Below are 65,600 nucleotides of genomic sequence, written 5' to 3' on the forward strand. Positions count from 1 at the left end.
CTCCAGAAACAGAACAATCAGCTTAACTGATATAATACACATGTTTTGTTGTAAGTAGTATGTAAGTGTGACGATGATATTATTATATATATATAAAATATTATTTAAGTTAAGTATAGTATGTATTAGGTTTATGTATTGTATATGTATGTAACTTATAGGTATATATTTATTATACATGTATTATATACAAGTAAGTGTATTCTAGTGTTTGTAGGTATTTTTACAAAATTATCTTTCCTCTCAGTCTTTCGCACTACCTATAACTTTCTCCACAACACCCAAGGTTAGCTGGAAGAGAATGCTGTTAGCATTAAGTTCGCCTATGTACATAATTTTATTATTGTGCAATAAAGTATTTAATAATAATAAAAGTAAAAAAAAACATACCGATCTACCTTTTCCACCCCATGTGTGGCTAGATACTATGTGAACATCAGCCAACATACCATTATGATAACTATTACTGTATATAAATATATAAATATAAATATGTGGGGACATCTCACACACGGTCATCCGACCCCAAGCTAGGCAGAACCTGTGTTATGGGTGTCGGACAACTGATATATCTACACAGATACATACATAGATAGATACTAAATATAAATATCAACAACCAAGACCCGAATACAAATATCTATCTTTAAACAAATATTTGCCCCAGCCGGGAATCGAACCCGGGACCTTCGGCATAGCAGTCAGGGTCACTAACCACTACGCCATTCAGCCGTCATATTATTACGAAGTGTACTGACTGTCTGGCGGGACGTATGACTAAGCTTCATTATGACTGCGAAATTGGGACAAAGCTCATTGGAGTGAGACAAACTGACGCAATGATACCTAATCATTTTAAATACTGTGCGGGATTAGATTTTTGGATTGGAATTCAGCAGAATTACTTTAGTTTTTTTTAAACATCCGTTATATTTTTTTTATAGGTTTAAATCACTCCTGAAGGGTTTATGTAGATTCTAAATGAGAAATAATTTTTAAAATCCATACTGTAGTTTTTGAGTAAATTTTGTTCCTTAAAAATATGTGCTTATACCTAAAAATCATTCTGAATTCTATTCTTTACATGAAAATTTTGTAATTACCTGCATGAGGAGTTAAAATAAGGTGATATATTTTTTTTATTTGAGACTATACAGAAATACCTACCTATGTTTTCTCAATATGGAAAGTTTTGAACACTTCCTCCATAAGATTAAATATGTGTGGAAAAGAAATTGTGAAAGGAATAGTCGTTAATTACTCGTATTACATCAAATAAATCATATTCTGCAAGCATCTGCAATAAGTACCCACCATATGCAAAAACAAAACTAAAAGTATAATAACTTGACAGGAAGTCTGCACATCTTGTCATATGTGGCAGGCCAGGGCCGTCGACCCTAGGCAATGTGGTGAACACTAGATCTAGATTAGGTTTAGACTACAGACAACATGTGGTTGCAGATATGAGTGACATTATGGGTTGGAGATGTTGACAGATTTTTTGTTCTCTCGTGAACTTTTTGATGTGTCAATAGTCTGGGAAGTTGGTAACTAACCGTGTAATTAAACAATAAAGTTGTTAAAATTATTGAATTGTTAGATAAGTACCTATCAGGTATGAAGTTTTATCGACGCATTAATATGAGCTTGGTCAATATGATTTTTTATAAATTTAACAACACAAAATTACTGTTAGTTCCATCTGTATTTATAGCATTTTTTTTTATTTAAGTCTACAATTCTATCTAGTATAAAAATGTTTAAAAAACGAATTATAATCCCAAATAAAACACCATTAGCACGCTATAAAAAATAACGATCAGCTAAATGAATTTCACTTGGCTCAAACAACATTTTAATTAGTTAAACTTTTAAACGGCTGCGTAATTCGAGCGGTCAGCGGGCGGCGGCGGCGGCGGTGCTATTCCGCTAAAAAGATAAAACCCCGCCAAACCGTACAATTTGAGCCTTGTCCTAATGTGACATCTAAATGCAAATAGCTCCACGGCCCCCGTATTTATTTTAACTGTAATTTTCCTACAGTAAATACCGCAAGCTTTTGTTTTGCAGCAGGGGGAGCCTTATACAGCTTATACTCTTGTTGTAAACTTTTATGAGCGTTTCGAGAGACTTGTGCTCCCAGTTATTACACGCGCAAGGGAGATATCGCCATAGATTACACGTCTTTTCGTTTATTTTTTCTTCTTTTTTACTGTACGCTTGGCCAGGTATTTTTGACATATCATTTGTTGTGTCTGTTAAAGCATTTTTTGTAGGGACACAAATCATGGTTGTTGTCCCTTTTGTAACTAATATTAAAGCGTCATAAATGCGCGGATAGTTTAAATAGTAATACCTATTCATTAGAACGCTATGAACGCTACCTTACTAAAGAAGACATTTGAATAAAATTTTGACTTGGAATTAAAAGTAAACAGCCGGCAACGGGGTAGCTTTTCCGCAAAAGTGCGCGCTCTCTTTTAGGCAACTTCTAAAGGATTTTCGCCGGGCTTGTAGTTTAGCATTTAATGTTTTGTATTAATTAACTTGGGATAAATTGCTGTATTCAAAACTCGGGTGCCTTTGTGACCTACGGAACTGGCGGGTTAATGAGGTTTGTATCTTTATAGCGACTCAGAAGCGACTCCAAACAAATTGGCCCGTGTTTCCGCCGAGGAGCCGCCGTGTGTAATTGACCTTTGATCCCACTCGGAATTTTAAGGTCCGTATTAAAATGAACGGTGGATTGCCAGCGCTAAATTTTAATGGAGTTAAAGCGAGCAAGGTGAATTTCTAGAGATTATTTTGTAGAGAGATTATTCAAATGAGAATGCAAAGGTTTCAGTCCACGATATTCATTAGAGCAGTTTTCCTTTTTATGTTTCTATTTTGTATGCGTCGAAGGTGAAGGTAGATAAAGCACGAAATCCAAACCAAATCCCTGACCGCACTTTTAGCGGAAGAATTCTCACCGCATCAACTTTTACGAGCAAATCCCGAATCAAACACGATCCAGCTGGACCTAAGTTACGATCGCGATTTCCATACAACACCCCCCTCCCCCCCTTCACGGCTGGATATAGCGGAGCATGGCAATCGGGGTGGATGATCAAAATAATGGGATTTACCCGACGAGATTATGCTAGGATTATTTTATGCTGAATATTTTTTTGCTTCTCATTTTCGTAGTGCAACAACCGCCTCTGTCCTGCCAAGGTGTTTTCGACTGCAGCTTTACAGAAATAAAGGTGATTGTACACTAAGCGCGTTGTGTCGTGGAATTTAATTTCGCCGGCTTGGTCGCGTATAAAAATATCGCATACGATGGTTTTGCTTTATCATTTCGAGCGCGGGTGTAATTAGTTTTTGCAAGCAAACGCGGCGGGGATTAGCGGATCTGCCGGGGCCGGTGAAAAATTGAAGCTTTCATTGTTTTAAATGTTGCCGCTAGATGGCGGCCAAGTCGCCGGGTTAATTTGTTAAATGTCACAACGTTTTGTTTAAGGGATAATTGCGTTTTTTTAATGACTCGCTTTTGTTTGAATAATTATGTAGGTAAAAAGAAGGTAATGTTTATAGATAGACTGACAGGTAAATTGGCCATACTGAACGGGTTAAAGAAATTAGTAAGTAGTAAGTTCTATTCTATTCTACTATATGAAAGAAAACCTATAAAACAATATATGTAGCTATATCAGCTCATAAACAACATAATACACAAACAAAAAAAAACAACCTGTTGCTAATTTATCAGAATACATAAAAATCATTGAAGATTGCAATAATTTTCCGATGAACTGCAATAAACGTAACTCTGTCTTTGTCACTCCTCAGGATTAGCCATTGTTGTCTCCCTCCGATCATGGTGTAATCCTATACGGGCACTTCTACCATGGAATGGGAGCCTTAGCAGTTTTGACTTGAAAAACCTTACAATGCAATAAAGAAAACAATTGAAATTGCAACCAATCAAAACTTCCGTTAATTATATATCTAGAACAGTATAAAATTAAACTATATCGGATTAGTGTTCACCACATAGGTATTTTTGCACTGTAACATTGAAAAAAACTGACTTTTTAGTGATATTTAGGTCTGTTTTTTTATTAATTTAAATAATAATTACAGAAAAAATACTTGCATTTTTTTCATCAAAGATAAAAAAAACATAACTTTTTAATCCAGCTCAGCTAGGAACCCACCGGGCCCCCGATTGGTTCAATAATATAATGATGACAGTTAATTCGGGTCACAGTGGCTGTTTACATCGGCTATTGATTTGTGCCGCTCGCTGGGTGGCTTGCCTCTTGGAGCGGATGGTGTAGTGGTTAGCCGCTGGCGACTGAGGTCTAGGTCACGGATACGAATTCTGGCTGTCTATTCTCCTTCTTAGACAGTCTCAAACTCCCAACAAATCGCACGTCATTTGTCATTTTCCATTTAGACCTCGAACATACGCGACGTTTTCAAAGGGCCGTTAAAAAAAAGTTTATATAGGGTGATTTGTAAATCGATTTATTCTTTAAAAAATGGGTGATAGAGGAAGGTATTTGCAGTAGATGGAACCTAATATATACTTAATGCCTTACCCTAAACTCACCCATCTCTGAGATAAGTATTTGTTTTGTTTTTGAGTTTTTTTGCCAAAATTTTATGTTTCAAATCAATAATTTCAAACTGTAGTGCAATATGCATTATTCAGGTTAATTTACAGGCTTGGCCTAGTCTGGGGTCAAATGGCCAAGTCCCTACATAATATTATTCATAATCATCATCCAACCCATCACGTTCCCTCTGCTGGGGCAAGGGACTCCTTCCCATGAAGGAAGGGTTTAGGCCTAGTCCACCACGCTGGCCACCATGAGAGAAATTGTCACTAGTGTGGGTTGGTGGAGCCCCGACAACTTCTCTCATCTTCAACTTGTCAAGCTGCCCGAAGGCCTCTAGGTTTTATGACTGCTGCTGAAACAGAAACCGGTGAAACCGGGACATCGGGACCCACTTAGCTTAACGAGCCGTCCGAAGAAATAATATATTTTTTCACCCTTTATTTGTCACAAATTTTCTTTAAATTATAATTATAGTACGCGTAGGTATACAAGGTGGGTTTGTATTAGTTATATTGATATAAAAAAATTATAATCAATTTCATATTTTTTTTCTTTCTATAGTCCAAATGGATATATATTATCATAATGTCTTCAAAAAGTTCATTTAGCGCAGCAACAAAACAATTGTGTAGTTTAGAAACCGAACTAGGTGACTTTATTTATTTGGTGGCAGAGCTGTAGAATTTTATTTTAACTCGTTTTTGTATAAAGAACTTTTTTTGAGTTAAGATCAATTAAGTATATACCTAGTTTTATTTATTTATCTTTAAATCAAGATTAAAATGTTGATTAACAGTTTATTAAAAATATGCAATATTACAATCGGTCATAAAAAATACCTAGATCAGTAAAAATAAGTATTTCAAACAAAATATAATCTTGAAAATTCTAAAGTTTAATCTTAAAATTAGTGTTTCGTATGCAAACACCTAAACAAGACACCGGCAAAATTTTCTATCCAATTATACCACATACCGAAAGAATAAGTGCATCAGGAGCACAATAAAATCCATCATGAACCATTTTATTGTGTTACCTATACAAAGTGATTGTCACGGAGGCACATGGCGGCCGCGGGGGCGGAGCCTCCGGGGCCCCGCCCACCCTGCTCCGAAGCAGATAAGGTCGAAAACACTACGAAAACGCCGAAGATTTCGGCTTTACCGCCCGAAAGCGGTTCGAGAGAGCGCCAAGTGTGCTCGGAGCTTAAAACATACTGGCCACCCGCGGCGGACGCACGGCTCGCCCGAAGGGTTCCAAATTCAAACTGGAATTCGTTTACGTCAAAATTTAAATACATTCGAACTTTGTTCTTTTTCCAAATTGGTTCTCCGTCGTCATGTGATTTTGTTTCAAGTTTATTGGATTTTTGTCGTGTTAAAAATGGAAGTTAGTGCTATGCCTCCGATGCCTTTGGACTTCTCGATGGTGCGGAGTGACGGCGGGTCCCCGGGGCGCCGCGACGCCTCCCCACGGCCGGTGTCCAACAGCGCCTTTCGCGTCGTCACCCCAAAAGGTAAGCCCTACTATTAATTACCCTTCAGTTAGTTTAAATGTTTGTTATTGTTCTGAGAGGTGGCTGTTGACGTGGCTATTGTAAGTTGTAATAAGTTCTCATTCAAAATAATTATGATAGATATTAAAGTAGAAAAGTGAAACATTTTACTATACAAAATGCGTTGTTCTAGTAGGCGCCACAAAACTTCCGACGGAAGTCTTTATATTTAATATTTATGAAGTTATGAGTCAAGATATGGTATTTATGCACCTTATAATAAGTGAGTTTCAGCTAGGTTTTGATACGTAAGTTTTTAATTTACTTATTTCTATTGTAAAAATTTAATGAATGTTTTTGAAACAAAGAAATTATACTTAGAGATAATTTAAAGACCGCCTTTACATAATTTTACTTGTAAATAAAAGGTAAAAATAACTTTTCTTTATTGCTTGTATGCACCCGGTATATTTATTGTATGCAGATAATTTATTACCTACCTAAATTTCAAAGTAAAAATAATAGGTATCAAAAAAGGCTGCCTAGTTATAGTGCATGCAACAGCCTCAAAATGTATCATAAATCTGCAAATGAAATAGGTACCTACTCGTATATGTTAATTTAAATATCCATTTAATACAATGCATGTCTGTAATTGGTACATGTTATTGATAAGTACCTCTCTAACTTTTTTTTTTATAAGTGTATTGTAACATGTACTGTTGATGTGCCTTATATAAATAAATAAATAAATAATTAAATACAAAAAAAAATTAAATTACTTAAATATATTGGTACCTAATTATTAAATTACTCAAATACACCAATTTAAACATTTTAATTGTGGCGACATTTTTTCAATCCAATGACTACAATAGTTATAGTTCTATCTTTAGCCAAGTACCTATAAGAAAAACATAGCCCGAAAAATTCAGGAATTTGAATTTCTGTATATTTATCATTTGTTTATTTATAATGAACTAGCTGTTCCCGCGCGCTTCGCTTCGCCTTAAAAAGTTTTCCCGTGGGATTTCCGGGATAAAAAGTAGCCTATGTTTTTTCCTAGGGTCTAGACCGTATGTATACCAAATTTCATTCAAATCCGTTCAGTAGTTTTGGCGTGAAAGAGTAACAGGCAGACAGACAGACAGACAGACAGACAGACACAGTTACTTTCGCATTTATAATATTAGTTAGGATTTTAGTCTTTTAGCGTAGATTTTTCAACAGTCGGACAAAAGTTATCTAGCGAATGAATTTGGTTGCTGAAAATTTGATCTTCATTTGTTGTGTGTGATAAGTAAATATCTTAATTATAGGTATTTTATTATTTAGGTATAGGTTTTATTTACAAAATCACTTTCATCCGATCCTTAATTAGTATTATTATTATTATTTAATTCTTTATTGCACAAAGTAAATTGGTACAAAGGCGAACTTAATGCTCGTTGCATTCTCTACCTGGTAGAGAACAACACATAAATTTTACTACATCACCAGTTAACCTTTGGTGATGTAGTAAAAGTTATTGGTTGTGCTTGGCTTAGACGATAGAAGATGGTCTATATTGAGTACAATACAAATATATATATACAATAAAAATATATTTATAATATTTACATAAATACATTACATACATACACAAATACATACATAACCCTATTATTATTATCATCATCATCATAGTAAGTTAAGGTATTAAGTATGTAAGTACCTAACTATGCTTTAATATTATTTTTAAGTACCTACAGTCTATTAATTATTCAGTGCTAAAATTATTTAAAGATAACCAAACCGGATATGAATTCTACAGTAACTCTTTTTTTTGTCTATATAATATTAATTTCATAATTCGGTAATACTGCCCGTTAACACACTCGCCATTAGAACGGACTTCTTTGACCTAAAGGTCCTAAACTAAAGTATATTCAACAAAATAGATAAATATCCACCCCTTGCTCCCTTCGCTCGTCTCTACATAATATTTTTTTAAAGAACCTACTTACTGATTATTTATAGTATTTTTTATGTTGTAGAGTAGAATGAAGCGATAGAAGCCACGAAAAATACCTACTATTTTGAAAAAAATTCGAATTAGAATTGCAGCAATGATTTAAAAAAAAAATTTTGAAAATTTTGCTGTTGCTACTCTATCTCTTTTTGACTCACTTAAACTAACTCTTTGACGGCCTCAATTCGGCGTCCTAAGCTTAGATTAACGATATACGAACAAGAACATACAAAAACAAAGTAAAAACTGACCACATTTTGTTTTAAGTTCAACCTAATGACAACCAATTGTACCAATGAAATAAAGTCTTAAATCTTCTAACCGAACTAATCCTAACTAATATTATAAATGCGAAAGTAACTGTGTCTGTCTGTCTGTCTGTCTGTTACTCTTTCACGGCAAAACTACTGAACGGATTTCAATGAAATTTGGTATACCTGTTTAGACCCTGGGAAAGAACATAGGCTACTTTTTATCCCGGAATTCCCACGGGAAAACTTTTTAAGGCGAAGCGAAGCTCGCGGGAACAGCTAGTTTAAAATAAGAGCTCAGTGGTAGAAGTGGGATGTTATTTGTCGAGACATTTCTTTTGCACAGACACTCCATCTAGTTCGAATTAAAATCTCGTTGGTCCTAAGGGTGAAATTCACACAGCAAATGTTGCATCCAAGGGTAGCATCAACCATAAGCTCTACCCTAAGCTCTATTTCTGATTGTTCAAAGCTAATCACCGATATTGAGGATGATACCGGTATCTGAAATAACGGTTACCGATACTTTGTAATTCGAATTCCAATCGTTGATTAGAGGGTGAGCGGGGTAATTGGCGGAACGTGTAAAAATTAAGGTGGCAATAGGCGGCGGCGACATGAGGAGCAGGACACGACGTTAAGATAGATAGATAAGTTATTTATTTACTTAACAAAACACATACACAGGTTACACCGCAAAATTACTAACATTAAGTTAAGTTTACATAAACACACAACATTAATATGAGACAGACAGATAGATAAGCAACATGACTATATTTTTATGTATTTGTATAATAACAATATTTGGGGACATCTCACACACGGCCATCCGACCACAAACTAAGCAAAGTCTCAAAATACATAATTATATTGTATAATAAAAAAATGCAAGTACTTACTTAAGCTATTGCTGTCTTCCGCCACATCTCATTAATTAATAAGTACAAAAGATTTCATACCTTTTCATTTCAAATACGATTCCCTCACTTAAATCCAGAGCAAATAAATATTGCCAACAGCAATTTTCTTCAAATAAATCTTATTAAAATCAATGTGGCCGCCCCAATCCGTACCTTGTATCGGCAAAATAATGGGGAAAACTAATATTAACTGGCACAATCCGATTATAACCGGATCAGATGTCGGTATTGTCCGGAATTATACGACCATCGTATAAGATATTAATAGCTAATTTGGACAAATACGATTCGTGGTTCAGATTTAGATTTTAATCTTTTGTTCTCGTGGTCTTGGTACATAGTACTTACTGGTCTGAGAACACCATTTCGAAGTTTACGGAAGTATGGATTGCGCTGGAATTAAGAATAGAACTTACATTCATGCTTATTAAATACTTTATTGAGAAACTGGTCCTCAGAAAGACATTTTAAGCAAATATTTCATGGAGTGATGTGATTTTTCAGAACTTAAGTTCATCCTTAGGAACTTATGAGTTTATGAGTTGAAATTTTATAACCCTCGTTTTAGTTTTTTTTCCATGGTTTCTCCTATAAATTGTATTGTTGAGTACACTAAACCATAGTACTTACCTATTATCTATCCGTCATCTCATTTCGGCCAAATGACAACTTCACCGGACATCACCTTACCAGTCGCACTATATTCCAACAGGATTCCTCCAACATGAACCCACGATTGCCGACGCGATCACGACATAGTCCAATCAGAATACTCCCCCTCATTCCGCTGAAAACCCTATCTTCCCCCATTAGAACAGGGGCGAAATTACTCTGCGCTAACGCTGGGGATATTTCGGCGTACCCACCAGTTACAGTGACCTCGTATCTGGACGCTCGTGATTTCTATTTCGCAGTAGTTAAAGGTGATATCGGGTTGGTTGGGGGGTTTTAGCTAGTTGGTCGGACGGCGCCATCCATCACGATGGGTGGAAATCTAATTTGTCGACATTCGGCAGCGACACACGCGCGGTAAACGAATTATCGACGGAACCGGCGAATATTCGTACAAATCATTTCTTGTCGGCCAAAACGTGACAGGCTCAGATTGCTAATCACATCTGCTGCTGTGGTAGGTATCAGCGTCGGTGTAGAACGAAGAATACACGCAATAATCAAGGAAATTTATATAATTCCAGATTACAGAGCAATAAAGTTTCAATCCCAAAAATATTAGCATCTTATGTTATATCCTACAGACTCCATAAATGTGTATGTACCTCTAAATATGAAACGACCTACGAGATCCAAAGAAGTACGGTAAGTACTTACTTACTTACTTACTTACTTAATAATAAATCAATCCCCCGTAAGTATTCATAAACCTTAACTATAATAATTTAAGGTTTACACAAATTCTACTCGTATGAGACAGTACAAATATACCTAAGCAGGAACTGTTCTTTTTTGATGTTGGTGCGGTGACAAAGTAATCTGAAGAAATATGGCACCAACTTCAAAAAAGAACAGTTCCTGCTTAGGTATATTTGTACTGTCTCATACGAGTAGAATTTGTGTAAACCTTAAATTATTTCTTACATTTTAGTGGTTTTTTGAAGTCGGTTTTTTAATTTTTTTAATTATTATTTTATTTAATAGTTTTTAGTTTATTTGTAATAATTTTCAATCAAAAGTAAGGTGCAAATGATACCAAAATGTCCTACTAATCAATACGAATCATTCAAGCCTAAACACGAAGTAGTTGCTATATACCGTTGAGGAGTTCCCCTGACTGCCTTCCGTTTCCATCATCAGATCAGCTCAAGGTCACCATCATATTTTTTTGTTATAAGAACTATATTTACGTTCTTAATTTCATTAGAATCGGTTAATATGTGCCCAAAATTTAAATTCATACCCTGTTTTTACCCCTTTACCCACCCTTGGGGGTGAGATAAAATTCTGAAAAAAAAATGGGACCACCTGGAAGCTCAACCCAATACAACAAAAAAAGAATTTTCAAAATCGGTTCATAAACGGCGGAGTAATCGGTGAACATACATAAAAAAAAATATAAAAAAAAAAAAAAAAAAGATCCCGACGAATTGAGATAAAGAGTAAATTAATTAGATATTCACGGAGAAACAAACGAATTGAAACTATTTGTATCAGTCAAAAATACGTTGATGCATTTTGTAAGCCTCTTAAGGTAGACTGACAGTTTCTTAACATAAATCCTATCGCTGGGTTTTAGAATATCGTGCTTTTATGAGACTCGCCCAAAGCTCTTATGCAAAGCTCAAAGGGTAAAATAGGCTATAACGGTAACCCTTCTATTACCTACATTAATAATTATGATATCGATAAATAAGCGACTGTCTAAAAAACATATTTAAAACACACAACAAAACTGCACACTCATTCATGGCGTCGCCTGTACTCACACACATGGTGTTCCAAAACGACGATGTCGTCGCGACGCGTCCTTGGCACATCCGACGTCCGGTCTCACAGTTCGCGATCTTATAAATCACTAGCTGTTCCCGCGCGCTTCGCTTCGCCTTAAAAAGTTTTCCCGTGGGAATTCCGGGATAAAAAGTAGCCTATGTTCTTTCCCAGGGTCTAGACCGTATGTACACCAAATTTCATTCAAATCCGTTCAGTAGTTTTTGCGTGAAAGAGTAACAGACAGACAGACAGACAGACAGACAGACAGACAGACAGACACAGTTACTTTCGCATTTATAATATTAAGTTAGGATGCTGTAACATGTTAGTATTGTTAACAATAAAACTATTCAGCAAGTGTTCAGGATTAACTGATCTGTTACACGGTTAATGAGGTAATATTGTTGTAATTGATAATAATGTTGTACAAGTCAAAATCAAAGACAGCACATATACCTATTTGCTGTATTAAAAAGTATATTTTAATCTAAATGAAAGCTTAATAAGGGATAGAAATGGATTGTGACCTCTATACTAGTGATAAACTTCCTCATAAGATTATTAAACACAATATTGTTAAGGACTTTCAACTTTATCGTCACTTTGGCCTCAAGTGTTCAACAAGTAGTAATTTTTATTGATTAATTATAATTTAATACAGCATTAAATCCACGGAACCCTAAAACTAAAACATGTGCGTCGTTTGCAAAACAGGAAATAAAGGTCATAAAAAAATCTGTAACTTATCGTTACATTAAGATTTAATGAGGCCAACTGAACTGTTGGAGCCAGTTTACACGATTTACATTTAGCAATGTTAGGTATATACATGTTTTTGTAATCACTAAAGGAGGACAGGACTCCCTGAAGAATTCACAAATCCTAAAATCCTGTCAACGGAGCAGTAGAATAGAATAGCGCTAAGGTTATCGCTAAAATCTCTCCTAGGCAACCTTTGTGTGAAGGAATAACTTGAAGAATGATGATGATGATGATGTCCTCTTCGTCGTATCCGACAACAGCGACTCTTGCTACACTCTGTTATGTGCTCTTATGTGGCTGGCAAGTCCGAACTTCGTCTTGAACACCCTGTCACACGAAGTCACTTGAAGAATAGACGAGGAAGGATGTACAAATATACCTACAGTACAGTAGCTCTACAAACTGTTTCTTTCAAACCTTCCACCGATTGGGGGGTCCTGCAGTAAACGATTAAGCACTTCAATAGAATAGACCTGTGTTCAACGCCCTACTAATGGCTCGCACGCGTCAGACCAAATTTGACAAATCCCGACCGCCGATAAAAGGGTATTAGACCCAAATGAATTATTAAAGACCCTTTGTGGAGACCTCGGTTGTGTGCCAACAAGTGAGGAGGAGGGATTTTTGCCCAAATTAACCCGGTTAATGACGAGAACAGCGGTCCTTGGTTGATGGTAATGACGGAGTCTTTTAATCTTTTAATGTGTCGCTGGTATTGGAATTTGGAATGGCGTTACGCAATCAAGTTGGTATGAATCTGTATGACTAATTATCTTATATTATGTAGTAAAATCGAAATACATTATAAAACACGACTTTGCAATTTTGTATATAATAGCAAATACATTGGATCAGGGCATTGAGGGGTACACCGGTACACCCGAGTCCGAGTTGTTCTATGGATCAGGGTCACAACTAAGTCAGGTGCGTTAGACTTAACAAAAGTACCTAAATATAAACCCAAGAACTGCAAAATTACGCTCTAAGATATTTCTCGTAGATATAGACATTCGTAAAACAGTAGTCCCCGTGACTTTACAACTCTGTCGGTTGATTCAAATGATTTAAATGACTCATTCACTAGCCGGCTTTAATCTGTGGCGGTCATTTCGCAACCTAATTCTACTCTTCAAAGGACCGGCGGAAGATCCGACAGAGGTTAATATTGACGGGTCAATAGATCGGAGTGATCGGACCATATATGTCGAAGAACCGATTACAGGCTGAGGAAGATGAATAGATTGGAAATTTGTTCTTTATACATGACCACAGCGAAAAGAATATGTTTTTTTTGTAAATAGGTTTTGTTTGATGATATTGTAGTGTGAGTATGATAATATTTATCTAAAATAAATCTAATATTTAAAAAAGGATACGAAACGATATTCCTGCAACTGATTTGTGAATAACTGCGGAAGCACAGATGAGAACCAAAAAATAAGCAGAACTTAAATAGAGAGTCTGAATTGTTATTGAGCAGGACTTAAGTTCATGATTTGGTAAATTTACTTTATACACAAACTGGACACTAGGTTGCATAGAAGCAGGTATGTTTTTGTATAAACTAGAGATGCCACGAATATTCGGCAACTATTCGGTATTCGGCCTATTCGGCCAGTTTTTTCAGTATTCGGTATTCGGCCGAATAGTGCGTACTATTCGGGCCGAATACCGAATAGTAAATCATGTAAAAAATTACTTGTTATATTAATCAAAATTGTGTATTTATTTCCAAATCACAACATTTTAGTACTTAAAATTAATCAGTAGTAAGTTGTGCTGGATAAAAACGAGCATTTCAGCATTTTTTGGTAGCCCACGATTGCGCTTTTCATTGTAACCATCCTCAGAAAATAACCTCTCACTATAAACGCTACTTCCAGGTGAAGAAAGATAAGTTTTTGCAAATTTCAAAAGGTTCGGGTATTGTTTTTTGTTTGCTGACCACCACTTGTAAGGATCGGCCATCCGATCTAGGCGAACTATTATCAAATAAAAATTCAACTCGTTTACAAATACAAAAAATACTAAATATCTTTATTGTTAACTCGTTTGCCACAGCATTCTGCCTCCTAATAATTAGCATTTCTCATATAATCTGTAGCGACTTCTTCAAAGCAGTTCCAGGAACAAAAAAAAACAGGTTGTAGCGCCGAATATTCGGCGGCCGAATATTCGGCGCTTCGGCCGGCAGCGTCGCCGAATATTCGGTATTCGGTATTCGGCCAATTCACTATTCGTGGCAACACTAGTATAAACTTCTTCAATCGTGTAAATGCACTAAGAAAACTTCCTCCAGTGTTTTGCTACTCTTATTGCGAGATCATTGGCCTTCATCAGGTCTCCTTGACTGCACTTTGGGGCATTAGGACACTCTATAAGATGTGACGTAGTCTGGAGGCTTCCGCAACTGCATAGAGTGCTGGCATTGGCTGGGAGCATATCCCATCGCCTTAAATTGTCCTTCGTTATAAACTAAAAATATATAAGTATGTATGGTACAGATATCAATTAAATGCTTTAACAGTTCTGAAGTGAAGCAAAGTGTAACATTTCATGTACGACTTTGACCCTAATTCGCTCATGAACTTGAGATGAGTTCCACGCTCCTACATTACATGAGTCGTGATTTATGATTATTACTTATGACTTATTTAACAATGGGTGTGATATAATACGTGATATGATAATATAATATATTAGGTAAATTACAGTATACTAAATAATAAATAAATTAACTTAAATTGGTGCTTGTTAGAAATTAAAAGGATATAATTTGACTGTATAGGTGTATAGTATAGTGTTATTTAGTAAGCCTGATGTTTCATAATAATCATGTCCCTAAGTTACAGACGAGAATTTTCAAAACCCAGTTGTCAACACCACCAGAATCTTAGAAGGTTTTTAATAACTCTAACGTCCAATCGTATTTAAAAGCAACGCTCAAAAGAGCGCAGAAATAATTGCGTCCAATTGAGATTCCTCATGAGAAAACATTCAATCTGGTGCAATTAACACCTTTTAACCCTTTAGTGGCGTTCGCACGACAATCGGCCAGCGGTCGCACGAATTAGTGCATCATTCACAGACGGCAAAATGACGAGTGGTTTTGAAGATAAGCCTTGTTCTTACTATGAGTACATAGGTGGAGATGAAAAATAGCAATGCGCAGTTTATTACTTGAGAATAATAATGAAGATCAACTTATTTGTGGAATTAAGCGCTGCGATTGGCTAAAATTTCTTTCCTTGAGTCAGTCTATCTAAACTTGATTTTTTTTATTTTTTTTTACTTTCCTTTATGCATACGTTTTGCTTAACTAGACTTTTTAAGTTGTGTAAATGGCATGTAACATGTAAGCAAACTGAAATACGTTAAAGTATAGTCTATATTACAAAGTATTTGGTTCGATAATTTATAACCTATCACCCTTTTATTTAATTTCCTAAAATTATTTGTTTAAACCTACCTACTAACTTTTTTAATTCTATGGTGTTTAAATAAATATTTTTGATTTTGATTTGATTTGATATAAATATATATTCTTTGAAATGTAATCAAAAATACTAAATAACTAAACCTAAAACTAATACATAAGTACATACATAATATGCTCATGACTGTAATCCCCGAAGGGGTAATCAGAGGTAGCAAGTTACCCGCTTTTCGCTGTACATTAAGAACTAATACTACGGAAAAAAATATAAACAGTTAAGACCATGGCCAGCCTTGGCCCAACAGCAGCCAACGCGGACGGCCAACGTTCACACACATTCGACTAGCTACGATTTAATTTACGGCTAGATATCCAGGGGTCAATTGATGGCGGGATGACTGGTCTAGTCGCCAGTGACTCACTTACGAGACGCGATGGGAAGTGGAATGGGAAACTACGAGTTGTAAGATAGTAATATTAATGTTAATTTCCGACGAAAGTTATGAAATGTTAATGATCGATAAATTTGTTACTTTTCAATGTCCATAAATAATGTTTGAATGTCAGAATGAAAGAAAAAAACATTTTTTTCAAAGACACACAGTAGCAAACAAGTAAGTAAAAAAAAAAGGTAATTATTTTATAATAATAAGGTACCTAAGTATTTTATACGATTATGTAAAACATTTATCATTTTATTTTGACCATAATAATATGAATTTGGTTTGCCTTAAATATTGAAAACCAAAGCAAAACAACTTTGCGGTTTCAATTCCACTTAATATATTATCAACATAGGTACTTACATAACAGAATATAACTAAACTATTACAGTGAGTTTTAACCCTAAAAAAAATTTTAGAAACTATAACCAAAAATCCTGGCAAGGATTTCGGATTAGCAGACAACATGTTGATTATAGTTCAGGGACGAGGATCCAGTTGTCTCGCGTGGGAGGACGCCAAGAGACGTGGGAACTGAGATGTGGACCTGGCACCGGCTGGTCGGCTCAACTGCCATTTCATTTAGAAAATTAGTCCATAGATTTAAACAGTCTTTCGATTTTCTTATCAATTAATCTGATTATGTAGCGGTTCATTCACACTAACGCTCATGACTGGATATGACATACATGGTCCGTTTTACCATATTACTTTTTTATCGGACATTTGTATCCGGTGTTTAATACAAAACTTGTTAATACAACTCCATACGCCATTTCTTGATTGCAAGTTGCAACCCTGTAGAATTGTAGATAGGGTATATCTACATACTCGTAATATCTATCCATATTATTAGTAGGTAGTAGTGGAACGTAACTTTAACATAAAAATTGAAGTGCGCTGAAAACCGTTATACTTCAGTTGTTTTTTCAAAACCGCAAACTGTTATCATCATTAATAAATTCAGGGCAAGTATAAAATATATTTGCAGATTTTTACGCAAAACATAATCAGCTTCCTCTGATAGCAGAATTTAATGTCCTTGTTCGGAGAAACACCATACGATTTGGCGTCAATTAAAAGCAACTTTGTTATTCTAACTAAGTACATTAATTAATAAAAAAAATACATTAATCTGAAAGGAAGCGGTGACCTGACATTTAGGTCGATTGCCGACCCGGTGTAAGTTTTGCGAATAGAAAAAAGAACATTATTCATCGTCGAATATAAAGGAGTAGTTTATTCTTGCGATAAACACAGCAATGCCCGCAGACTGCCTGTCACCAACAAGATTATAATAAGACTCTTTGTTTTCGTCCAGCGACCAAATAGTTTGGCGTAGATTTTCGTGGAAACAATAAAATTGTAGGTATTCTATATTATGCTCTCTTTTATGTAGGTACTTCCTTATCGGTTTAGGTAACGCAGTTTTTACTTTGAAAGGGGTTTATCTATTTATACTTTTATTGCACAATTTACAAAAGTAGGGATATGTACAATTAGGTGGACTTAATGCTAAGAGCATTCTCTACCAGTCAACCTGCAGGAGGTTCAGGAGCAGAAAGTATTCAGTTTTGCTCTAGTCTAATAGTAGATATGTAGGTAGTTAAGTATTTACCTTGTGGAAAGATAGTTCAGTTAGTTGAACAGTTTCATTTAGTGGTTATTCTATGCACCTAAATTGCTATTTTCCAAAATTCGCAGAAACGGATTTGCATTTTTTTTTTATAAATATTGGTAATTTCTGCTAATTTATTTGTCACCAAAGAGTACGTTATTCGCTATCGAGATGGACGCATCAATGAGTGCATTGAGCGTGGCCACCCACGGCCCGAGTGTAACCCTATACCGGAATTAAGAACTGGAATGCATGGAGTTGATATTGAATTATTGAATCCTAATGAAAGGGGGAAAGGTCTCCGTGTTGCCACATAATAACTGCAGGAGAGATTTTCACTAAATTGATTATTTTGTATGATTGGAAATGTAGTGCATAAGAGCATAAATTGTCACGAAATAAAACAGTGAGGCGGAAATTGTGATCGCTGATCAAGCATTCGTTACTTCCAAAACCACAATAAAATTTTATAACCGTATTAAACTATTCATCGAGAAAGTTTAAAAATAGACATGCAGCTAATTTATGAAGCCCCATTCACACTTATCAGTCCATTCACGATCCGTGTCCAGCATCACAGCTCTCACAATCTATTTCATTCATGCTTCTTCGTCCTACAACTTTGACAGTGTCTTCTCTATCATCTTTGTCCGATGTGCATTCACGCTCCTATCAAGTGATTTCATTTCAATCGATGAATGAATCGAATGAGTGTTCGGGTCCATTGATGGTAAATGAAGTATTATTGCGATATGTTCGATGTATGCTAATTGCCGGTTCGGCAGCGTTTCATCTTGATAATGCGTCTACTCTGGTGGTATGTTTTGAAGGCGCATTCCTGGATTCTTTTTGAGAGCTTCTACCTTTTATTTCGTCACACATACACATTAACAGTTGAATTTTAAATCAACAAATAAATTTCATTTTTCATCGCCGCCGTTTCCGAAATTAACAGAAACAGTTCCATCAACGGAACTCCCAACAATATCGGCCAGTGCATTAATTGCTGCTAAATTTACCGCCAAGCCTGTTGTTCCATTACAAACCTTGTGCACTTTGCTTTAGGGTTCAGTGAAATCGGCGGCGCCACTTGAGGAGTCTCCAAAGAATCAATGACCAGCGTCCGGTGCCGCTCGTCGCTGAATTGTCGGTGACAACACCAATTGTGGGCTCCTCGCCGCTTCCTGTTCTCTAGTCGCGTGCTCAATTTCGGAGCTCCAAATTCGCAATTGGGCTTCGATGCTTTGCTTTTTAGAAATCTTTGAAAGGTCTGGAGTAATTGTTTTAGGCTTAGCATACCCTTTTTGCAACAACCTGTATAAAAAATCTATGATTTGATCGGTCAAGAATCCTTATTAGGAAAGTGTTTTAGCCCAGAGAACCTTAGTCAGTTACCGTGTTTCTAACCCTATTCGTCAATACGCCAAGAAGAAGAGAAATGTTAGTTCACTATACATATATATCGATTCAGAAAGAATTCTCAGAACAAGTGACCAATATCTCCACACTCTCCGAGACACAACAAAGGAGATTTAGCACGGCGAATTGATTGAAAGATTACCCCAATTGTATTATTGTCTGCAAGTGGTATGACGCCGGCGCCTGCGCCCCTCGCAAGGGTCCGGCCGGCGGCGGCGGCGGCGGCGGCGGTCATGTGAGCCAAATTGCAAGTGAATTACATCGACGGGTTAGTAGGGAAATGGGGCTGCAAGTGCAAGGGAAATTATAGCTATGTATTCATAAACGTTTAATTGTTCTAGTATAGATTAGAATTTTTATTTCTGCTACGAACCACATTGATGGTCGACCACTAAAAGTGACCGATTCGTCAAAGGACTATTCGTCAAAAGAAGAATGCTTTACTTAATGTGTTATGACGAAAGAAACGTGTGGAGTAAACATGAGGAGGCCTTTACACAGCAGTTGGATACTGAAACTTAAAAAAAAATACCAGTCATGTTTAGTGACTAAAATCTAGATCTAGCTCGAGCCATCAGGCGCGTAGGCCCAGGATGCGCGTCCGAAGGAAGCCGGCGATCACGCTGGCGCCACTCGCCGTATCGAGTGACGATTGCACGCTGTGTGGGCTGACCTTAGAGTCCTTAGACTTATAGTTGAGAGTTCGTGATTCCAGCGAATAGCTACCTTAACACAATGGGTAACAGGTGTGTAGGTATTTTGCGCTAAGCAGATGAAGATGAGATGAATAAGTCTATTAACCGTCAAAGAGATTTAGATATGTATAAGTAGTCCCATGGATAACAGCCATGAAGCTCATTATCAGGGGAAGTGGAATGTCAGTATTTGGGTAAATTTTTATAAGGTTTTGGGCAAAGTTTAATCCATACACTCACGCGCAGCAATGAAATTTCTATCTGGCATTGACGTTACATTATCACTAGATTTTTTTAATTGCGTGTGAGGTATATCATTATTGGCAAAAGCGTCCTCTTCGATATGTTCGATGCACCAAGCAATTGCCCGCCGCCGTCGCCGCCGTGGCGCCACTGTGATGGGCGTCTTCCTCCCCGCGTATCCTGCACTGATTGTCCTTGCGCGTTATCGCTGGTATCCTGTTGGGGACGCCGCGCAGATCTTAGGTTGGTGCTCGTCCAGCCAGGGTCTTCAACCTGCGGCCTGCGGGCCAGGAAATGTAGCCGAGTAAATTTTTGTATGCGCTAATACAAAAATTTACTCGGCTACATTTCCCGGCCCGCGGGCCGCCGTTTTCTCTTGAAAACCACCTGCAGGGGAACATGTATTAATTATTATGACACATGTGGTTATCTTGGCTACATCGTCCAGGGAAATTGAGGAAGTGGTGATTTTTCACGAGTCACATATACGATTCGCTTTTCATATACATACATATTTAGCTAAATAAATTAAAAATAGATTTTTCTTAAATATTTAGTAAAGTACCTAATTACCTATTATAGAATATGATATTTTTAAATTATTAAGTACCTATCTAACAATTAATTACCTAGTAATTAACTATTCATAAATATGACAGATCTTTTGAATATGTGAATTCCTTCATTATCCACATAACTACAAACGTTAAATCCTGAATCATCCTCACAAATCACAAACTTCCGGCGATAATCTTATCGTGTTTGACTCGACCACGGTATGTACTTCGCTAGTACCTGTACACAATGTACTTTTTAGGTACCAATATAATTTTTATAATGGCTGTCTCTGTTTTTAGAAAATTATACAATAATGAATATCTCAACCACTTCACCTTTTAAAAAGAAATTCAATGTTCAAAGCAGTATTCTTTTAAGAGGTTGTTTAAATTACACGCTTACTGTACTACCACAAAAAACTTTAAACACTGTTTAACAAGTGTTTAAAACGAAATTTGACAGATTTCGTATCGATCTGTTAAATACTGTCTAAGTTTTTGTGGTAAGGCCCTAACTCTTTGGTCAAAATGTCCAAAACCGTGTTCACCCACAGTGCAACGGTCGTATCTCCCAAAGCGACAATGAGTGTCGGCTAATTAAACATTCGTCATTGGCCACTTCCTCATTGCACACGCGAGCACCCGCGCCCAGATGTGTCCGAGCAAAATACACTTTCCAGTTTCATGTCAAAAACGAGAGCGAGATTTATTCATTAATACTTTCATCGCAAAATTAACAAAGAGTAGGTAGATGTACAATCAGGTGGAGTTAATGCTAAAAGCGTCCCCTACCAGTCAAACTGCAGGAGGTTCTTTATACCAGTGTTATGTTATTTCCATCATTATGTAAGCCAGCATGTTATAGCGATAAGTCACCATTCGCCTAAAACATAAGTGTTCGGTTCGGTGTGTGAGCACCATTAATACTATGACTTGACTAATCTATGCCGGACAGATGTGTCTTGTAACTCAGTTAAATATGAAATTAACGTATGTCTCTCTACGTTAATCCAGAAAATATCAAGGCTTTCAGAAATATAGACTATGCTAAGTCAAAACTTGGAAATTTAAAAATGAATTTTTAAAAAAGTTGGTAGGTAGGTACCTATTGATAAATAAAATTAGTGTTTCTGACATTCCGTGATAAATAATCTGCTGATAGCCGAAATCTCATAATCCATTTGCAATGTTTTTTCGTTTCGTCACGTCACATCACTTTATTGGGGTATTGCGTTTTGTTTTTGATGTAAAGTTATAGCTGCCAACGGAATGCATTTTCAACTTTTTAATAGAGCATGATTTCATTAATGAGCTGTACGATTTTGATGAAACATGAATTAGAAAAGTTTTAATTTACTCTCTTATATTAAGCTAGATCAGCATTCACAAGCTTCATAGCGCTACAAACAAATTAGTACGCCATACGACTTTTTTATGGCGGCGGAAGAAAAAAGGTAGGCAGCAGACAGGTGTCGCATCTTCGTGGAATGCAGCCTCATGTCGGCCGCCGCCAATTTGCACCTTTAATAAAAACATGAATTCGTTTACTAAAACTAAACAACACTTACAGCTTTGTTGGTAAGTAATTTGTAATAGCAATTCGTGTCCGGATTACATGCGTATTAGCAGATTACACACGATAACGGCGCTATCTCGCACAGGGATTTAATAATCACGGCTCCCGTCTACAAGATATATTACTGTTAATTACATTTATCTACTGTAAATAGGTAATTTATGTTGTGTTTTTAAGGAAAAAATGATTGGGACTGTTGGTTTATGACATAGTAATGCAAGCCCCAAATGCTATTTTCCATATATACTTCGCTAGCTCAACAACGCAAAATGAGTCTTGGCATTCAATACAAGATAACCTATCTGTAATATTGTTGTTCTATTTTATGATGTTAAACTTACGAATGTGAAAGATTCCGCCCGTAGTGACTTCCACTACTGGAGAGAGCCATTTCAAAGGTACCACAACACTCCTTCCGCGACCCTTCTCATTCAGCAAATACCCGCCATACAACCTATAGCTAAATACCATAAACAATAACTAACTCTCCAACTACCCACAGGAGTGACAGCCTCCGAGGCGCTACGCAACAGCCTGTGCCAGTCGCTGTGGAACGCGCACGCGCAACAGCCGGAGTTACGCCGCGCAACGCCGCCGCCGCGCGCGCAACACGACCATGTTACGTACCATGCGAAAGGTAAGAACACACGGGCCAACTGTGTTTTTTTATCATTATGACTATTGTTTTTATGTTCTTGAAGTAATACATAAATGTAACAACACATAATTGTTATTATTGGAATCGATTCATAATAAGGCAGCAACTCTTTATTTTAAAATTAGCTAAAATCTCAAATTTTAAGTGACAGCGCTAATTTTAGAAAGCCTACTTCAGAATCGCACTCAACACATTGACATGTTGTTGCGCTTGTGTGGTGGCTTTGAATAAGCGCGGGGTGTGATACTTATATACGTCATACTTTCGATAAAAAAAAACTAACAGCACTAAAATTTGAATTTGTTCCTTCAGAATCGACATCCGCGTACTATAATTACCAGTGTACCACTCATATTTGTATAAACTAAATCCCTGTCGATGCAATGGGTCCCTTCGTAAATCTTACGCCTAAACTGATAACGCTGTGCTAGCCACTGCTCGGATGATTGATCGCTGGTTTATTTTATTGTAAAGTTTGTACACTGTTGAACAGAATCGTTGTTGTATAGTTTTCAAGTTCTATACCTAGTGTGCACATTGTTGAAATGATTGCTTATGTATGTGATCGTGATCAATTTTGGTATCAAACAATTTACGAAGGTAGGTAGGAACACAGCTAAATCCACCAACGATACAGGACATTAATTAAAAAAGCCTTGCACCTTATCACATATTAAAAGCAAAAACAACACACGAAATTGCCAGTTTTTATGATTCTGATTTGAGGCGGTGCGTACAAAGCCGGTGATAACGCTATCGAACATCATGTTATTATGGTTGTATATAATTTTTCTATCGGATACGAATTTGGTGTAAAAGATAAGCTCGGGAGGGTCAGCCGCAATAACTTCTGCCATAAATTCTTGATTTAGTCTACTTTGTCGGTAGGAACTAATTTGGATCAAAATGTGCGTAGCTGTTTGCTATCTGCAGCTTATTTAGCTAATAACTAATACAACTACAGTTTAGTACGATTTATCGTTGGGTTTATAGGTTGATAGGAATGGGTTTGACTTGGACGCAACTATTTTGAGTTGTGCTGTGTGCATAATTACAACATAGTATAAAATTTATGAATTTTGAAGAGAGCAAGAACTTAAACTAGGCGCACTCAGCTCGTCATTCCGAACAACAGTTTCTCTACGAAAAGACCGCCCCGAATCACTCCCTTAATTTTGATTTACTATATCTATGTATATGTATACCCTATTTCTAATCCTGTATAAACCTTGGGTACTAAGTAACTATTTGGTGATTTACCTACGCTTTTTTCTGCTGACCGTCCTCCCTGCCGAACGTTACGATTCCGATTTGGACATGTCTCCCCGTGTGCCGCGTGTAAACAGTGCTTTACAACACTGCAAACAAGATAACGCGCGCCCGATACGTTATTGTGACGTCTCCTCTATGGTTGGACAAATATGGAGGTTTGAGAGCGGAACTGAATGCCATGTTGGACACTATTGGGTGGAATTGAAGAAATGTTTAATTCGATTGCTAATCTGCTTTCCTGAATTAGATCGGAATACAATCACGGATACAACATCATCATCATCACAATCCATGACGTAGCCACTGCTGGGCCACGGGTCTCCTTTCAATGAAAGAAGGGGTTTAGGCCTAGTCCAATATGAATAACTAATGTATATGGATATTAGATATTTTCCGAAATAAGAAAGTGCAATCACTATTTTTGGCAAATCCATTTATTTAATTTGGGAGTGACGTCTACAGTCTACAGGGAAGTACCGACCAGACTCTAAAGTATACACATTCTTCTTAATTACTTAGTTAACCTATGTTAACCTTCTAATACTGTCATGATGGGTATGTTGGGTTAAATACTATGAAATAAATATAAAAGTACATACTTACTAACTCACCCAATTTTTGTTTAAAAAGTAACAAAATTGCCCCCAAGTACGAGACAGCAGCTTAAACATTAAACAATCACAAACATTGAAATATTAAGTTAATCCAAACACTGAGTAACGCGAAGTTTCTATTGTCATTGCGGCGAGTCACGCAAGTACTGAGTACAGTCAGGGAGAAAAACCGAACAAGTTTATTAGTTTATATTATTTAATTTATTAGTTTAGTAGTTTATTATTATATTATTTATATTTATGTATTCTATTTATTGTTAGGTACAATAATTATTGAGTGACATTGCAATTTCTTTTTTTTTTGCACACCTTTAATATAATTTCTCCTGTACTTCCTGTGGGTTGACTGGTAGAAAATGCTTTTAGCATTAAGTCCACCCTTTGTACACTTATTTATATATTTGTGCAATAAAGGATTAAATAAATAATAAATAAAACAAGTTTCATATTAACAATATACGAACATGATGGTGTGTCACATACAAAAACAAAACAAAAAGCTATCCGCATATTGTTTACTGTCAAACCAGAAAGTCTGTATAAGTTCATCCTAATTTACAACCACTTAATAAAGGCACAAATCTTCTAACCCGACTAATTCAAAATAAGAGCTCAGTGGTAGAAGTGGTTTGTTATTTGTCGAGAAGTTTCTTTTACAATGACACTCCATCATCCATCAACATGCTAAGAAGAAGAACTTAGTACTAGTAGCATTCTCTACCACTTAACATTTGGTGATGCCGAGAACGAGATTGAATACTTATTCTATTCTCGCCAGTACCTCCGACCTCATATCGTCAAGCAAGGGAGCTGACTGTGCCCTGCAAAGCACACACCGTTGTGAATAACACCGCAAACACTAACTCGAGGGTTACTCCACACTGACAAAATCTAACGAACGACAGCTGTAGTGCAATCGGCACGTTTAATACAACGAGGTACAGTCGTTACCCGCGTTGGTCATATAAAGTGACCTCCGTGTTGCGTGAGCGATGCCTGCGACAATATTGACCAATGGCAGCCGCACGCATTCTGCCGTAGCCCTTTGATTGATCGCGCGAAAGAAAGTAGCTACAGAGAGAGGTCTGGAAAGTGTTATGCAAAAAATACTTTCTCTGCACACCTAATGTTGGATGAAAAAAAGTGACATGAGCATTAAGTTCGCCTGTTTACAAATTAATTTCATATGAGCAATTAATGAATTAATAATACGATTATAACATTAATCAAAATTCGTTCAGCGCTCATTTACATGACCACTTGCCATTTTCAAGGATTTTGAGGTTTATTTCTATTTTTTTGTTTAACATCTAAACGCGATAATCACAGATGTTGTATCTACAAATCTCACAGCTATAAAAAACCTTAATTATGTTTACTTCGTAACCAAAAATGACCCGTGATGATGAACATAAAAACTTGAAGCCATTTTATGAGCAAAACGATTGTAAACCGTATTGCAGAAGTAATTAAGACAAATCTTGCTTTAACTGTCGCTATAAAGTACTATTAAGCTGTATGACATAATTATAATTATGAATTCCGTAGGTAATTTACAGAATTGTATTTGTATAAAACCTATCAAAGAGCCGGTTTCACACCTGAAAACTAGAGATATCAAAAAGTTTTATGTTGTACAAAGGCGGTGTTATCGCCCACACACTATTTCTTCCAGTCAACTTTGCACAGCTAGTAGCTGAATTGTTTATAGATCTATTAAAATTTTAAACTGGACATAAGTGTCCACATTTTTATAAAACAGTTTCTTTTATTAAAACTAAAATGTTATATTTTTTTAATTGTCTAATAGAAGCTCGAGCTTTACTGGTGAACCCCAAATAGTATGAATGACAGTATACGTGAATTGTCTTATTGTATCAGCAAATAGTACTCGTACATTACTCGGAAAACGTCCTAAAATGGGGACGAAGTACTTAGAACTGAGTTCAAAGGCGCCGACATACGCCACGACAGGTAAATGTTAGGGCACAAATATATACCGTGTGTGCTTTATGAATCTTAGCTTTAGAAAAAGCTTTGTTAATATTGCACAAGACTACATTTATAGCAGAAGGATGTATGATTATGAAATGTGAGTTAGTTAATAGGTGACGTCGGTAAGGCCGCATGATAGATAGCACTGATCCATGATAGACGTTTTCATTACTTGTTAAAAGTCCATATATGACTAAAGCGTTATTGGAACCTAAGCCTTCGTTTATGAATACATCGTTATAAAATAGGTTATACCCATAATTATTTAATAAGAGGCCTATGCATTATGTTTAAACAAACATTACAGTAAAAAATCACAGTCTCTAAGTTGCGGTTCGTTTTGTTTCTAGAATCGAAGGCCTGATTATCTCCCATGGGTCGTGTGACGTCACCACCCACAACACTTATTCAACACCTCCCCAGAAAGTGTTTGCACGAAGTGTTTGCGCATCCTAATCTGTATCTCGATAGCGCCTTGCATCTCGCCGCGCCTATCTCCATAAAGATAGGCTAAGTCCAGATTGATGACTCGCTATCAACGAAAACGAGTCACTTTGACAGAGTAGGATTAGCGTGAGATTTCAGAAATGTGGAGATTCGGTCGATTGTGAGATAAAAATAGTGTTTGAAGTGCAGGTTTTATAAAACGGCGTGTTTCGCACTTGCAATAGAGGTTATATAAGGCGAGGTTGCACATATATCAACACATGCATGCATCTTTTATTTATAAAATTAGTTAGCTATTGTCAATGAGCCTAGGTCTATAAAATGACCCATAATGGCAACAGTGACCTTAAAAATTTTACCATTTCATATTATTTTGTGCATAAACATAGATGTAATAATAAGATGTGTTGACCAATGAAGCCACTTTCAACCTGAAAATATAAATTACGTGGGTAAAATATCCTATTTTAAAACCTATAGCCAAAATCATATATTTTTTAAATAATATCAGGTACGTACATTAATAATCGGTAACGTGACAAAATATGACTGGGAAGGTATAAATCAAATGTTATCATTCGCTTAAATATAACTTTATCAAATTGTAATCCATGTTCTTATCAACTCGGCTCGGATTAGGTCCATCTGTCAATATTGATCATCGAAATCGGTTCAGTATTAGCAGGGTTTTGTACATTTTACAGAATATACACACTCACGAGCTATGAAAAAGTTCCAGTCACAATAGCATCTAATTAGTCCTCAACGGAAAATTCTAGCGTAATGACGCCGTCTGCAATATTGAAGTACACTTCACAAAACTTGAGTGTATTATGTATTACGCACTTAAGTATAGTTTTTTTTAGATAAACACAAACTCACAGCCCGTAAAAAATCCTCTACAGGATATAAGCCCAAACCAAGCCTGGAGGGTTATTGCCATAATCTCCACGCTCTGCAGGCTGGTTGGAGTTAATGTTTTCAGTTACTCGCTAAACTTATTTGAGGCTCTGACCGATGCTCCTCCGATGTTTAACATTACAGGACTTAATTGGCATTTAGGAAACTATATTCGTTATAAACCTTTTCTTTCCTTTCATTATCTTTCATTTGATAGAAAAGATAGATAGAATATTCTTAATTTGTAAACACACATAAAATAAAATTACATATCTATAACTTAAATACTAACACATATATGTACTAAAATGGCGGTCTTATCGCTTAAAGCGTTTTTTTTCAAGATAACCTTAGGGTGGAAGGATATTTATGATCAAAGAGAAATTAATTAGAAAAACTACTTAAAATTTCTCAAAGGAACTCTAAAAAAGTGACACATTAATCCAATCCCCACTAATCACGAGGTTTTATTAGTTTTTTGATTAATCAAAGTTATTTCGAAGGTCTCGATAAGATTATCTTTATTGTTTTAACATCAAAATCCGATTTATAACTGTAATTTAAGTTGAAATTTGATTGTACTTATGTACAAAGGTTATTGGTATTTACAATGTGGGAATTTATTGCTATAAATTGTACCTATATCAGATAAGAAGTATTATAAAATTATGTTTTGTTAGTTTAAACCAGACTCACCTCTAAAATAATTACTATAGCTTTTTTGCGCTAGTTTAGCATTGCAGTTAAGGTTTTTCCTATTAATAAAATATTTTTAAATTGGTTCAGTAGTTTTGAAGTTATCATACCTTACCTAATTAAAATTATAATTGTAACTACAGATACTTACACAAATTTTCGCATATTTTTTTAATTTAAATATTTCACAATTTCTTTGATATACCTACTATGTAGTATAAGTAACTGAAAGAGTCACTCTATATTTAATATTTACAATTATTAACGGTTCCCTCATATAAGGGATCATTATTAACATTTCATTAACACCCGTAATCCTGATTAATGACAGAGGAGTGAGTCAGCAGATTCAACGATTTACTCATAAATGTTACAGCCATGTTTTACAAACCGATACAATGATAGCAATAGAAACAGGAGGCTGTTTTGCTAACTACGGCCATAGCTTTGTAAAAGAGGTAGTGGAAACAAAATGAAATGATATATTGTTTATTGGACGTAAGATTTTACTATTATTTGTCCATTGTCATAATATAATATTACTCTACCACCATTTCCTGACCTGATTGGAATGAAAATTTATCCGAAAAGGTAAAAATTATACTTACCTACTTCTCGTATTAGTTTTAGATACTTCATCAATGTATGGAATTAACATTTATATAATGTAGCTAAGTATATCGTTTTCATCGCGTCCATGCTCATTTCCATAAACACTACTTACACAATAGTATACGGCCGATAGTCGATTACTGAACTCGTTTCGGATTTACATCAATTTACATACATCTCGCGTCCAAATGAACTGAATCGATTCACGATTTAAATCGAATGCTTTGAATCGAAATTCCGCATTTCCAATCCCGATTTTCCCTGTATCACGTAACGCAAATACTAAATGTAAATGCGCAACATTCCCTTGTGGAGGTTTTTTTTTTAATTTTATAAAAGCTCCGGAAAAAATAACAATCTGAATGCATCGCGGCAATTGCCCGCGGCCGCGCCTCTTATAATTAAAATTGCATTAACGAACAAACGGGCTTCTCCCACTAATGCAATGTGAGCATAGAGAAAAATGCTAACTCGCACGCAGCGCCCAGACAACTCTTGTAATCTAATTTGCGGGCTGTTTTAAAAACAAACTCACTTTAAACAGCTCCATTTTAGGGTTAATTACTTTCCGACTGGCGCAACTTGCTCGAATCAAAATATGCAATTATATTATCAAATAACCGAGGCGAATGCAGCCGTAATATCCGTCTTTACACTTCGTATCATTACCCCTTGTTCCATTGAATATTTTGCGTCATAAATTCGAGCATACTGTCGGGGCGGAACAATGAATCTAAATAACCATTAATATGTAATAAATACTATGGGGTAATAAAGCTGTGTCGTGGACGGGGGCAAACAAACAAGTGTACAGTGAGGCGTCGAGTAACCCTTAGACGGGCATTGTGTCTGCGAGGCCGGGGGTCGATCTTCGTGGATTATTGCGAATTCTGGCCCATTGTGGGCGCGGGCCATCGGTTCCGCTCCAAATGTCGACAGCTGCTGCAGTTCAGACTCGGCCCCTTCATTAGGACGACTTGTCCGACGAGATCGATGTTTGTTTTTGATGGTTTCTTAATTATTATTTGTGTTGTCTGTCGTTGTAGGCGCGGCAGGAAAATGTAGTGACTAAACAGTTTTCAAAACAGTTTTGTAGGAATTAGACTTAAAAATTTCTTATCTATAAATGATGAAACGTTATTTATTTAGATACCGTATGAAAAGCATTTTAATTTTTAGTCGTGGAAATTATAACAACACAATTCTACGCAACTTATAATATTTACGTTACAACAAGTTGGTTTCAACAAAGAATATTAAATTCCAATTCTAGCTGGGCATTTATCTGCCAAAAATTAAATTAATCCCAACACTTATTCAATAAGGCAACTGTTACACTTTCCGACACTTGCAGTCTCGGCCCCCCACGACAACAATACATCAAGAACCAAACTAAACAAAACGTGAACAATGACTCTCATAATAACCAAGTAGTTTCGTTTAGTCGCGCCCGCGGATTAGTGAATTGTAAAAAAGATTGGGGTCGGGGGAGCCCGATGTGTTAATTACGGGGGTCGGCCCCCGAGGGTTGGGGATGAAAGTCAATTTGCTCCTGCGACAACATGATACGGCTCATTGCATCGGGAGCGACAAGTGTGGCACCTGCGCTTTTTCTCTCGCCCCACACTCGCAACGCTTTTGCTCTTTTTTCAAACACTTGCCCGCGGGCTGGAACTGTCTTTTATTTGTTCAGAGTTGCAATTGGGTTGCCGAAAACTGGACCGTTTTAGTGCTACAAAAATATAATGCATTTCTCTCAACGAATGTACTTTTCCGCAGATGAAATTAAGTTTGGCATCGACCGGCTGGTGGACCGCACTGACGACGACGAGGAGGAGGTCCAGCACGGGGACCACGCGACGCACGCGGCCACGTCGCCGGGCTCGCGCTGCGGCACCCCGTGCTGGCCCTCGCCCGCCTCCCCCCCCTCCCCGCACTCCGCGCGCAGCTCCTCACCTGAGCTAGAAGTCAGCTCGCCCCCCTCGTCGCCCCGAAGAATACCGGACACATCGCCTCCACCAAAAAGATCGGAAGCGTTCTCCGTGAGCGCGCTACTCCGGCCCGACGCGCCGAGAGTTCCTCCTCAGCGGCCGTTCCTATACCCTCCTCTACCATTCGCTGAGTTTCTCCGCGACGCGGGGGGGTTAGGCGTGGTGCCGGGGTGGGGGGGGTACAGTAACCTGTACCTGCACGCGCCGGAGCTGCTGCGGCTGCGCGCGGCGGTGCTGGGCGCGCCGCCCGCCCGCCCGCTGCTGGGCGGCGACGTGTACTCGTGCGTCAAGTGCGAGAAGATGTTCAGCACGCCACACGGCCTCGAGGTCCATGCTAGAAGGTCGCACAATGGGAAGCGCCCGTTCGCTTGTGAGCTGTGCAGCAAGACGTTTGGACACGAAATCAGCCTTAGCCAACATAGGTGAGGGATACTGAGTTTTTATTTAGCCATGTCTTTTTACAGTCGTCAATTTCGATGATGCTTGCAGCGAGGAAACTTAACGGCATGGTCCCGAAATGTCGAGAAGCTAACTGAGCTATTTATCCACGTCCAAGAATGCATCGTCCAATAGTTCATTCCAATCACTCCTTCCATCACCACCACTGCCCCTCTCTTGCATTCCCACTCTTATATCCATATTATAACCTACTACTGACGCTCTCGCGAATATCCTCATAACTAAAGTCCGTACCCCCAGGGCGGTGCACAGCGTGGAAAAAGTCTTCGAGTGCAAGCAGTGCGGCAAGACGTTCAAGCGCTCCAGCACGCTGTCCACGCACCTGCTGATCCACTCGGACACGCGGCCCTACCCGTGCCAGTACTGCGGCAAGCGCTTCCACCAGAAGAGCGACATGAAGAAGCACACCTACATTCATACTGGTGAGTTTTTAAAGTTTCATTTAGCAGTGAACGCTTTCTGGCACGGTGGGATGACGCCTTGCGAAAGGTGCCTAATTATAATTGTATGCGGAAAGCTATAGACCGCATCCAGTTGCGTCTGTACACCCACACTTACATTCATACGGATGAGTTTCTGTGTATGTATTTGTTCTACACAAATACAAAATATATCGGCTGTCCGATACCCGTATTACAGGCTCTGCCTAGTTTGGGGTCGGGTAGTCGTGTGTGAGATGTCTCCACATGTTATATTTATTTTTTGTTTTGTAAAGGAGCGGGTGCATGGATTTTTTTCATAGTTTGGTGAATTGCTGTTACAACATCTACCTTTCCTATTCTTCAAACTTATAGGTAGCTCACAAATGTAGTTTTGAAAACTATCACAGGCAATATAAATATTTTATCATCTACTCTTATTTCGTCGAATCTATATAATTTACATTCGCTCTACCTATATTATGTTATTGCTATTTCGAAACCAAACCTGAAAATATATTACAACGCACTTTAATGTTTCCGGGACACTGAAACGTATACTCTTAAACATAATTCACGAGTATTAACATCCAAGATTAACACTGAGTAGCTGCTTTGTTATAATCGCATAATACTGAGGTAACAATAACAAATGCTCCTCTTTGTGCCATGGAACTACGAGCGGGGCGGGATATTTTTAATACAGTTTTGTAAGTCACTTATTTAGGGTCAGCAAAATTATGTTTATAACCATTTACTATGGTCACTAGGTACAGGACCAATTCATAAATTGTAAAAAATACTGTTGTTCCTAACATTTCTTATTGAAGAAGGCTATGAAACTTTTCCGAATGAAGATGAATGAAGTTTTCCCGATTTCACAGTTGGTCCCAAAATAAAAATCATACTAATATAATTTTACCGCGTACATTTTTTTAAGTATACGTGTCTAAGCACTATACTACATATTTTCTTACAGCAAAACAAATTGCATAAAAACATATTTCTCGCCCGCTCATACCCCATACCCCTAGCACTTCATCGTAAGACGTTTGTGGGTCTATTATACCGTCGTATCCGGTTACTTAGGCCTCCATGAATACAGTATTGCGGTTGCGGGTTAGGTACAGTTGACACTTTAGCAGTTATGATTCGGCGCTTTAGGGTTGAGTGTGTTACTTGCGATTATGTATTTGTGTTTCCGCAAGTTTTGCTATGTTTACACGTTGATAGTGCAAAAAAGGTTACATTATCAGATGTTATTACTTACCTGACTAAAGTAAGTGTTGGTTTGTGATGCATCCAAAAACTGAATATTGATTGCTTTGATCGCATAATATTAAAATACAACAATTTAAAACAAAGCAAAGAAAATCAAATCCCTACTAACCAACCAGACAAAGCTATCTGAATCTAGACGTCTAGATAGACAAAGCCAAAATTCATGACCTGGCAGAAAGCCTAGACTTACTAGACTTAAGGCACTAAAAGGACATTCTTACGTCTGTTTAAAATGTCTAGAACCCACCTACTCATGGTTGAACAAGTTAAAGCTTTCACCATAGTGATAGCAGAAAAGGTATGATTCCACATATTAGGTATTTCTAGTGAAAATTATGTTCTGTAGGTAGTATGATTTTTTATAGGTTATTGAAAGTTACATGTGGTGTTGTATATTGTTAATTATATGTACCAAAATGTATTTGTTAATAAATAATAATAAAACATAAACATAAAATTTAATATTTTGTTATTATAGTTGCTTAAGTGACGCACAATGTTTCTGTTAGTTAAGTCTATGATAAAAGTAAAATTATTGTAAAGTCAACGAAGAACCATTTACCTATTTAAGAAAGTTATTGTAATATTTATGTATTTCAAATTACACTGAACTCTTTCCTCGGTCTTCCTCATCTGTAAATGATTCACTGTAATTAAAATCCGTTATCAGATCGGAAGCCATTAATGGCCATTATTAAAATGATGGGGTAGAACTGTTAAATTATTCACGAGATTACGGGAGCCTGAATTTATTTGTTAAATTAACTAAAACCAACGATGACGACATGACAGATTGGCTGAGATGAGGGCTTCTCAACATAAGGGTTCAGTAGGTAAAATCTAATAAACAACACTTATTTGTGATAAAGAAGTTGCTCTGCTAACATCATCAGCCTATAACTGTTGAGAATAAGCCTCCATTTTTTTACGCCAATTTTTCGGTCCTGTCCCGCTCTTATCCTCTCCACTGTATCAACGCAACCCTGCAGATGTCATATACTCGCATCGTAAATATATAAACCTAACAATATATCCTTCTGAACAATAAAGTTACGTATACGTAACTACCTAAGAACCGATTGAAATCAAAGATAGCGAAGACAAGAACTGCGCAACGCCTAAATCGCTTTCCAACATACCTATCTACCCTTTCGTGCACCCCAATTTATTTACCCGTCGGCCAAGACACCCCTACACTCCTACTCAATCTTATTGCCAAGTAATAACGGTGGAATTGACCAGAGAAACTGCACCGGAAGTTTGTAAGGAGTTGCAGGGGTTCAAATAGATTCGCCATTTTCATCGGCACAGTGAGAGCGAAAGGGATGGAAGATAAATAGGTTTAAGTCTAAGAGCTAGGGTAGGGACGCGGTGTAGGTATGTTAAAGAGGTGAAAGTAAATGCAAGATGCTTTTGCAAGATTTGTTTGCGAAATTAATACAAAAGCAGCAGGACCGAAATAGTTCTAATCTATCTTGAATTTCCTTCAGTTTGTTCATTATTAATTCAAATTTCATTTTCAAAAAGCACTCTACACTTAATAAATTGCAGTTATATATAAAATATATTCTTGTTAATTTTCTGTCACATTAGTGAGTTACGTATTTTTACATCGTATTTTTACGTACGTTACATAATTTTTTACGGTTAGAAAATTATGAAACTATTACAACCACACTTTTCTCTTCCTACTCTTACCCACTGAAGTAAACCAACCTAGACTATAAAAAAACCTACATCCCAGTGCTCTTACGAGTAAATCTGACGCCGGCAGAGAGAGTAGGGAGCAGGTGCGTTCAGAACTAACTACATTACGCTCGCGATCTTTGGAAGCTTTCCGGAAAGTACGTTCGAAACACCCAACTTGACTAGTGTTTTTATTGGGAGAGTTGGGATTTTTCGTCGATAGTTTTTCGAGTATACGTAACGTAATGAAAGTTACTTTACAAGGTATACTTATAGCTGGGTTTGTATCCAAATTACTAATATCTGTAACTGAATGTAAACAATTGATTGTAAGAAAGATATAATATTTAAACTGGATTCACTGGTAATAAGAACTATATAAGCTTTTATTATTTAAGGTTCAACATTTCCACATTACAGTCACATTGAATCGTCTATGAGCATCAACCTTTCCTCAAGACGGCCAACCCTCTTATTTAAATATGTGTATACCTATATATGTATAGTACCTATATATTATACTCTCTACATGCTCCCACCTCGGCGCAATCCGGCTCGGAAGTAAATTATTAACCCGCCCGAATAGTTACCGAACGGCATTTTAATCAGTGTCCCAACTTCTTGATTAATGCCCGCTTAAATTTATAGCCGAAATTTTATTTATAATTAAACACTCGACGATTATTCAACGTCAGAGTGAACCGCGGCCCGCGATTTGTCACCTCTGAGGAGTTTAATTCTGCCCTAATTGAGGCGAAAGTTTGCCGCCCCTGCCGTGGGCAATTTGCGAGTTTCGGGCTATTACAATTGGTGATTAATAACGGAGGTTGTAGTTCGGCAATAGTTATTAGTCGAATAGTGGCATCCAGTTTGTGAAGACGTATAGGGTATGCAAATTACAAGTGGACATTTAAATGCGTAGGTAATTCTTGATTGGTGATTAATAGGTCATTAAATAGTTGTCGAGCGTAGTTCAAGTTGAGATAACTGTCCCTCAATTTACCTTCATCGCGTGAATGATGAATCTTTTTGTATTGGTACTGCGGAATAATGGTAACCATTTTAATTACCTCAAGGCATAAACAACAAAGTACGATTTTTCTCGCCGCTAATTCAGCCTCGGTGTAACCTTAAGTAAGTGCAAAATTCATGAGTTTCACGATCCGTACATCCGCTACCCCTTCGCACAAAAACAAAAGAGGCTTTAAAAAATAAAAAATGCGTAATGTAACCAAGCTTTACGGCCATCGCGGCCCATCTCGCAAAGTTTGATAATCAAAATGCCTTATTTACATCTTTTAAAAACTCGGCCCGGGGTTAATTAGCAGGTGGATAAACAAAAGGCATATTACACTGCCAAGTAATTACAAGTGGCGGCCATTTTTAATTATTTTTTTTGCATTTTCTTCCCCGTAGCGGCGGAGGTGAGCGTTTAAAAGCATTTGCCAAATTGGAAAGCACATCATGCTTAATTCGAAAAAGGAACGAATTAAAATGCGGTTTTAATTTTTAAACTTGAAGTTTAACCTGCTAATGAGTTTATAGATTTTTTCTTTTGTTCATTGCCGTAACAGCAACGTGGCTGGCGTTTTTTTAGGCTGTTCTCATACATCCGACTTCTATGAAGAATGATATGATAGAATTGCTTACACCCAAAAAGTCATGCTTTTAAATACGAAACTAAATCATTCACACTGTTAACCAGATTCAGAACAGCTTATTATTTTGTAAGTAAATATTTGATTCCCTCAACAGTGAGGTCAAGGAGTACAGAATAAAAAGTGTAAAAGACAGTTTTTATCGCTCTCCAGCGCAGCAGTGGAATTGGATGTGGGAATCAGAATGTGTTTTAAAATTCTAACTACGTCTGGGCCACTACTGGGCGGACTGCTATCTACTTTGATTACGCTATCTGAACGCCTCTCGTTGAACGAATGTAGACTTTGTTTTCAACCCTTAAGATGCAATACGGTAATATTCTGTAAGGCATCGTATCTAGTTAGTATATGTGCAAAATGAAAAGGCAATTGAAAAAGCTTACTTGATGCAAAAAAAAGTTATTTATAACAGCATAGCATTAAAAATTAAATTCAATAATTGCTGTTATGTGTATCCGCTTACTACAATTAAAGCAAAAATATGGCTATTGAACGCTTTAAACAATAGTCTGAAAAATGTTCGTTATCTACTGAAATCATAAGAAACAAACGTTTCCCTCAAGGCCCTCTTCAATCAGCGGTGTCCGTCAGGAATAGCCGAGATGACGGTAGGAACAGAAAACTAATAAAGTGGGACACTTTGACAAATTCGCTAATTTCACCGAGCCTATATCCGAGCCACGGTCTTTAGGGGAGGGAGGGGGAGAAGAATAAGGGCTAGACTGGTTTAGATAGATAGATAGAGTACTCTTTATTTACACCAAGCTATAATTAACAATTTTACATGACATGTTAGGGTACAAAAGGCGGTCTTATCGCTCATAACGATTTACTTGTCTAAGGCTATGTCGTAATGTTTTTTTACTTAGAACGCAAAGAACTATAAGTATGCCAAAATTACATTTTAAAAACAATTATTTTTGTAAATTTGATTTAATTGATGACAAGTGTTTGCCCTGTTTGCTCGAGTTTTTGCCGAACCCAAACATTCAAACAATTAATGTCCCCACAAAACCCTACTTACGCGAAAAGACGACGCCTTGAGAAAAAATCTCGCAACTAATAGCAAAGACTCAATAATCGTACGGCCGGACATTCCGCCGGCCGTCCGGTCTCCGGACTAACAGCCGGCAATAAGGCGAGGTGACTCGGGCATTCCGGGCATACTCGCACCCGGGTGTGTGTTGTCTAGGATGTGGACCTAGACACTGTGGACACTTTTAAAGATAACATAGTTGAAATATACACGCGAGCAATGAAAAAGTTCCAGTGACATAGCACTAGATTACTCTTAAACACAAAAAGGTAGCCTCATTACACTTTGTGCAATATTGAAGTACATTTAACAGATTAGAATGCGCATTAGAATGTTACCATCTTAAATCGTAAATATTGCGTGCCTTCAGAATCGACATCAGTGAAACCTAACCTGTAAAAGTTGTAGTCGTAGCAATGCTACGGTGCTACGTCGTAGCAGTAGCGTAGGCTTTCACTGCTACGCCGGTCGTAGCAAATAATAAATTTAATTGATTTTATTTTTAGCGGTAGGGAATACATCTAATATCAGGGCTGCTAATTTAGACATAGATATTTATTTTTTGTCTATTGGGTAGATGGTATATTTTTTTCATATTTTCAGTAACGAAACAGTGGACCGGTTAGGAAGGCGGCAGGCAATCTCGCCGGACTGCAATCTTGCGCATTCCACAGCCTCCGCCGACAAGTGACTAACTGCTAACTTACTGTCCCAAATGTTCACAGTTTGCTGAGTCATCAGCAAGCTTTATTTTTACACTTATTGGATTTTTGGGAATTGTTAAGGGAGCGAGTTGAGTTTTAAATGTAAAATTAGAACAAAGGATTGAAATAGAAATTACTACAAATTGTGTAAGCAGGCATATTATTGACGTAGCTGTTTAAGTTGTTTCTTAAATAATAATTTCAGGCTTGTTAATTTGTTGTAACCAGAAAACATTTCTACCTTGTTGACAGTAGCTATAGAAAAACTATTTTTGAATCAACATTGGATCTAAAGGGCCCGTTCATTGACAGGTTGATAATATTGTAGCAACTAATATAAATAAATCTCCAAAATATTCCTAATCTCCCCGCGCGCCATTTGGCAGTCCACCACTTATCCGACCAGTCGGTGGCTTCTGTTAAGGGGAGGTTCAACAGTGCCGTTATGATAATTATATTATTTTTGCCGTCGATGGAATAATTGAGGTGAAATATTTTTTTCGCATGTGACTTGTTAGCATGTTTGTGGACTCGTGGTTCTCGAACGGATCATTTGACTCTACTTCCACGGTGAATTGAGCAATAGTATGTAGATAGATATAAAATTTGAAATGACTTCAAAAACTTCTACGTATCTAACTCATTGGCAAGCAAATTAACACATTTAGCTAAAAATACAAAACCAATAGGTATAAAAACTGTGTAAAACAACGCAACTACATCCCTTAACAGACGTCAGTATCGCGCACTAAATTGAATATGACAAATAAATAGGCTTTCATCCTCCTTTCAACTAGCGACCGAGACAATAATAGACAAAGGGTTGGGCGCCATTTTGTCGGATTACGCGACCATAGACATCATAGACTGATATTACCACTGCGGGCGCGGCATTACATGACAATAACGGCTTTGCATTTTGAATTTAGAAACCCCGTTCTGAAGAGTATGATGGATTTCGAATTTGTAATCTGCGGATTAAAAATCAATTTACGAGGAGATTTATTACGTTTTGTCATGTTATTAATGATTATTTTGCACGTGTTTCTCGATACTGCTGAATATTATGTTGTATTGATATGAATGTTGATTGATTAGATCCAGCGCGTCAACGTTTCAGTCATTCAATAATAAAGATGCTGCGTGAATGATCTGACGAAGTGCTACGAAATGCTACAAGCCTATGATCCTGCTACGAGAAAGAAGTCGAATTAAAGTAATATAGAGTTTTAAAACAGCGTTTTGACTGTCTTCTTCTTATTAGCGTGTCGGTGAAATAGTACAGTTAGACTAGCTCTTGAAGAGGATAACCTCTTGTCATCGTGTCAAATAAAAAATATGAATCTACACCAAAGCTAAAATAAACGTACAAAATAACAACTGTCTCTTTTTAATATGACCTCTTTTTAATGTTCAAATTAATTGCATTACTTACAACGAATAACATTTTCCTATCAACCGCAAAACACCTTTCAAGTACACCAGCAGCGAAACGTCAACATCCATTCCAATTTCAAAACACGCGTAACGGTTAATAAAATTAGTGCCCTATTGTGATTGGCTGGGCGGCGTGCGCGCGCTTTCCCCGTGTTTTGATTTGCCAGTGCCCTCCGACAGTGGCGACATCTGTTGAAGTGTTATCGCAAACTCGATGACCGACGAGTCAGATGCGCTAGTGCAGTTAAAGTGTTAAGATAATAAGTCGCAAATGGACTGCGCTACGTGAGGATTTCAATTATTTGAGTAGGTTTTTTGTATTTGGCTCGTTGTTACTTTTTAATATGGTTGTATGGTACTTTAATCCAAATTGAAGGTCTGCCTTGATTCCGTAATTTTAATAATAATAATAAATTATCTTTATTTCCAGACCATAGGTCCAATAAAAAATGCACATCACAAAAAATAATATTACAAATAATTCACACACTAAAGATTAATAATAATAATACAATAAAAATAAAAAAAAATTTAAACCAAGATTGTTTATAAGTTGCATGACAAATACTTTTTTTAAACCCACGCTTCTTAAAGGTTCACATTCTAACATATGAAACAGCTTGCTTATCTATATAATAATAACTACTTAGGTACCTACACATCACGCCTTACGATTCCTCGCTAACCACCGTAAACAATCGAATTACCATGACTATAAATCTCTAACGAACCCGTTAGTCGATTACATTGTGATCTAAAAAGCGTTCCTTTTTCAAAAGTTCAAATAAAGAAGGTTGGCACGCGGCGCGCGTGTGCACACACCCCGCGCACTTAGCGATGGCCAATCAGCAAATTGTTTTAATTAAATCGCATTCGACGGTAAAATGTGCAGTTTTGATCGTTACATTGCATTGGAATTTTTGTTTTTGCTTCATATGAGAAAAGTGTGAGAAGATTTAGAACAAAAATTATATAGTGCTATAAATATAAAGTACCTAATATTGATATTTATTTTTATTTTGGCTGCTTCTTCCTGGAATAATTTCTTAAATCCATTCTTAATAATTATGCATACTTATCGCATATCTTAAAGTTTAATTGGACAGTCTAAGAGCTTCAACGACTTGTTCATTGAAATATTTTACAATCAGGTCAGTAGATCAGCCGTAAAGCTCAAAATAATATAAAACTATGGCACATTTATATGCATCCTGTGGCTCGCCAGTCAGATAACCGCACAGAAATTCAGCGAACAATAAAAAGAGATGGACGGATTATTAACAATAAAATTTATTGTTTAAATAATCACATCCTGTGTCGCTCGCGCATGCGTCAAGCACGTGCCTCAGAATAAGCGATGCGTTTTTTAATATAATTTAAAACTCAAACCATTATAATTTAACCTCTGCAACTGATAAAATATCATACCTTTATTAGCTCAAGCGTTTCTGGTGGCCGACTCGGATAATTTTAGGGGAGCCATTAAAGGTTTATAAATGTGTTTTTTATTTACTAGCAACAGTTGCTCACCGACTACTGTGAAGGTCTAATCGATTTATGGTTATTGGAATTACTTACTTCAATGTGTAATGATCGTTTTATTGAGTAATTTTGTATGATGCTTATCATTCATAAACGTTATAACTTTATTTACTCGACAAGGAAATGTGATGTTAGACCTTGTTAGCTAAATGTTGGTTACATTGAAAAAGTTCTCAAATAAATGAACAGATACTTATAAGAAACAGAATAAAAAACAACAGCAGCAACAAACAAAATACACGAGACTCATAACAAATGACAACTTTTAATCCCGTCGCCTAACGACGTATCATTACTCGGAAATTTGAATAAAAATCCAATAATTAACTCGCAACGAAATCTGACAGTTGGTCCTTCGGGACTCATCGGCAACGTTCGGGATCGCTCGGGGAGCGCCAGTGCTCGCTAACTAGCCCCCTCTAGCGCTAATCTTGATAATGTGTTTATTGAATTAAAGGCGCGTGCGTTCCCGAGCCATATCAGGTTTCTGAACGTATCAAGTTATTCTACGAGAGACTTTAGCTGAGGTGATTGTGTGATCGATCGCTTTCTCTTACATTTGATTTGTGTTGATTGCTCCTGATTGGGTGAGGTTTTAATTTGATTGTTTGTTTTAGTTATTAATAAAGGTTGCGTCATAGTGGCGCGTCGCAGGGTTCTAGTGTTACTGTTTAAAGTGGACTTGGAAATATTAGGACGTTTAAGGGTTAGGGTGTTTGTTGGTTCAATAAAAATGTAGAGAAGATACGGTTAAGTACTTCAGCACAAATTAGACTTATAAATAATGTACCATGATTAGCTTTTTCATGGTTACAAAGTGATTTAAAGTTTCAGGTTATTTAAAAAAATATTATTTTATAAAATTATTATACAATGACAACTCTAGCAAAACGCAGGAATATAAATTGAAAATACCTGAACGACTGCAAGTCTATTGTCTGATTCAGAAGCCATAAATCCACCTCAATCACACAATAGCACATCCAAAAACATCGTAAAGAGAAACAATGCAATCCAAGTGTCAAGTTGCAGGCACGTCGGGCCCAGAGGGTTGAGGGCATTAATTTAATTATAGCAGTCTCTTGAGGCCGCTAATATAGCGCGGTAGGGAAGGGCCCAACGTCACAGGCCGAGTATAGAAAATGCTTCATTTTTTTCGCGTGAGAAAAAATCTTGAAACTGATTTCGACTGTGACATCCCAAGGGTTTAAATGAAATACGTGTGAGATGAGAATTGTTGGTGACTCTGAAACGCTGACGCGCTCTGGGAGGTTTAGGTGACGAGCTGGTTTTTTGAAAAGATTTTTCTCGATTGTATTTACATGAGTAGGTACAATACAGAAAGACATAAAAATATTAATTTCTAATAGCGATAAAGACCAAGCTTAAAATACCCAGTTCGGTACTTACCACTTTACTAAATTGGTGCATCCGATTGTTACAGAAATCAAAATTACAAACATAATTATTTTTTTCTACAAAACTTATTCTGAATCAAAAACTACATGCACCACCATTATCAAGCTCATCCAGCCAGCCAACCGATTAAAAAGAAAAAAGAAAACAAAAGCAGCAGCGCGCATTCGAGTTCGCAGTTCAAAAATGGAATGGTCACAAGATGTCCGTTAATGAAAGGCGCGTCACGTAGCGCTCCTTGATTCAGTCCCGGCGGGCGGCGACACCTCATTCCTTCTTCCGAGGACCACCCCGGCGGGGGCAGACCCGAAAGACGAAGAGGTTCGGTCAAGAATGCTGGAAATATTTTAATATGGTAGTTTTGCATGTTACGAAATTGCAACGAATTTAATTTTAGTCCCGCAGTAAGGTTAAATTTTACGTAGGATACTTATTGATGGGTTTTTTTATAGCCTATTTTGTGACCCACTGCCAGGCAAAGGCTTCCTTACGTTTGGTCCAAAGATCGCAATCCTCCGCAACTTCAGACAGACCATTCAGGTATTGATGTCATAGATCCATAATGATAGTTCTTATATTTTTTCTACTAACAGACAGTACCCCCAAACTCTTTTCTTCATAATTTCCCCTCCATGAAGGTTTTAATAAATAGGTCGCATAGGTCCTGCCCAAGGCTATGGATCGCTTAGATTTCCCCCCCCGGCCGAGCCAGACCTGAATACGTGAGTCTGCCCAGAGGTTACGAGATTGGTACTACTTTTAAACACTGTTTATGTGTATTGGACTTTGATTCTTAAGGCCGTGGGTTTTATTGCTTTCGTTAATTAAATTGGAACGATCACTGCCTCGCTTATTGGGACTAATTGTTTTAATCGTGAGTTTTTTTTGTTTCTGAGTCTAAATTTTTATGTATACTATTACTTACTGTAGAGTAGGTAGCTAAGGGTTGTTAGGCAAAACACCTATAGTGGGGTTTGCAGAAATATACCTATTCATGAAATTGCTAGTGTTCCAAGTCAATTTACAGTCTTGAAACACAAAAAACTAATAGAAGATTTACCTGGCCCGTAAAACGTGCCAATGAGGTCGTTAAACTCTTCACATTCCTCCCTCGACCTTCGTTGGAAACCCGCCTTCAATACGTGGGTCAGAGAGTCCATACATGCTAAAGGGTCTTATGTATACATGTGCACATATGTATACGTACACAAATCTACGTCTGAGCTCACTAGACGTGATTACGCGGAGGTCTGAGTGAAGTGCGGATTTTCTCTAAGAATTCTCTTTTACGAGAGTGCGGGGTGGCGGGGTGAGGCGCGGGGCGCAGGAGGGGGGATGACCACTGCGATGTGACGGGAATTGCTGTGGAGGGAAATATCTGAAAAGTAAAGCTAGATGGTACCTAGGTACCTAGCACTGGATGTCATATTGATATTGAGGTCTGCTTTGCAAATTACGTGCATATCATGGTCATTCAGAGAGGAAAGAAGAGACCATCACCCAAAGTGTTTCTATTTTTATTTCATTATTGCTGTAAACTCAGTAGTTTTGCTTTTATCATGTAATAACCTATAAGCTGCAATTATGCTTCCGCCTACCAATCTCAATATAAAAAAAAAACATATACTTACCCTCACATTGTCGGTTGCTCCTTTTCAAACAATACACCAAATAGTTTAATAAGTGCCTGAAAAAGAACATGCAAAAGATTACTTTTCTTATACACTCACGGGCAATGAAAAGGTTCCACTGAGATAAACTCAAAATTACTCCTAAACGGAAAAAGCTAGCTTTATGACGCCTTCTGTAACATTGAAGTACATTTAACGAAGCATCAGGATATTAACAACTAAAAGCAATCATTTGTTGTTCAAATTTAAAATTAAATGTTGGAAAAAATTGTGGTAATAATATAATATGTGGGGACATCTCACACACGGCCATCCGACCCCAAGCTAGGCAGAGCCTGTGTTATGGGTATCGGACAGCTGATATATCTACATAAATACATGGATAGATACATATTAAATATCAACACCCAAGACCTGAGTACAAATTTCTGTGTTTAAACAAATATCTGCCCCAGCCGGGAATCGAACCCGGGACCTTCGGCATAGCAGTCAGGGCCACTAAAACACGTTTTTGTGGTCGTTTGGTTTTGGCTTTTTGTGAGTGGAACTATTTCATTGCCCGTGAGTGTATCATCAAGATATCACAAAATCCTGTACCTAAGCCCACCCAATTACAAAATACTATTTACAGCCAACGAAAACACTCCAGAAATTCAGTCCCCGAAGCGTTTCTAAACAGCAATCTCGCAATTTTGATTGAGATAACAAACCACTGAAGGCTGCAACGATTCAATCTTCAGTCTTTCTCGTAAGAAAACAGTTGGCGGGGATGTCTTAATGGGACCAATCTTGTGTCGAGCGCTTGAGCGCTGAGAGCTGGGCAAACATGGCGGGCGATGAGGAAAATGCCTTGTGTTGATTTGATGAGAGGGCGAATTTGTGATGCAGGTGAGGTGTTGAGCCGTTGTGAAGCTTTTAGGCACTTTCCTTGGGTATAATGTAAGGTTAAGGTTTAAGATAGTTTATTTCCTATAAGAATACTATAACATTCACTTAACATACGGTAATAGAATCAAATTTGACCGCGATAATCTGTACCTACATTTTTTAAAGTCCTCAACATAGCCTGCTGCAGTCATAGAACTGTACAATTATTAATATTTTTCTACTTTGTCGCCGATACAATAAGAATAAGAAACTTCTCACTGCATAAAAATCAGTAAAACCTCTCGCCACAATTCCCGCCACCCCCTTTTAACTCACACTTTTAATCCGGTTGCACCTGCACCGGCTAAGTGCAAGCCTCTATTCATCCAGCTCCACCGGAGACGCTGAATATTCCATGAAAATGTAAATGCGAGACAGAATTTATAACCACCCTCCTAATTTTCCGGAGCATTTTTTCACTCGCGTCTGAATTATTAACGGCAACAGTCGTCCCTAAATTATTGTTATGGGCGTTTTTTTATTTTCTTTTTGCCCCGATGTCTTGATTTTCATGGCGGCGCCGCGTGTCCGTAATGCTTTAGTGCTTGCGGCTGGATTGCGGTGAGTGGTTCGGTTTTGATTTGGTTTCTTACAATGATGCTGATTTCGTTTGTATTTGAAATATCTTACCGGAATATTTAAGGTGGAGCCAATATAAAATTCCTTTTGGTTATACATACTCGTATATGTGTATTTGGTAGATCACAACGCAACTTCTTCAACGTGGCGATTGGCTATGAACTAACACCTCACGTCAGTCAGACAATGTATAACATTTAGACTGTACCTATACCTAGACGACGTACGAAGTCATACCTTGCTAAACATCACACAAACCCACCGTAATCTTGCCTCCACTCTGCAAGCTGGCAACAGTCCGCGCGCCGGTGCCATATTTCGTAAAATCTTGCCAGCAGCAGCAAAGCACTTTAACTTCGATCCCCGCCATATTTAATTCAGAACCACAGCAAGAGCGTGGCCCATAAAAATCTTCCTGTGATACTGTGCAGATGAGCCAGCTAATGCCAGGGCCGGATTTGGACAGATAATTTTGTATTAATGGCCCCTTTTATGGCGAATCTCGCTTTTAGTGTCGCTCTTAATGGGCTGTGATGATTTTGCTTTCGAGTGTTAATTGTTATTTTTGTATTTATTGGCTTCGGTGAATGGATGAATAAATTTGATTACATTAAGTAGTTCTGGCTGTGTTTCACCTTTATAAGAGGTGTGTAAAAAGTCTATGAGAATAATTCTAGAGAAAAAACTCGTTTATCAGGCAAAAATTATAGTCACTAGCAATTCCCGCATTCACCATAAAACTTTCGGAGACTATAAAATCTGTCGAGCCCACATAGCTACAGTCGTGTAGAAAGCCGTCGTAACTCCGGTTCTAAATAACTCACGACCCAAAACAAACCGGCTCGGCTGAAACTCTTTCAGCCGCGGATAAGCCTCGCCTACACCCGGATCTGCTTTATCCATCCGTATTCCGGGATCTGGTTTATCCGGGTCTCCGGGATATCCGTCTCCCCGGATTTACGGTTATCGCTTGCCTGGATGTGTTCAATCACAACGAGGAACTTGATACTTAGCGCCGGCACCGCCGATGCTTTTGATTTGATAGCTCTAGGGGTTTTTAGTTTTGGGCATGTTTGCTTTTTATTGATTTCGGTATCGGATTGTGCTATATGTCAGTATAAAAAAGAAAAGGTTGGTGGTTTAATATTATTTTTAGGATAATTAAAAAATAACACAGCGTAATACAGCACAGGTATATGAAAATCGTGTTTAGGATAAACACTCACATTCAGAAACGGTTGGTCTATTCTATACTCTTCTATACTATACGGATCGTATCAAGTGAATAGACTATGAAAATAATGTTTGTGGTAAAAATTTGTGGATTACTGTCTGTTATATCGTAAGTCGTAACCCAGTATTACATATAATTTATATCTATGGTCATAACGTTGTTTATGTCAGCGCGTATCCAGGGCATTTTTTCCAAAATGAAGTTATTAAACCGAAAACGAAGTTTCTTGAAAAACGATTTATAAACGTTTTATATAATGCATTATGAGTTATGAGCATACGCCATTTGTACTGAATGAGATACCTTACCTCATACTTAAGAGATATCTAAGTCAAGAATTAAGAGACTCAACTAATGTAGGTAAAACGTTTTTTGAGAAAACATAAGTTACACAATTATGTAAGTAGTAAACTCACGCAATTTCCTTGTAATCAAACAATGACATTAATTAATGGCCGACACACTTTCCCAAATCCTGACAACAGACTGCCGAAAATCTAGGCCGGATACATTTCCCAAATAATAAAGACGATCCTCTCGAAGGTTGCCTAATTCAGTCTTTCGCCGCATTAAGGGGGGGCGCTTCGCAAAACAATTAAGGGTCCCCACCCCCTGCCCCACCCCCCTCCACGCCGTTATACTAAATATCGTACCGTAATTACGTAGTAAAGAGACGGGGCGCGAAGATTTTACGCACTTCCCGGGGTGTTCAGACCCTTAAGAGATGTTTAGGGTTCGTAATAAGTTTGTAAAATGTTTCCTCGGCTTTTGTGTCTGTTCTGAGAGTTGTTTTAGGAGGTTACAACAATTTTGTTGCTGTTAAAAAGCGTTTTGGTGGCTATCGTTTTAAAACTTATTTATGTTCTTTATTTCAAGCGTAACACGTGTTTAACTGAAATATACCTATTATGCAGGAATAAGAATAAGTGACCACAGCTGTTAGCACAAAGTAGGTAAAGACGTCTTATCAGAAAGTGGGGATAGCTCAAACAATCTCTATCAAAGCTCCATAAATATTTCACGAACCCTGCAGCCGCGAACAGACGCGAGGCAGCCGCAAACGCCAAACCGCACAAAGGAACATCTTTCTCCACAAACGCTTACGTACGCCAGCAGTAAAAATCTGTAGCGAGGCGAAGTATCACGAAGATGGAGGCCAGCTAACGAGCGCTGCCGGCGGGCGCTCTGATTTCCAATTCAAAGGAAAATTGCGATCCATAACGTGGGGGGAGTGGGGGGGCGGCTACCCCCTCCGTTGCTACGCGACGCGGGGAGGAGCCGCCGCAATCACGGCCCAATGGCACGACGAATATAAATTGCTCTCGCGTCGCGACACTGACGCCGGAGCGGGACGGCGGCGGCCGTCTCGCTCTGTCTAATGAAGTCGCTACTCGTCGAGACCCCTTCATTGATGGACTGCAGGGGGCCTTTGGAAAAGTGGCGAGGTGCTGTAGGTATCGATGGCGGTCGCCGCTGTGATTAGTTCGGGATGTAATGCCTCCCGCGGATGGAGCGTTAGATTGGCTGTGACGGCAGTAGCATTGCAAATTGAAAGCGCAGCTATTTAATTTGTTGTACATAATGTATTATTTTGTATGTACCTAATCAGCGATTTAGAATGTGGATTGTGGACACATCCAAAATTCAACAAATCTACAGTTATACGTAAGCGTGCTTTAAAACGACTTATTAAAATAAAATAAAAATGTATTCGTTTTGATACTCGTTAGTATTCTCACTGATAATCAACAAATAAGTAAATATAATTTTAAACCTGAAATTACGGAAGTAATCTTTAGCTTCTGCTAGCAATCCAGCTTCTTCAATTACGAGTCTTATGACAGTAAATTCTTCTTTTGAAGAGAAGGATCTATAAAACCCTTGCAGCCGACCGCAGACAACAACCTCACTAACTAAATTCCACCTTATACCACTCTTTAAAGCGCTGACAAAAGGCTGCAATAAATACAAAGGCAGGGCCGCACTAATGGGGGCGCACAAAGCAGAGCACAACAATGGGGCTCCAGGACGATATGAAATTCCAGACGCGAGCGAATCACGCGGCCCGTAAACTTTTAATATAGAGGCGCTAGTGATGTGCCGAGTCACTGAGATATTTCATTATATTGAGTAGATCCACATAATGTTCGTTTTGTAGAAAAACGGTCATACACAATAACTCCGCTGTTTACTTTGCCGAAATTACATAGTATTTTTTTAGAGTTTTGTATATTTCATAACCGTTCTTGGATGAGCAATTAATCATTGGACTGTTCGAAGACATGATAATTTTATTTATGTGCATTTCAACAGGACCTTTTGACATGGTCAAAGTTTCTGTTACAGCACACATTATTTCCCAAGCTTCGCAAGGTAAAAGTTCCTATATTGTTCAAACGGACACAAATGAATCATCGTATCAAATCCGTTCACCGACGAATGGGTCACCTTAAAACCGTTGTTAAATCCATTAGATATTATTTACCTGTAATAAAAAAAAACGGTAGCTGATTTCCCAACTCAAATGACTAGATCGCAGCGCCGATTTGAGATGAGCTATAAATTTTATAAGTCCAGCTGTAAGCGTGACCTGAATCCGTAATGTGTGAGTGTGTGTGTGTATGTGTGTGTGTGCAGAGATTACGGGCTTGTGCAGATACGGTCCCTACTCATATTCTCACGTTTGACCTAGGACCTTGCAGGAATAAGTGTTATTAGGTGATTTCGTTTGTAAGAATTACTGCAGTTATAAATAAATTCAGCTAGTCATTTTGAACAATTTTATTATTACGCAAACTTTCGAGGATCGTGCAAAAGAATATTAGTAAGGAAGGAAGTTAATAACACAAAAGTTTTTCAAAGAAGCGTTGGGTGATAGTTGTTCCAACATACTGAATACTGCTCAGACAAAATCATTTAAAGTATTTAAACCATAGACTCCTATTGATTTTACTAGAGCACAACCACAAATGCCTCTACCCACCCAGCCGACATAGATACTAACTTATCCTAGATTGAGTCTATCTAAGAATACGGCTCAATCGATACCCGGATAACTGGTGGGGTCACTCTATATGACGAAAAACTATGTTTCAGAGCGCTGCTGCGCGATTTACGACTCTATTCTCGTAGTATTAAACGTGCCGATTGCAAGACAGCTCTAGTTCGTTAGTTTTTCGTCAGTATAGAGTAACCTTCCTGAGCCGGATGATCTGGCGAAGCGATGCCGCTTCGAGAGCATTGAGTCCATTCTCTTCCACACGCCTTAAAGTCGTATGTCAGTGGTGCGCCACAATGCTATGCTAATAGTGGCCATTTTGCAATGATGTTTATTGCACACGCCTCGATAGGCGTCTTTGTATAAACTTCATCGATTACACTTGAGGCTTTGCCTTGTAAGATTTATTTTGGGATTTAGGGTCAACAGTTGACCTTTCTTAATTCATAGGGTTGTTTGTACAACACATAAGATGTTTGAGGCAAGAATAGCGACATATAAGATATAAGTTATCCTTACGATGCTTTCAGGAGTGGTGGTAGACCGAACTACATGATGTACGGTCAGGTGCAGAGAAACCTGACCCCCCTCTCATAGTAACAATGCTTCTGAGGGGGATCAGGTTTATCTTTTCATAACTGTGACAGCACGTTTCACATCCCTACTTCTCTCAAATAGACCTCTTTGTCCGCAGGTGAGAAGCCTCACAAGTGCCAGGTGTGCGGAAAGGCGTTCAGCCAGAGCTCCAACCTCATCACACACTCACGAAAACACACCGGATTCAAGGTAAGTGTTTTATACTTACAACAAGTTTTCATAATATTTTATTTCAGAAATTAACTATGGGAAACCCGGAGATGGCGAGAAATGATGTGGCACTTCTTGTGGAGTCTTAAAGCTGAGGGCAATATTTTGAGAAGGTTCATAAGAAAAAACTTATGTTCAGTAGCGGATGATTTTACCTAACGAGCTGCTGTTGGTATACCATCCTGAAATTGTACGTTTTTAAAGTAAATCGATTATTTTTTTGCGAATTTTCAAAAATCGCCAAACAAATGTATGTTCAGAATATGACCCACTCTTTTGGCTTTTTATACCACTTTTGCAAAACTCTATTTATTATTCCTTTACCCCTCAGCCCTTCGCATGCGACCTCTGCGGGCGCGCCTTCCAGCGCAAGGTGGACCTGCGGAGACACCGCGAGACCCAGCACGCGGAGCTGCGGCCGCCGCTACACGACGCGCGCGCCCTGCCGCCGCCGCACCACCCCGAGCACAGGATAGGTGAGTGCAGGATGAAAGAGGGAGCCAGATGCAAGGAGATATACTGGGAGATTGAGGCAACATGCATATCTACATAATGTGTATACCCATCAACTCGCAGTGAACCAGCATGGTGAGAAATGATAAAGCTAAGGAGGGAGTCAACACATCCGGTGAACAGACTCGAACGTAGTATTGGTAGTACGTCATCACCGAGCATTGAGAGGGTACACAAGGGTACAGTACAGAGGGTATACAAGGAGTCACCGAACAATATTGATACGACAAAGTGACAACCGATCGGTCCGGGACAAAATTGCCTGACTACTGATGCTAGGCGGAATATTCTGTTGAAGTCTGTTCTGGTCGGTTCTGATAGTATCTCCAACGTTTACCCTCTCATTTGCAACTATAACTTCCACACCACTAACCCCCGCTCTCTCCGCAGAGCTCCGCGCGCCGCCCCCGCCCCCCGAGTACCGGCCTCACCTCCCCGCCGGCCTGCCGCTCCAGACGCTCGCCTCCTGAAGCAGCGCCGCCTTCGCGCCCGTCTGGCGCTGAGGCTGTGAGGAACCGAGGGTAGTAAGGGTTGGGTAGATGGCGTGGTAGGTGAACAACAGTCACCGTATACTGTAAGCTTAGATTACGAGTACGAACAAGATGGTTTGTTACAAAAAAAACGCATTATGATTACTGTTAACCTTTTTTAGAGAAGGATGGCCTAGTGACAGCCCCAGTCTCCTCAAAGGAGTAGCGGGAATGAAGAAGAAACATTTTTAAGTTCAACCTAATGACAACCATTGTACCAACGAATAAAGTCACAATAAATCTTCTAACCGAACTAATGCAAAATAAGAGCTCAGTGTTAGAAGAGTAGGGTGTTATTTGTCTAGATGAGTCTTTTGCACTGACACTTCATCTAGTTCGTATTAAAATATCGTTGACTGTAAGCTTGTGAACCCTACTTATTTACATTCACACATTACATTACATTATAATATCTAGAGTGGTATTCAACATAATTTTCCTAATATTGATATTCCTACCCATTATTGATTGATTTCATTTCATGTTCTTATAGGTGTATCAATTTTTTAAATAATTATGACGTTCACGGTGGAAGTCAAGGATTTAAAGTGAGGCATCAGCGCTGTTTATTTATGATATGAATGGCCTCAAGAGTAGTGTAGATTTTCCTTTAATTACTATGTGTAAAACACTGTAAATTAATATCGCACTGTTGATGTTTAATTAATGTAAGCTACATTACCAAAGATTTTTTGTGAGTAACTGATCTCATTGTAAAAATGTAAAGACATTAAAATGTAAATAAGTGTAAGGATTTTGGTAGGTAATTACCTAAAATTCATTTGTAATTTTTAATTAGTAAAAAATAAGTATTTTTAAACTGTATCATCATTCCAAAGATTCAAAGCATTCATGTATGGATGACTGTAAGCAACTTAGACCAAAATTTTGTTATTTGTAGTTATAATGAAAGTATCTTACCTATTATATTTTTTTTACTTATTTTGGATTCCATTGATCATTCCGAAGATTATATTTTTTGGGTTTTATGAAATAATATTACTTACATAGAATTGTTTGATGTTTCTATCAACAGCAAAACTTAGTTTAATTTTAAGAAAAAAAATGTAAGCACTTAAGTGTAACATTCCTTAATTAAAGGCACAATTTATAGTCATAAAAGAACGAAATCATTATACCCAATGACATCCTATAATTTAACTGATTTATAATAATTATACTCAATTAATTCAAGTGTTAGAAATAGGTTTTTAGGATTTCAATATTATGCAATATTTTTGTGTAAATATTTAGTTAGCTACTCAAGAAAATAATCCAATTAATCAATGAATTCGATGTGATGTGTACCAACTTTTATTGTTAAATACACTTGATAAATATTTATTTGTTGTTTTTTATCTATTGTAAATGTTAAATCGTTGTAGTATTAGTCAAAAATAAAATAAAAAAACTTCGCAACTAGAATACTTAGGTACTTCCGTAAGTAACATTCATTGCAATAACATAATAATTATAGTGAAAAGTACGTTTGATTTTCAATTCAAAGCGTTTTATGTTTAACTCCTGAAAATAATTAGAATCATTACAAGGTTGATCAAATATAATACACTTATTTCAATAGAAAGGTTTTCTTTCTTTGTCTGTGTTTAAACTTAAAATCACTGTAAATATGTAAATAAATATTCTTAATGTGTAAACGAATCCAAAGACAAACGTGCAATCCTTATTTCATAATTGTAACGATAAATGTAAGCACTTAAATAAATATTTACTATCAAACTACCTGTTTTCTTATTCTCCTTAGTATTTATTGCTTATCAGTTATATATCATGTTAGGTATAGTCCATGGACCACTGTTCCAGATAGGTCCATAGATTTTCTGAAGGTGACCTAAACAAAACGGACACGCATTGCACGGGGACATACCATTAACTCCTGTAAAGACTATGCCATTACAGCTTACAGCTTTGAATAGCATTTATAAGCAAAAGTTTACGTTTAGATAAAAGTCCAACTTGCATAGGTTTAGGTAGTAGTCTATAACAGCTGCGGAATTATTGTACTCAATAGCAGCTTGGGGCTATGTAAGTACGTTTCCATTCTACATCAGTCTACACCAAAGTATTGTCACTACATGTAGAGTATCTTAAGTTTCTGGTCGGCTTTGTACCCCCAATGGCAAGTGATAGACCCAATTCGATAGTAGCACGTAGCACACAACCTTACGACGGACGATACCAATTCTCAGCAAAGCCACATGCAATTGGCATGTCATATGGCCATAAAAATAGTTAATTTTGAAACATTTTCGTTTGTGGTATAAAAGTTTTAAGCACTGAATTTTCATAATTTTAATTGTAATCGCATCTAGATTGAGGTTGGTAAGCGTCAATACAACGTAAAGCAAAAGGATATCAGAGCAAACGCTTATATCGAGGCTATGTCTGTAATCTGTAAAGGCAGCTACATAAAATAGGCGAACACGACCCCAACGTTGTTTTTTTTAATTATCCAGAAAAATCTTGGTGCTACGAAAATATTCCGTCAGATGTCTGTACGTAGGGTTTATTAGATTACAAAGAGAGCACGAGCGAGTGCGTGGAAAAAACATTGTTAGATTTAGAAGTGAAGCGGCGGCGGCGGCAGCGGCGGCGTCCCCCGGGCACGCCGGACGCTAAACGCCTGTTAGCACGCAGCGCAGGGATGGACTCAGGGTTAAAAAAAACATAGGTAAGTACTAAAATTATGTGGTTGAAAGAAATTATTTGTCGTGGTTTTCGGTATCTTAAAAAAACATAGCATACCTATACCGAAGTATGAGTTTATAGCTTAGGGTCGGCAAGAATTGCGAAAAATGAAATCTAAATTTTTTTAAATTAAATCTATTCGAACATCTTTGAAATCTTTTAAAAACAAAGAAAGTTGTAGAGCGAAGTCTTTTAGCGATGCTGACATAAATTAGGTGCGAGTGATGAAATAAACATCCTTGACCAATTGATATTTAATTATACCTACCTGAAAAGGCAAATATCTGACGTATTGCACAGGTGTTTATGACGTCAAGCTTTTAACTAAGTACCTAACATAGTACCCGAATAATTATCAAATAATATGATGTAAATTGATGCTATTATACAAAATAACAATAAACATTATCAAAACAAACACACCAAACACCTGAATACTCCAGGTTAAATAAAATACAATAATGAACAAAAATTAATTACTTATTGATTAATGTAATCAGCTTAAGAATAATGATTGGGCACAGCATATCAACTGAGTCAACAATAATTTCCGGTCTATTCACTACGATAACGTGATTGTTTTATTTTATTTACTACGCAAGTGGTTCCATGGTGTAATGGTTAGCACTCTGGACTTTGAATCCAGCGATCCGAGTTCAAATCTCGGTGGAACCTAACTTTTTAATCCTACCTTAAATTTTTAAGCAAATATTTTTGATCAAAGTTAATGTCCTAGTCAATCCATGATTCACTTACTTAAGCTTATGTAATCGTACTATATACGTAAAGTCACGATGCAAAGCTCATAGTTTTGTTGCAAAAAAACCCTCACTTTTACAAACCTTCACGTTTAAAAAATACTTAAGCATATTTACTTTCGTAAAAAACAACGTACGTTTAACATTTCGTGCATTCTCTTCCAAATCCGTCCCCGTCCGGTCAGAATCGCCGCTTATATATAATTCAGGAATACCCACATGCGTCTCCAGCTCAATCAGTATAGTGAATAATAGATGCATTTCTGCGGGTCAGCCCGGGCCACCTGACGATGATTGCGCGCCCCCGCGAGACCGAAGATTTGCGCCCCCGAGTCCGGCCCAGGATTTATTATGTCATTGTGATTATCTTTTGTTTCTTTGACGGTTGCAGTGGCCGGCAGATTGGCAAGGAGTTGTTGAAATGTAGGTAGGTAGGTACCTACATAATTCAAGAGTAGACGTAAAAGATAGTAGCAGGCTACGCGTTCAAATGATATTATGCTCAGTGCCAATTTCTCCATAGTCGGTTATCTAACCAACAGGGATTGATTTAGAAATTAAACTCCATATTAAATTAATGACAGATGTGTCAAAAATCGACAACCACTACTCCCTGGTTATGCTCTAACCGACTATGGAGAAAATGGCACTTAGCGTACCATTTCCAGCCATAGTTTGATAAGATCAAGGAAATCAAGGTGGATTACCTACTAGATAATCCTAGCATATACAAGCGTGTAGAATATCATTTGCTTACAGTAAATATCCCCTCCATTCCATAGTTCTGTCACTGCAGAGTGCCTGAATAATTCACATGGAGCTTCCCAAAACTAATCCGACGTCAACCACAATTTCATCATCCAAATATCAGTTTTCAATAGCACTGCCTTTTACCCTCCCAAAATGGATCGTACGGAACCCGATGAAAATTCAAATTGGGCCGTGTCACACCGCACTCCTGTCGCACCTGCTTTACACAAAAAACACACCTACAGATTAAAAGCTGAAGGTTCAAAATAGAACGGCTGTGCAACTCTCTCTACCGAACATAGCAATTTACGATTATGGATAGAAATTCTTATTTCATTCAAAATAACACCCGTTCTCTCTTAGCAGAGGTTCGCGGGATTTTCTTTCAGGATTTTGATCTATTTCAAAGTGTTAGAGTCGATTTTTGCACAGCAAGGTGAGACGCCTTATATCATTCCACGTAGGGAGATCCTTGAAGACGTCTGCGGAGTCAAAGATTAAAGACAATTGGGAAGAACTTTTGTGTAACATGTCTGAGAACATACAATTGCGACTATTTATGTGGAAAATATTAAATTGTTTTATCGGAATCATGGGAGTTTGCTCTGTTATTTGTGTTTACGCAAAGTATTTTATTACCGAAGCAATTTGCAAGATACAGTAAAATAATGTGTATACTTACTTTATATACTTACTTAGGTAGGTATTTTAGGACCAATATAACGTTTAATGTGAAACTCTTTGTTGGAAACACATTAGATAGTGTAGTATAGTTAGTATTTTTACTTGCTGCCACAGATGCAAAATTCCAATACAACAAAAAAAACTCATAAACTCACCCCTTATATTTGCGTACCCTCACTGTCCATCACGGGCCACGGCATAACAGCACAACCAACAAATAAATCAACTTAGGCATTTGACATTTATCCTTACGACACCCTTAAGGTACCCATTGAAAAACGATCCACGATCTTCCTATAGAAGTAATCAGGAGGGGACGGTCGCTTAAAAGAATTTACATAAAGATCGCTCCCGAATCGAGTTAGGCGCAAGAAAGGGAGTTTTAACTGTCGCAGTGTCAGATAAATTCGTTTAACGAACTTTCTGAAAGGCTTTCGAAGAGGTCTCTTAAGGTTTGACGGAGTTTCGTCAGAGTTGCCACGATTAAGTTAAAATAAGTTATACGAAACGAGCTTTTTCTACAACAGAAAACGGGTTTAACTTAGATGACAAAATTCTGGAAAAGGTCGGTAATCGTACTTAAAAAACTGAAAGAAATTTAAAAGATGGTACAAAGCATTTTATAAACAGTAAAAAGAGTGACTCTCCTATTTAAGTCAGCAAAGAAACATCAACAAACATCGCAGATGGAAAGACAATACGGCACCTATAAAGACATCTCGATACCCAAATACCTCCCTGCGCCTCAGTCACGTATACAAGTGCGCGCTTCAAGTGAGTTATATCAATTTAATGTATTGAAATTCTAACGGTGATGCGACGAGGAATCAATTACCACGCGTCGGAATAAACGGGCGTATTCAGACGTTCGCGCCCCACGGCGGGGGCGGGGGCGGGGGCGCGGGGCGCTCCCGCCTGCAGGGGCGCTGGGGTTGCCAGCGTACGCTACTATCGGAAGATTATGTAGATTATTGTAGATTTGAACTTTTCTACTCCAAAAACAAGGCAGTTAAGGTTTAGGTGTGCACATAAATATGTAGGTACAGATTATAGTTATAGAAAAGTCAAACCGCCTGTAATCAGTTATTTGATACAGGTTACACGTATCCGTATGAACGACATATAACCGAAGATCAGCAACAGTTCACATAAATCGGTGTTAATAGTACACCTGCGATCAATGAGAAGGTTCCAGTAACATTGACGTAGCACGAATTACTCCTAAACGGCTTAATAACGCCGTTTGCTATATTTAAGTAAATACATTTAACAGCGCATCGGAATATTATCAACTAAAACGTACATAAATATTCTGTTCAAATTTTAAATGATATGTTAAAAAAAATGCGCCATTAAATTTGGTGTCTACCTTTTGGTAGAACTTTTTAAAGCTAGGTGTTTGTATCCAATTTTTTTTATTCTATTCTAATATTTCATTTTCATGATTCAGGAAAAAAGTTTCCGTCGCACTGGCAACACTATTCGTGGCGTTTGTTGTTCATGTTCAATTGCTATTGAAGAATGCGTCCTGTGTGTGATAGAATTTGGACTAATATTGTTGTGAAGTATTTTACACATTCAGCGATCTTTTTACCCGGCTACGGGACAAAATATGAGTTTGCTGGTCCTGAATACTGAAAAATGAGAGCTTTTTAAAGTTTAAATACAAATCAGCTATGCCAAACAAAGATTTTATAAATTAACATTTAAGTGCAAATTAAAGTGCGTATACAGGGTTATTGGTAAGTAGACCGGATCCTTTCAGGAGGTGATAGAGGAAAGCATTTCCAGTCGATTGAACCCAATAATGCATTATCCTAAACTTAACCATTTCTAAGATATTTAATATTTAAGGTTTTTTTAATTTTTTGCCAAAATTTTATGCTTAAAACCAAAAATAAAAAAAAACTAGCCACATTTCAATATTTTTTTTGGTTGTTTTGCATAAGTAACACCTTAATAAACTAATTAAAATAATCAAATGTCCATTATTCGACTTAAATTAGACATAATACCTCAAAATGGTTAAACATTTTGAAAAAATATTCAAAACGAAAAAACGAAACAACCAGAGAAAGCGGAGAAAACTGAGCAGGGGTTTCCATACTAAAGTTAACAGGACTGAAAACAATCACACTTTTTACCTTTAAATTGGGCTAATTTTGTTAGTTTTCCTGTTGAATTTTGTCCGTCTGTGCTGGTTGTTTTGGCCATATCTTGGTGATACCTTATTCGATTTGGTATTGAATTATCTTGTTTGAAAGCTTATTAGTTGACCATGTTTTTAAGCTGAAGTGCACAAAAAAATGTCATATGAAAATCTTTTTTAATTTAATTTATTTGTTTTTGCGTTTTGAATATTTTTTCAAAATGTTTAACTATTTTGAGGTATTATGTCTAATTTAAGTCGAGTATTGCACATTTGATTATTTTAATTAGTTTATTATGGTGTTACTTATGCAAAACAACCAAAAAAATTATTGAAATATGGCTAGTTTATTTTATTTTCGGTTTTAAGCATAAAATTTTGGCAAAAAATTAAAAAAACCTTAAATATTAAATATCTCAAAAATGGTTAAGTTTAGGATAATGCATTATTGGGTTTAATCGGCTGGAAATGCCTTCCTCTATCACCTCCTGAAAGGATCCGGTCTACTTACCAATAACCCTGTATACATGGGGCGTGAACATTATCATTATTCAGTGTACCTCATTACTTCAATACCAACATTTTAATTTACCTTTTGAGACGATAAAAAATATAAATATTGTTTACTTAGGTCACTTTCAATAAACGCTAAACGTATTTAAAATTATGCTTAAATATTTTTTTACCGTTTTAAAGTACCTATTAACTTTTTGTTTCGTTTGCGACTGTTCCTAGTTCCTAAACATGTTGACTAGTTGTTAAGTAAATAATATAAAATATCTTTGAACCCTTTTCGGTAACTACAACGTTGAAGGCATCCCTCGAGTAGCCCCTTCTACTCACTCAACTTTGAATAGTCCAGAAATCCACAGAAGCTTTCCAACAAAAATATTATTAGGGTTACATAAACATAATATTGAGACGTACATCTCGACTGTCAAACGAGGGCGGCCATCAAAACTTTACGAACACTCTGGAGAATCAACGTGTACGGAACCGCGAAATTATGCAAAAAGGATCCCCTGGTCAATGCGGAGGTGAAGGGTTTCAGGGGCCCGCAGTAGAAGGGTCGATGAGGCCATGTTGTGTAGTTTTTGTGTAATATGTGCGTTTTACGATGAAGATGCATTGTGCTATGATGATTTTCAAGAGATTGACGAGCAATGAAAAAAATCAACCTGCCATTGCCGTTACATATGTCCCTGGAACTTTTCATTCCTCGGGAGTATATTATCAGAAAAATAAGTCATCTATTTACTCAAGATTAAGCAACTACCTATGAAGTCACTTATTCTAGAGTAAATAGACGACTTATTCTCGGTAAAGCACATTTAATCCTGAACGATTTCAGGTCTTAATGTTAGTTGAAGGAGTCCTTTTTACTCGTAGATGCAGTACAAGTCTATTTTCTAAAAAAAAATATTCTCGGAATAGAACGGAAAAAACTCATACGGAACCTCGCAGAAATGTACACGCACATTACGTATTTGTCTCCGCGGCACCGCAAAACGCTATCAATATTTTATGGGGCGTCACACGAGCGATATAGAATCAATCATTCTCAATACTTGGAGCCATTTTATATTCAGGTGGCCATATTAGGTTTTTTTTTTCTGTCGTAAAAAAACGTAAAATATCTCCCTTGACGACACCGGCTAGGGCTATGCTAATGTAAAATTCAGCCACGATTCACCGACCGACATCCGATATCACGGTACAACCCTGAGATGGGCTCAAGAAAATGAGTTCGGAAAATCATTTGATATTTTTAGTGGAAGTCAAATTTCTTAATGTTATCTGTACTGGCGTCTTGAGTGCGCCTGAATTATCTCGGTTTGATGTTACACGATTTTGAAATTAATTTAACTGTGTACAAACAAGTTTCGTATTTCGTTCTTACGGGAATTTTATTTCAACGGCGTGATGTTGTTACAAAATTATACTAAGATACAATGACAATACGTCAAATTACGTAAGCATGCAAAATTGTCAATACCGACAAACAATCTTATCTATTATTGTTATAAATAAATATTTATATTCTTAATAACCACCAATTACCCCCAAAGTCACTGCCATTGATCAGGAGAACGTAACTGGCTCCCTATCACGAAATTGTTTTAACAACGATTTTCGGATTCAAATAGCATTAAATTCAACACTAATTACTTCGTAAATGTTACTTAGTTTTGTCTTCGCGATAGGGCTCCGTCGCTACGTAGTTAAAACGCATAATTGATGTGGTGGGTAGTGGATGGCACCCAGAGGACTGCGGATGCACCCTGGACACGCCACCAGAAACTTATTGAGATTTAGAGATTCGCTCATGAGAGGTCTAGACTAAATGGTGGCTTCAGGGCTTTAGGAGCTCAGTTTCATAGGTACGGAGAAAAATACAGTACCGAGTTTACAGGGGCTATACTCTTGGTTGAGTTCATACGAAGTTTCGGAGAGCTCTCAGGCAATCGGTAGAGTCACGGTTCGCACAGTAGGGCTCAGAAAAACCTATCCGTTTTTGTAAAGCTAGAATGACCTATACCTAGGTAGATAACGAACCCGTGTAGCGGCCTCTGGTGTATATCGCTGAGATAAATTATCTCGGGAATATAACCTCAAGATAGAGTAGCCCTCCAGGTAAGAACAGACTTTGTACAGGGGGCTCTCTCTATATGGTGACAAACGAAGTTTCTCTATCTTATAGTTATATTAAACTAATAATAACTAATAAAAAATATAGTTGTACTAGCTGTGCCCGCGAGCTTCGCTTCGCCTTAAAAAGTTTTCCCGTGGGAATTCCGGGATAAAAAGTAGCCTATGTTCTTTCCCAGGGTCTATACCATATGTATACCAAATTTCATTCAAATCCGTTCAGTAGTTTTGGCGTGAAAGAGTAACAGACAGACAGACAGACACAGTTACTTTCGCATTTATAATATTAGTTAGGATTAAACGTGCCCATTGCCCTACAGCTCTCGTTCGTTCGCGTTTCGTCAGTATAGAGTAACCCTTCAGACCCTCAACAGTTGCGTGATGAAAGCTATAAAGCGAGTCGGGAGCAAACGAAGATTTAGAGTGAAAGCTCCACGGATAATTAGCGACATTGATTTATTTGCAACTGTACCTCTGAATCGGTAAGTAAGAGTTGTAACATCTTGTATTTAAACAGTTAAATATGTAAGTATTTTAAAAATACCTTTAATTTATTGAAATCTACTAAAGTAAGGCATCGGTTATATAATTTTTTAGACGATATCACATGACCAGATATCACCACAACCAAGAAGAAATTTAGACAGAGTATAAACATGCACCATTTACATAAAACAACGCGGACTCGGGTGTATTTACAACATTACACAAATAGGGGTAAAAATTCTAACACAGCTAAAGTATAATTATACCTATACATAGGTATTGTAGGTAGATACCTAAAACACCTTACATCAAAACTCAGCAGTCTCCCATTAAATTCTGAAACGCCAATAACCGAAACCGGCCATGTACCATAAAGCCGAAGCAATTCGCATAATGGCCGAGCATGTTTAGCGTGCCTCGACAGATAAAAATAAATTCACATTGCAGTGTAACGACTCCGTCTTGTCCTGTCGCGCTGTATCGCACCCCAGGGGGGTGTAAAAGCGGTTACCAACGTATATCGGCAATAATTATTGGCACTAACCCATCGGTAAATGGTCAGGTGAGCCGGCGATACACGGGCGGTTTTGGAGGTTGGTTTGAAATTGAAAAGTTGTTACATAGAGAAGTTGGTGTTAAACGGTTGTATATGCAGAAAAAGACAAGTTGTTTGTTCATTTATAATACAATACACTTTATTTGCACCAAGACCAAATATAACAAAAAAAAAACAGTACACAAAGGAGGCCTTATTGCTTATAGCACTCTCTACCAGACAACCTTTGGATGGAAGAGAGTGTGTCTGTATACGATTGTGAGGTAGTTGTGGTGCAAGTATATACATATAAGAATTAATGCAGGTTATTTAATTCAATTAACTGTAATCAAACTGAATCGCTACAAACTGACGGTATAAGTCGCGTCACCTCCACGTATAGGCTCGAACTCGTAAACCGCTCGTAAGGTTCGCACCTAAGCTATTGAATACTGAATAATATGCGGAAACTAACTGTCGCGTTAGTTATCTGCCCCTGAAGGAGCTGGCTAGGAGGAGTTCATGGCTGTTAGCAGTAAAATGCGTAAACCTACGAATAATATGCTATAGCCTGATAGCAGTAGAGCTGTTTCTTTGCAACCCATGAACTAACGAAATGAGTGTTAAATTATAAGTTGTTAGTGGCGTATGCACTCGCAAGCAATGAAAACACATGAAAACAATGAATGACACAAAATGGCCCTATTTTTTACCAAATTGTATCTATACATTGTATGTGTAGGTTTGTATTGTATTTTAGTCACAAGATAAACTATGAATAAAATTATCTACCTCTTCTTTAAAATTCATAAACGGCTTGACCGGCACTCACAATCAAAACCAGTCTTAAACCTAAACTCCTACTTACGGCGACACTAACAAAAACACACGCAAATCCTAAACCTTGTAACCAGAGGCCCATTAGTGTAAACAACTGCAAGCACTTGTTCAACCGCGGCCTACCCATCTGTAACTACGCCTCATAAGCCGGGATAATCCACGGATCACGAATCATGATACCATTGTTGCAAGTGTGAAACCGACACAAACATGCCTAGGGCTTACTACGCCCCAGCACTAACCCTCCTGTTTAAACGCCACACGATTCTAAACATTAGCCGGAACGGTTACGTTTGAAATTAGAATCCACGGCGACACTTTTGGCGTGACGGGGCAAGAATTCCGTTTTTAAATCTCGATTTTGTTTTCGGCCAGTCGTGGACCATAGAGCGGGTAGAAATAAGGGTAGCTTTTGCAGAACAAATACTGGCTGTTAAGATCTTTCTGTGTGGAATTGGTCCATTTTAATAAGAACAATAGACATAGAAAGGCATGAGTGATATTTTATTTGGCGACATTGTGTAGCAGATAATAACAAGATTATTGTTTATTTGTTCGGGCGACTGGGCATAGCAAATAGGTGGTGATTGTTCAAATATTTGGAAATATTTTGCAAAATTATAGCGGAAAATAAACCGTTTTAAAAAATCTTTATGAACTACTAACCTTAACCTAACTTTAACATAAAAACCTTAGTTTAAAAAAATCACATTTATTAAAGTAAGGTGTTATTAAGGACTGTGCTAATGAAAGAATAGGTACGCTACGGTTTGCTACGAGTGGCTACAACACAGCGTAGCAGATATGTAGCTTTTCAGGGTTTTTTGTTCTAAAACTGAACATAATACCAAGGTGTACTTCTGTCTTCAGGTGTAAAACCGGTACTTATGCATAACGATAAACATGAAATTTTCATTCTTTCACTCGCAAACAATTCGACAAACAGATCGTTTAAACGGCCGTTAATTGTTATCAACTCTCGTTCTATATTTGAAATATAGCGCGGGAGACACTCGGGGTTCAATTAACGGAGTCCCGTTATTAATGGCGCCCGCCGCCGCCCGATTAAGCTCAATCTCCGGTAATCCGCGCTTACGGGCCGATGTCACCACACGTTTACGGGTAAAGTTAACCTGAGTTTTGGAATGTAAATAGTTTTTTATTTTATTTGTTGATTAATATTTATGAAACTTTTGCTATCCATTACGCCGATATAAGTTACCGACGTAATAGTGAATCCTAGCAAAAAATCTGCTGTATTAAGCAAAACTTAGGTACTTACATTTATTTATAACTGTACACCGAAAGCAGTAGGTAGGAAGTATTTTGTAATCCATGATTAGATTACTCATTACTAACACACTACTATACACCATGTACCTACTAGGTAAGTACTTATTTGTTTCTCTGAAAAGGATACAGTATGTGATGCACATATAGGTACAGGGTGTTGCAAAAAGGGTATACTAAGCCGAAACCTACATGTGCAGCAAGAAACTTTGTTGGTCACG

General features: G+C 37.5%; 1 protein-coding gene and 1 non-coding gene across 2 annotated transcripts; both read left to right on the plus strand.

Moving 5' to 3' along the window:
• The first annotated feature begins 5,772 nt into the window (after window positions 1-5,772).
• Window positions 5,773-54,272, plus strand: LOC105398698 (zinc finger protein Gfi-1b). The gene is made up of 7 exons (XM_038121207.2): window positions 5,773-6,129; window positions 22,990-23,124; window positions 31,461-32,094; window positions 32,372-32,553; window positions 51,374-51,465; window positions 51,818-51,962; window positions 52,390-54,272. Exons 1-7 carry the CDS (start codon window positions 5,997-5,999, stop codon window positions 52,467-52,469), a joined length of 1,401 nt encoding a protein of 466 aa, XP_037977135.2. The 5' UTR covers window positions 5,773-5,996; the 3' UTR covers window positions 52,470-54,272.
• A 1,569-nt stretch (window positions 54,273-55,841) lies between these two features.
• Trnaq-uug lies at window positions 55,842-55,913 on the plus strand. The gene has a single exon. It is a non-coding gene; the product is annotated as a tRNA-Gln (tRNA).
• Window positions 55,914-65,600: the final 9,687 nt, after the last annotated feature.

Source organism: Plutella xylostella, chromosome 4 (genome assembly GCF_932276165.1).
Source record: "Plutella xylostella chromosome 4, ilPluXylo3.1, whole genome shotgun sequence".
Classification (NCBI taxonomy): Eukaryota; Metazoa; Arthropoda; class Insecta; order Lepidoptera; family Plutellidae; genus Plutella; species Plutella xylostella.

Excerpts from the sequence above, each read along its gene's own strand:
- LOC105398698 (XM_038121207.2), top strand. The coding sequence starts at position 5,997 with ATGGAAGTTAGTGCTATGCCTCCGATGCCTTTGGACTTCTCGATGGTG. Across the intron at positions 23,125-31,460 it reads TGTTACGTACCATGCGAAAG|ATGAAATTAAGTTTGGCATC; the intron begins GTAAGAACACAC and ends ACTTTTCCGCAG. Across the intron at positions 32,554-51,373 it reads GCACACCTACATTCATACTG|GTGAGAAGCCTCACAAGTGC; the intron begins GTGAGTTTTTAA and ends CTTTGTCCGCAG.